The sequence below is a fragment of the Lepisosteus platostomus genome, chromosome 3, assembly GCF_059453375.1.
Source record: "Lepisosteus platostomus isolate fLepPlt1 chromosome 3, fLepPlt1.hap1, whole genome shotgun sequence".
In the NCBI taxonomy this organism is placed as follows: Eukaryota; Metazoa; Chordata; class Actinopteri; order Semionotiformes; family Lepisosteidae; genus Lepisosteus; species Lepisosteus platostomus.
Window position 1 is genome coordinate 5,203,676 of NC_142613.1, and position 72,089 is coordinate 5,275,764.

Consider the following 72,089-nt stretch of genomic DNA (forward strand, 5'->3'; position numbering starts at 1 on the left):
ATAAATGCTTGCATTAAGTGAGAAAATCCCAGTTATCTTCCTTATTCTACAACAACATTCACTCCATGAAGATGAAAAGTCAGCGAAACACCACTCATATCCACAATGGCAGCTCACGGCCAAGATTTACACGGAGAAAGAACTGAGAGAGAAGTAATAACGAACACATTTCCATTAAATTACAAAGAATAAAATAGGCACAATGTGTGATTATCCATAAACTAGATTGTTCAAGCAAAACATGAAGCTTTTCTTTATAATGCAATATTTCAGAGCAACACGACTCTGCATTTTAATTAACGTTTGATGGAATTGGACTCTAAATGCAAGCATGCAATGCTCAAAGTGCTCTATTTATAATAGGGTACAGTTCAAAAGATACAATGGTTTTGACATTACTGAATATCACTACCCATCTCTCAAAATTATGTTTGATAAACATTTGATGGAATTGGATTCCTGCAATGCTCAAAATAGGTTTATGTTTTACAGGGTATAGTTGAAAAGATACAATGGTTTTGATATTACCAAGTATCACATCTCATCTCAAATTGATGTTAAACTCGAAGAATAATAAACTACTATTAACCCTTCAATGTCACATGACAACTCATATTAATATAATGATAAAGCCATTTTATTTTATACACAATTGTAAGTGAACACACCATTGTGTTATATAACCTTATTATATTTTTACAATGGATAAAACCCAATATGACACTTTGTAAATTCACAATTGAATCATTAGGTTATTTATTACATGTATTGAGCTGAGAGTTATTCCATTCTTTAATGCAGCAATTTCAGTTAATTTTGTTTCAGGAATCGAGGCCCCCCTGAATATTATACAGGCTTGTTTGTCACCATTTTAAATGTGAGTGCAAAACATTTTGCAACAGCAAACAGTATTTAACAGCCAGCTAACAGAAGTTTTTTTGCATTCACAGACTAAATAAATACGCATCAGTCACTGCTACATCAATCCCAGTCTATTTGGAAAGAGAGGTGAGTGCTCTGAATACACAATTTTCTTAGGAGGTACGCCTGGAATAACAAAGAGCCTCTCACTGGTAAAGATGTGTACAGTGTATCTGTCATTCCTGAGTAGTAAACTGACAGTAGATCTTTTTTCAATACAGCACTATGAAACACCAATGACAAAATACAAGAAAGAATAACAAAAAAAAGTATAACTGACACGTTTCTCATGATGTAGAAGGGTGTGCGTTGTTAAACTCACACAGTGGAAACAACAGTGAGAATCCTCCAAAGGGAATTGCGTCGAGGAACACAAAATGTTACACAAAGGTGTTTTGAGTTTCCAAGTGTTGCTGTTGGAAAAAAAAAACATTTGCCCTGCGTATGCCTTTCATATCATCTTAGGAGTGTCAGAAAGACCACTCTTTGATACAAAAAGAGTTATACAACATAAGACAAAGCAGTGCGAGAGGAGCAACACACACTAAATCCCATGAACATACTCAGGATTTCCTAACATTGCTATTTTACAACAGGGCTCAACAGCCTCATCAAACAATTGAATGAGATCATAAGACAAAGCCCTTTAAACAAAGAAAACAAACATATTATAAATGTTATCTTATATAACTACTTAACTCAGCTAGGAAAAAAAAATTATGGGACACAACAATAACTGGCTTTTGTAACTCAATCAAGCAGCAGAGTACCTCAGAGAATACCTAGTTTGGATCTTACTGAGATCTTCAAAGACATATTTACGAGTTTTATTATGTGCACTGAAGGCAAAGAAAACATCTGTTTACTTTCATGCTCATTTTACAAGGAAAAAGTGAAAACGTTATTACAATTAAAGGCTTAGAAATTCATAGAACTTATGACAGTGATGGCATACGGTGTACTGCAACAAGAAAATAATTATTTATTTTTAATAACTTGCAGTAGAAACTATATCGACTTAGATTCAGTGTGTGCTACAGTATATAAGTGTAAAACTGAATGATATATTAATTCAAAGTTAACGAAATGAAGGTGAAAATATCTGGATTTAAAATTCTGCCTAAAATATCTGTTTTTAGCAATTTATTTGTTAATTTGCTGACAAGTAGGATTCACTTGATAAATTAATTCTCATACTAGGAAGAACTGTCACTTTTCAAAAGCTGAAGTAGCACTATGGTGCTTATAAATCACACACTTCTACAATGGTTTAAAAAGTGAATATAAACGTCAAACAATGAAGATAATCAAACTATATCTCAGGTCACAGCACGTAATTTGTGAAGCAAAATTAAGGAATAAGCAATTAATCTCCAGCAAAACAAAATTAAAAAATCATTAATTAGCATATGAAGTAATTTTCCTAAATTGTGAACAGGTACAGCTACATCACAGTAACAGATTTAAATATGATAGTTTATTATCCCAAGAAAATAGGAGCTAATGAGGAGCATAATCAAATGGTTATGGGATGCAATGGATAGTTGCCAGATTCTGGGCAAATCTCCGATCAAGGCACACCGAAAAATGATTTTACAGCACTAAAATTTCCTTCATTGATAGCTACTTTCCAAGAGCTTCCTTTAAATTTCGAGATTTTACACTGAGTGATTTTTAAATTATTTCTGGCCATTCAAAAGCCAAAGTTGTAATTTCCTTCTTTTTGTGCCTCACGACTCTTGTGCCCTTCATCCCCACTGAAATCCAATCACTCTTTGTTAAGATAAAAGGCTTCTGCCGTCCTGCTTGTAAGGTGGCCTTTTATCAGCTGTAACTCAGACAGGGCTTAGAACAAAAACCTGGTTAGAAAAATAATTCTAAACCCTCAGTGAATTCCTGTTTTATTTGATTTGTATTCTTTTCTAGAAGACAGGAGCACTGTATAAAAGAAAGCAATTTAAATATTATTTTTTACTTACAATATGTTTTATTAAAGGAAGCAAATGAGGACAGAAATTAAAGATCTTATGACTATCTCCCTTCTCCCCATTGAATATACCACTTATTGTATGTTATCACTTATTTACCTGTTTTATATGCCCAGCCACTTTATCCATCGTTGTAAGCAGAATTTTAAAACATTTGAAACTGTGAAATGGAATTACTTGGAAGGTGGAGTATTTCTTCAGCAGAGGCAAGGCCTGTGCTATGAACTTTATTTTCAAACTAGCTGTGCATCTGTACAAAGCCCTCACTGTCAGAGTAAGATTCTAAAGTGTAGACAATCTCTACTTATCGAAACGCTGGTATAATTCACAAACAATTTAAACACTCATTTGCATATGTAAATTTTTGGAGAAATTTTTCAGCTAATCAAAATTGCATGATAAATCATAAATCATAAACGAGTGGTAAAGCATAAATACAAAAATATGATCTAAATAAAGAGGAATCTCAGAGGTAAGGATATTTTGTATTGGTATGGAGTTATACAGTACATAAGATATTCCAGTTTACAAAGGCAGATATCCATTTTCTTAAAATGAAAGCTGCATTATGAAGCATAAATGTCCCATACTGGACAGAATAAGTGGAACTTAAAGTATTTAAGTGATGAATATAAAAACTGAAATCACCAAGGCATTTGCGGAAATTGGTTTGTTCAATGTCTGAGTGATCAATATATTTTCATTAACAGCACGAGCACTAGGGACTGAATTTGCTTCTTCCATTTCATATTGCAAGAAAAATGCAGTGTAGCTACAATATTTCAAATACAACAAAGCTCATCAACAGATGAAAGTGTTAGACAGAAACACAAAAGGTGAACCGTGCTGGTCTGCAGACTGGCTTCTAGAAAAGCTGTTTGTGAAATGACAAATCATGACAAACTGCTATCCAAGAAAGATCAAGGCTTGTCTCCTTTTGAGTGATCATTCTTGTTACGCTTTGGAGAAGATTTGTTTTTTCTTGTGTTGGGGAGGGGTGGGGTGGGGAGGTAGGGTCATGTGTGCAAACTAGCGTTTTCAAAGTCTGATTAAGAGCAAGTAAAAAATAAGAAGGTATAAAGTGAAAGAATCATTCATTTTCTTCTATCAATAACAAACCATGCCATTAACTGGAAGTTTAGCTTTTTAGAAACTAATAAGGCATTTTTAATGAGCCTGACTTCTATAAGATGTGCTTGATTGCAGGAGCACCAAACCATTCAGTTGTAATTGCAAAACCAACACAGTTGACCTGCGATGGCACTTTGAATTTGCTTTTAAAGACTCCTAATTCAGACTATCTTTGAAGAAGTACTTCTCTAGCAAAGCGAAAGCTCATTTATGATTAAGCCTCCTGTCCTTGAATGATACTCTTCTAAAAAAAAGAAAAGCTGCCAAGCAAATTGCTGATGATACAACACATGCACATTTCAAGACATTATTAATATTCTGTTTGCGGAGGCAAGTGTAGAACCAGACTGTGAGGGGTCAGTAAACTGATATACATATACTACAAAGATACTAGTCAAGGGAAAATTCTGCACAACAAGCACTGTCAGGTTGTGGAAATTAATCATGTTGAAGCACAGATGCCTGTCCACAAACTGCCAATGAGGGCTGGTCACCTGGAGTTTAATTACTGCTCCGAAAGCCTTACAGCTCTAGGACAGAGACTTCATGTGTTGACACCATGATGGGGACATCAATTACAGATTTATATCATCCAGAAAACCACAATGGGTGGCATCAGCGACAGATACTGCTACGGTAGGCCTGTTCTGCAAGTGTTCAGTTTCAAGGGCCAATTGCCCTTACTTTACTTTAATCAATTATATACAAGACAGTATTCAGGTAATCTTATGGTGCCGCAAATACATTTCTTTGGATTCTCAAAAAAAAAATCGACAAAGAATTAAAACAACCATAAAAAGAAACGAATGATTGATTGCATTCTTCAATATGTAAAATGCATACAAAAGCATGCCTCTTTGGTCAGGGACGTAGTTTTGCATTGACAGTTATTATTTTAACAAAGATTTCCAATTTCCAATCTTCATAGGTTTTCCTGATTACTGGCAGCATATTCAGACTACACCCTAGAGCGAACAGAGTCACGGTCAATATATTTTAAAGGTAATCTTTAATGTAACTTTCTATTAATGCATTCAGAAACCTCAAGGTTTTGAAATTTGAACACACTGGTGCTGTGTCTTAAACTATCCCGGTGTTTTATAGAAGGATCATCCGTAAAATGGCTCCGTGAGATTCTGCAATCACTGTGCGATTGAAAGCAAAACAAGTAGTAACTGCTGAATTAGTCCTTTGAGCTGTTGATTTTCTAATGCCATTAATTCATACAATGTGGCATGGCAAGTGTAAACATTTGTCTTTAACAAACCAAGATGGTGCCGTGGGAATTTTCAAATATCTAAAAAGACCTGGTAGATTTTGATCACTCGAAACCATTCAGGCGATTTCATTATTTCTGCTCCTTGTGTCAAACTGGTAAGGGATATGGGCAGGCAGTTGAGTCATAATTAAGGAACTGAAAATGAACAAGTAAGGGTTAATTCCCCAGAAGATAAAAAGTAGAAACACAGTGTTTCAGCTGTTGATCCTTCTTCAGGTGCGAGGGAGAGAAAGGGAGGCAGGCAGGATATGAGGCAAAGGAGAACAGTGGGTCGGTGAGAATGGGGACAATAGGTACTAGTAAGGGACAGGCCAAATCACCAGCCTGCTTTGCATCTCTTGAGAAATAATGAGTGTAAATGTGAATCGCAGATCACTTGAAATAAACCCAGCAGCCCTTTGAATCTTTGGCCTAGCCTCCCTGCACCGCTGGTCATCCGGAAAACGGAACGTGTGTCAAATTCAGCCTCGCCCTTCCGAGAGTCCCCTGAGGTCAGGAGAGCATGTCTGCGGGGTCACACGGGGTCAGGGCCGGGACCTTGTTCGTATTCATGGAAAGTATTGATCTGTGTTTTCATTCCCACTTTTCGTTTCATTAGATTTGATGTCAGCGGGGTTGGGCACAATGTGCAGCCAGCAACTAAATAAAGCTGTGTGGTGATGCATTTTCCTGGCTCTTTATCGATCCCACCCATCAGCCTCTCTCATACAGATGATTTCTGGACAGCCCTCGGTGTCCATTGTGTCTCATGTCCCGTCTGTTTACAGCAGATTATACCATGCAATGATTGCACTGAAGCTGCACATTAATATTCGCAATTGAACTATTCCATTAGAACATACATTTAACATGCTAAGTTGTTTGGTGTTTTCTGCTGTTTTTAAAAGGTTAAGAGTATTGACCATTCAATTTTATTTTTGGGACAAACACTTTAATCAGTTACAAACAATCACATACTGCATGTAAGCATTATACAGCTACTGTACCAGGCATGTCATTTCTGCCTAAGATATTTGTAGGCCTAATGCATTTCCTAGTTTAGTGCTTTAGTAAAGATTTATTGGAAATCCCATTTTTCACTTGTATAAAAAACATACAGGCCATCAAGACTTTGAGACAAACTTTTATTGGAAATGATGTACTGTAAATTCTAAAGGCTTTCGCTTGTATAGGAATAAGTGATAATGGCAATCGACTTTTTCATTGCTGATACAGTGTTTTTCAAGAGGCGAGAGTTCATGTTCAAATGCTCATTTTTATAAATGCACAATTTTAAAAAGTGTCAGAATAAGCTGTTGTGTTTTCACAAATGCGTTGCGAGTGCCATGACAAAAGTTTGAATATTTAAGACTTCATGTAGCTTCCCATGTGTGAGGTACCTAACCCCAGTTGCTCCAGTCTATCCAGCTGTATAAATAGGAACCATTGCATTGCAGGGGGTTAATCCCTGGGATAAACTGATGTCCCGGAGTCATGTGCTCTCTATCCACTGAACTCCATGGAAACCAGGAAGAGCTCTGGCCCAATGTGGCGTTGTAGCTCCAGTCCTACTGAAATCTACCCTGTAGATGATGATGTTAGTTATACTAATGTTGATCATGTAAATTTACATCAGCTCAGGGAAATTAAAAGAGCTCAACATATAATCCAAAAAGGTGATAATCATTCCAACATCTGAAAAATCTGATAATTCAGGTTTGCGTCTGTTGAATTATTTGTTGAGAGAAAATTAATTTTAGAATTTATAAAAAAAAATTAAGAATATGCACAGCTTTTTAAAATGTTTATTTTTCTAACAAGTCAGAGCTAAGTTAGTATTTAATATAAATATTGACTGGTTTGCTACGAGGTCACTGATGTATATTAATTTAAAGGGGAAAATGCAGACATGGGGATTAAGTAAGATTGCAAAATTCTTAACATTCTTTTCCAACATGGCTCAAGTAACTTGTAGTTTATGGAGGATAAATCAAGGAAGTTTTCTTTGCTTAATTTTTTTTTAATGTGAATCACTTCCAAATATCATACTGATAAAGAACTAGGTGTACGTCTTTCAGCGGCAATTAATGGATAAGTAATTATGCATAATGTTCTCACCTCATTAATCACTATAATCAAAAATCTAAATTAAAGCTCTGCACTTCATCACCCACACAGCTGTAATGACTTCAAAAACAAGCCTTAAAAAATGAAATGAAGGTCTGATGCTCTGAAAACCTTTTAAAAGACTTAGGTTATTATCTCTTCCTGTAGTACTTCCATTACCTTTCCATGGTTTATGCTGTGAGTTAAGCCCCACAAGTCATTGACATATATCAGTTATCAGCAAAATTATGAATGTGAATGAATATTTGTCCTTGAAGTGAAGGTCGATACAGAAGAGTGACTTTTCTCAAAGTGATATTATCTTTTTTTGACACACATGAAACAATGAATTCCACATCTGCTCATAACTGGCATGTTGGATTTTTTTTTCTGTGTTGTGCATATGTGAGAAACAATTAGGTCCTTTAATTTATCTCCTGGCTTCAGTTTGCACGCCGGATCTTCTTCTATTTGTTCTGTTAGGTCACGCAAATTAATTAGTCTCTAGCCTCATGTTCACTGTACTGTTTCTGCCTGGCATGTGCACTGTAACAGCAATTCTGCTTTAATTATTCAGCATCTAATCAGAGTGGACAGTGCTATTTCAGAAACTCATCTTGCAGGTCAGTCCATGGGATGGGGGATCTCTCTGTTTGATAGTCTGAAACACCTGACCAAAATGTGAACCACTTACAGATATTGTGGTTTCTTTTTGCAGGAGTGCAAGGACTTTTACGTATGATTTATAGGCATATTAGCAGTGACAGTACTATATGATGGTGATCCTAATAATAATAACAATGTAGAGTAAGTAGAACTGCTATCATTAGTGCAATACACAATTTGACATCAGATCCAACATATCACACCTTAGACTTGAGGATGCAACTACAGCCAAAACTTAAAATAATCTTGGTTTCATGACAATAATAGAAAGAACTGTATAACCTTTACAATAGGAGGCAGTTTCACATTCACAGGAATCACAGTACAGCAAGCCCATCAAGGAAATTAGTGTTATCGTATTTTTATTTTTCAGGAGATATATTTTCCTTAAACAAAGCCTTTATAATTTACAGACCCTGTTGCAGTTCAAAGCAAAAAATATCCATCAGTGTGAGATTCCTTTAACATTGCCAGGAATCAAATTATTTCTCAAAAACTGAAAAAGAAAAGTAAATCAAGAAGCCTTTTTTTCTCATTTGAAATGAAGTGTAATTTGTCCACTGGTTGCTCACATAGTATATTCCATGAAAGTAAAGGTTGATGGGTTGAAAGTAGAGGTTGTCTTACCTTTGATCAAATCAAGTCCAGACAATAGATAGTCCTTTCCAGCTGTTACTGGATAGTTTCCTTTGGTTCTGCAGGGATCCGGTGGTGATTTGAATACAGATGAATCAATGTCTATTTTCTGTTTTAACATCTGCTCATCAACAAGAGTTTCTCTGGATCTCTGGGTCCTCTCCTCCAGTCCAAGTGCATACCAGAAGATTAATGCACCCTGGTAGAACAGTGCTTTAACACTACCAGATCAGCATCACCAGCTTGACAATACAGGTCACCCATAATGACTTCCTAATGTTTGCTTATGAAGACCCCTATAAAAAAAACAAAAGGCTTTATACCTCAGACATCTTCAATTGGTTTCTTCCTAACTACAGGACATTACTGCCAAGTTGCATTGCTAATAAATAAGATTTTTTTGAATGCCTCATCACTCTTATGCATATTACTGCTTTGTATCAATAGCAACAGCGCTTTTCAGTTTAAAATCTTTGTGTCATGCTAATTGACCAGATTTGTTTGAAAAAATTATTTCAAGTTAACGTATTACAAATCCTTGCAAAAATAATGAAAAGATTGCATTGTAAAAGAGCACCAAAGATCGTTGAGAACTTCTCAACAAGAAAAGCATGCTGTCCTGTGGTGCAGCATGCTACTGTACATGACAGAGGTACCAGTTCACAGAAATTCTTAATATACAATTTTAGATAACTTTTTGCATCGGAGAGGGAAAGGTTGTGAATAATTGATATGGGTTTTGGTTGCAGTACTGTAGATTAAAACCTAGAAACAAAAGGGAAAGCACAGTGGCAGCTGATAAATATTTTGTGAGCAGTTTCCTCTTTTTATTTCCTTTGCAGTTTGAAAGCTGTGCTGTGAGCACTTTGCTGTTTTGTTTTGAAGCTGGGTATTATTACACAGCAAGGAGGATTCATCATGTTAGTCCAAGAACATTGGACAAGACAATTAACAGATGTTTTGTATCTGGTGGCATTTTACCTGATGTGGTGTCTTCCTTATCAGGGTCTTGTTTTGAATATGCAGCGTCCTGAATCAGTGGTTTCTGTCTTCCTTCTTACAGCATCAATAATAAATTTAAAGTGTGAATCCACACATAAATTATTCATTTTTAAAGCAAGTAACAAGCTCTTCAGACATCAACATGATGTTGTTTTTAACCGGGAGTTTGCAGCCTGTCTGTGACAGGTGTCTCATTGAAAGTTTATTGAAAGGGTAATAAAAAAGAACAAACATGTCATCACTCCTAAACTCTACCGCCCTTTTCTTAATTTATGACCTCATAGCATTTCCAAATTCATGTACAGCATACTCCTGGTATTTCTTGTGTGTGGCCAGAAGGTATTACCCAAAATAATCTCTCTTAAATGTAAAAGGTTGGTGCTTTTAATACTTAATAATTAATCAAGCACAGATAGATACTTTAGGACCAAGAATGGAAAGCACTAGAGTCGAGTGATTGGACAACTGAAAAGATTGACACAATTTTTCTATAGAATTCATCTTTAGAAGACGCCAACACAATTTTACATGGCATGCTGTGGCGGAAAAGAAAGGCAATTTGTTCTCAATACTGGAGTTCAGCGTACCATTCAAAAATCCCTGTCTCTCTGACTCGTTAATAGGTTTTAGACAGCTATAATAAGATTTCAGTGCTGCAGAGAGCAGACAGGGTCAAAGGTTACGACCTTGGTTCTGAAGTGGATTAGCCCTTCGTTCGATTTAATAGCCTTCTTTTGATTCCCTGAAAAAAACATCTGCAGGATAGGAGATGAAGAAACAGACTACCGTGGGCAGAACATTTGCTTTTAAACACTGTTGTCCGAAGGCTAATATCTTTCAGTGCATTAACTAATAATTAGGAAAATGAGGACAGCTCATTGACTGTCATCAGTTTTAAGTTCTATAATGGGTTTCTGTCAGTCCTTTATCACCAAGATGCTTGTTCTAGAGAAGTTTGTTGCCACCCAAAGCCATTCTTTGTAGCAGAAACAAAATGTATGCTTTGGAAAAGCAATCATATATTTAAAAAAAAAAACATTTGTGTAATGTACTAGAGATGAAACGTTTATTGAGGAGTTTTAAAGAAGGAATTCAACCACCCTGACAGAGCTATTTACATCAGATTCAATGTTCACTGATTGAGTGCCCCAGTGCCTTCTCTGGCTGCTCCCCAATGTAATTTATTTAGAATTCAAAGTGTTTTTCTTGATGATAAGTGTTCTAATGCTGGAGAGTTACTACACACTATTACCTTTCAACCAGTTTTGAATGCACTTGATTTTTACTCCCTTATGGAACAAACAGACACCCTGGGTGGTAGGAACCAAATTTCACAATACTGTACTGGTCCATCTGTGATGTGACTTCTGATGACTAACCTGCACATTGTGGCCTATTAATTAAGCCTGACAGGTATCTCCTTGTAGTTGAGGAACTGGCAGGTGTTAATGCTTTCTCCAAAAAAAAACTGCTTCAGACGGCTTCAGAGGAGGAATTCAAAGCAACTACCAACAAGGGGATTGGGGGATGAGTTAAAAAGGCCTTGTCACAGCCTTGAATTATTTAAGCAAGCTTTGCATGTGTTTGGATGCTAGAAGCACCCACACTTCCTGGAGTTTGTTTCACTTTGTCACAGAGCCCATGTGCTCCTAATAAAACTGAAAGCCAACTGAGAATCCTTAGTGCCGGGATAAAACCTTTCAAGTTTCAAGGCGACACACAGAAAAATATTAAACCTTAATAATTTCTATGATAAAGAAATCATAATATAAGCTAATAGTGAATGTCAGCAAAGCTAATGCAAACAAAACAAAACACTTGACAATTTTGTGAGACCAATTGAAATAAAAAGCACTTGACAGTTTTTCAAACTGATCAGAACACCTTGTCTGAAAGAAAACGTTGAGTTTGGTCCCTCCTTACCATATCTTTGGTTTTGTTATCTGCCAGCATATAAAACATTTCAAAACACGTTAAAACACACAAATTTTCGTGCACACAAGTCTCTGTAGCACTTTTTCTTGAAACCCCTGCCAATGTGACACATTCATTTCAGCAAACGTGACAGCTTCCTCCATATATCTTTACAATTCATCTGGAAAAAACTGACATACAAAATAATGTAAACACTTGATTATGTGTTTATTTTTCAGGACAAATTGTTCATCAAAACACCACATTAATAAATGTATCAAACATTTAATATAGGATATAAATTGAATTAAATATAATGGTCAGTTCAATGTACTTGCAAAAGCTCATACACCTCTATGAGATTAGTTGCTTCAGACTCATTGCTGGGCAGAACCTCTTTTTATCATGTCTGTATCTGCAAATAACTGTGTCACCTGCTTGGTAAGTTCAAATGAGGTGTGCCTGGACACAAACAGCAATCAGTGACTAGTCTTTACCTGAGCCCATCCCAGACTGCAGTTGTTTGGCTGTTTGTGTCAAGCTGCATGCTAGAGATTGGTAATTCTGGAAGGAGACCTCCCATCTTTCAGCAGGTCCTGTGTTATTAGAACAAAGCCCAGACTGAAATGCTAATCATCATCCTTGTCGGATTTCAAAGTAGCTAAGGAAATTACCTTGTTCAGCTTTCCTAATGTCAGAGACTGAAATTTTCTTTGACTTAGATACTAAGATTTTCCCTGTCCTGTGTTGTACTTAGAGTTATCCATGAATTTGTTGAAAACAATGTTGGTCTGAATTGTAATTCAGTACATAACACAGCAGCATTCACTACAGTTCATGGATGATTTATATACTTTATGATGTTCTGAAATAAATGTTGGTCAGTTGTCAATGTCAGAAACCAGAAAGTGCACCGTGTTTTAGGACAAATATTACAGGGAAAATTGCAGCAAAAACATTGTTATTCAACAGGTCTACATCATGCATACATTGGACATTTTGCCTTTGATACACTAAGTGTATCTAAATGCAAGGCTCAGCAAGGGAAGCAAAATCTTGCTCCCCTAGGTTATCCTATATATAGCATTACTGTGGAATGCAGCAACAATATGTGGGGATTTCCTACAAAAGTAATTGGAATTGGGAATATCCAATTACAGTTCAAGGTGGTGGGGGAGCCAGGGTCTATCCCTGCAAGCAATAGGAACAAGGTAGGGTACAGTACATCCTGGACAGGATGACAGTCCATTGTAGGGCACACACACATTCACACCATTTTTTCCAAAAGCCAATTTTGGAAAACCAACATGTCTTTGGGCTGTGGGAGGAAACCGGAACATCTGGAGGGAACCCACGCGAACACAGGTAGAACATTCAAACTCCACACAGATATCACACAGAACCCAGGGCCCTAGTGCTGCACTAACCACTGCCCCACCATGTCACCCCTCAATTATAATATTAAAACAGTATATCAAGCTTATCAGTAGAAGCCAGTTTGATTGATTGAATCAAATTTAGCCACAAAACTGGGTGGAGTGATCATGCAGGTCTTGGGTTAAAAAGTGTGCAACCCCCTTTTCACCTTTAGCTGCACACAAGAGCCTGCTGTCTCTACGCAGGAACCTCCCAGGAACACATCAGATGGTTTTTATCATTGTACCCTATGAGGTTTATCAACAACAAAGTCATTTAAAAGCAATTGGCAAAGTGTTGTAGCATTTGTCTGAAAGAAAACTTTGTAGGACTGATGTATTGCACCATCGATAGTTCCTTTTAATTTACTGCAATTTCATCTTCTACAATGTCCAGTGTCTTCTTAATGCTTTGAAATAATAGAATTCGAAAGCAGTGCACAAAAGAAAAATCTAAACAAAAGAGTGATTTCAACAAGGGAAGAATAGACAAGTCTTCTTTTAGCAGCATTTCACCTGAGAGCTATTGTTTCTCATTCAGTTACAGCTGAGTGTCTGAGACCAATACAACAGTTTTACCCTTATACAATAGATCATCTAGGTACAGGACTGTAGGACAGGTACAGAGAATATAAAGCTCTCTGCTGTACAGAGCAATTCATTTTAGCCACACACTGGAAATGCCATGTCTCTTCAGCTAGCAGCGCTAGGGCTCCAATGAGCAGGCAGTGTGCTGTTGGTGGGTGGCAGCACTGAGGTATGATGGATAGCAGAGGCCCTGGGCTGTGAGCCAGAGAGAGTGTGTTTATATTGGAATGTGACTGTGTGCACATCCTGGGTGATGGGCTTACTGAGCACTCATGAGCACAGCGCAAATCCTCAGACTGGAGACACCGTCTGCCCGCGCTGCTCCAAACACAACGTAGCCTCCACAGAGCCAGCAGCTTGGAGAAAGTCGTCCTCTATAAACGCCTGAACAGACACCATGACCGAAGGTAGGACATCCGAGCTGTAAACACTTTTTTTTTGGAGGGGGGGAGGTGAGATTTCACAGACTGATTGCAGGCCCCTATGGCAGTTCTTTGTTGTCCTGCTGATGCTGGCAGGTAGAGATCAGTTCATTTGTATACATTTACACAGTTAGAGTCAGTATTGGTCCTTCTCAGGAGTCCAGTTTTGTTTTAGTTTAAAAATACAAGTAGATTTTAAGATGCTCAGTTGGTCAGAGGAGCCACTCACCTAGGGTTTAGTTTTAGGGTTTCACAGCTGTATGAAATGGCCCCATGTGCTGACCAATTAGGCTTGTGTTAATTTTATGGATTGTGGAATGCGCTCTTGTGCCGTTGCTGAGAAGTTCAAGTAACTTCATAATTTGCATTATGAATGTATCCTCAAAGACTAATGAACCATAATATGATCTACTGTACGTCAAGTGACACTTTTTTTTAAAAAAAAGAAGAAACATCCTTCTATCTTTGCTGGACAAATGAGTTAAGAATGTTTTAGTGGAATATTTATTCAGCAGGTTGACCTTTGCTTTTGACACACTTGAGAGGAAAAGTGCTTTGCTTGGTTTTATTTATACAGTACCTGTTAAGGGTTTCTAAAGATCCCTGGACATCCCTCCAGCAGACACAATAGCTGTTTTGATTTATACAGTATGTGTTTAGTTATAAGCAAATGTTTTTTAGGGAATCTGATATCTGTTGTGGACACAACTCTGCTTCAGTTTAGACATCTTTTCCCATTATGTTACATAGAGATCATGTGGCACTCTTGCTAGGCTTAACTCACAAAGTAGAGAGACACTGAGGAAGAGAGGTAAACAAGTGAACTGTACAGACACGTTGAATTTCACATCACAACAGCCTCTTCACATGCTAGGATGCGTCTCTGGGTGTGTACATAGAAACTGCGGGGGCAGAATCCTCTTTCAGAAACTCGTAATCTTGGACATGTGGTTACGTTCCCCCTTGATACTGCTAGAATGCTCTATCCCGACCTAGTAGGTGGCACTGAATTTGAGGGAATCTGATGCTTTAAATGTGAGTCATTACAAAGGGTGTTTTCAGTATGGAAAGTGATAACAAACTATTTAGTGCACTAGTGATCCAAAACAGTTAAGTAGAAATTAAGAGCCATCCTCTTTCTGAATTTAAAACTATTCTTCATTTTCACAATATTAAGCCGATCTGGAACAGCCAGTGGCAAAGTTTTTTGGTGTCTTCTCTCACAGTTAGGCTCCCCTTAACGTCTTAACAGTAAATGAGGAAGTGTACACAGCCAGGTCTGAACTCTTCACCTTCCAGCCACTCATCTGTTAATATGTCACAAGTAACCCCACCCCCTACTAGACAATCAGCTCTGATTGGAGGGGTGGCATGTCCCTCACCCACAGCATCAATAGCCTATAAGTACCTAGGAGATAGCAGGGTCTCTGTGACAATAAGGGCCGAGAGAGCCCCGGTCCACTATTCTACCCTACCGTCAGCGGCTCCCAGCCAGTAGTGCACTGCCAAATGGGAAATTGTGGTCACAGTTAGTAGGTGACATGACTCAAGCATAGAGCTTAACCTCTACTTGATAGAATAAAACCTTTCTCCACCCTGTGATCTGTCCCCTTCATTATAAACCTGACACCTCTGTCTCAAAGTAGAACTTGTTGCAGATCTTGGTTGCAGAGTTGCTTTTAGGCATTTCAAACGTATGTAGACAGGGCAGTTTTAAGTCTTTTAATCAAGGCAGAGGCATGTTTGGCAGAGGTGCCAGTTGTACCAAATGTCACTGTTGAAATATCCGAGTATAGAATATAATTAATGGACACATGTGTTTTGCATCCATGTGAAGATGGTTCTAACATGGGAAAGCCAGTGTTCCGTGTTGTAAGGAGGAGTGAGTCCCTTTCAGGTTTGATTTCGGCACCAAGTTATAGATGCTGCCTGAAGCCCGTTAACTAGTTGCGATTCGGGTTTGAAGATGTGGCGACACCACATACCGACGGTCAAATTCACAATGTGCATGCACTACGTGGGAACTGGAACTCAATATTTTCACAAACACAATCAACACCTTCAAAATCATAACAGAGTAAAGAATGGCTGAATGGGGATGATCCCAAAGAGAAACGTTTTACCAGGCTGCAGTCAGTTGACTTGGAAGGTATCTAACCATCTCTTGCTGACTAATGCCACACATCAAGAGCATGGGTTTACTCCGAGATGACAAGTTTATCACCATCTCCCTAGTGACGGCTATTTTCTAGCTCAATGCACAGGGCAGGCCTGAGCTTTAAATATCGAAGAGTGTGCTTCTCTCCCAGCACATACCAGGAAAATCCACTTAACACTGAGGAAATAGAGTGATGCCGTACACCTCCTTAAGATTTTATGGTTTAACATACTAGTTAGACATATTTGACCTTCACCTAATCCTCACCTAAGTCCTAATAGTAGATAAAACTATCCTCAAATAATTTTACATTGTTAAGTTTGTGTTCAAATGTAAGTGCACCCCTTGATTCAGTAACTGATGGCACCTCTTTTAGCAGGAATGACTTGAATTAAACATTTCCTGTAAGAGTTGATCAGTCTCTCCCATTGCCTGGGAGGAATTCTGGATCCTGCCAAAGCATCTGTTTAAGGTTTAGGTTTAGACTTTGACTTGGTCCTTCTAAAATCCAGAATTGCTTCTTTTTGAGCTATTCTGTTGTGGATTTGCTCTTTTACACAAGCAAATCTTGTCCTGTTGCATGACCCACTTTTAGTTGTTGGACTGAAAGTCTCAATCTTTGTCTGATGGTGGACTCATGGTGGTTCTTTGAGACTTCAAGGAGCACCACATGGTGAGATCTTGGGGAGAATTTTAAACTGGTAATGAACTTCTCCTTTGTAGATTATCATTCTTACCATAGAATGATGGACTTCATATTGTTTTGAAATGGTTTTGTGACTCTTTCCATAGATTTCTTCTGACTCTGGCATGATGTGTTACTACAAACCTGCGTGCTTTAGACCAGACTGACAAAGATTCAGATTTTATATACAGTTAGAATCACTTCCTAATGATCATCTAATCGTTTGCACATGTTTTGGTGCACATGAATCTATATACTCTTTCCATTGAGATGGTAGTACTTACTTTTTCACACAAAGATATTGAATGCTGGCTTATTTTTTATTCTTCTTGGTTACATCTACGGATGCTGTTGGCAAGAAATTGATGCCATCAGATGGAACCCAGCTTATCCATTATGCCCTCCTGCTGGCGGGTCGCCAATGATAGCTAATCACTGCTCAAATAAGCAATGACAAAGTAGAATTATTGTGTATTATTTGTCAAATCAGGTTAGTGTTGTCTTCTGTTAGTACTTGGTGAGGCCTAGGTGAAGTTCAAATATGTCCAAATACTGTATGTTCAAGCATTACATTACCAGGGAGCTTACTTTTCCACCACACTGTATATACAGTATTTGAAACTCAAGCCAGGCACTATTAGCATTCCGGCAACAGTAAAGTATGGAATATAATAAAATGCAAATTGAAAATTGTGAGAGATTACAGATTTATCTTACACTAACTACTTTCAAATACTGGTCCTTAAGCTCTCGAAATCCCTTGTATCAGGTACTTCAACTCAGGAACGGACCTCCACTGGGCTGATAAATCCTTTCCAAAAGCTTGATTCAAACTCAGCCTTACTGTAACATGTACTGTAGTTCAGGTGGGTAGCTGTGTCAGCATTCGTAGGCTGCAAAGGAACAGGTAACGGGTTTGGTCCATGCTGAAAAGACAGGAAACACAACGTTTTGGCTGTGGAGCCTTCTTCAGGTGTGTGAAGAAGAAGGCTCCGCACAGCTGAAGAAGTCTCCACAGCCGAAACATTGTGTTTCCTTTCTTTTCTTTTCAGCATGGAATAAACCCGTTACCTGTTCCCTTACTGTAACATATCAGCTGAGCACTAGGGGTGAGGAGGGTGAGTCATTCACAATTATGAAAGCGAATAAAAGGCACTTCTGCCGAGAAGGGATTATCTACACAAAAAAGGTTCGGACAGATAATAACTTGCGTTCCAAATTTTAAGATGGAAAAAGTTTGCTCAGAGCCTTAATGTGCAGAAACATCACATTGAGAAGATGACCTAAGACAACGTGATATCTACCAGACTAGTGGCAATCCACACTACATTATCATCACATTATCTTTATTTGTCAGTTCTTCAGTCAGCACGTACTGTGTGTAGCTTTAGAGAATGAGGTCATTATTACAAGACCCTGCAAAAATGTCCTTTAATGACACATGTGACACACTCTTGGGTTCAATATTTTGTGAAGCTCAAGCTTGAGCTCTGACTAAAATAGTCACAAAAGCGTTACTCCTTCTGAAATGACATTCCTACTATATGGGTCAAAGAGAAACACATAAGTGGTCAGCTTGGAGGGTCAAAGTTTGGTTTTGACAAAGATCCTGCTGTGAGAATGATTTTGATTTGTTTTCATCTTTGGTGAAGGGGAATGTTTTCTTTGATCATGGCAAACCCGATAACCAACATCTGCATGGGTCCTGCCACAAAAGTACAATTCAAAACCATATGCACAGTAGGCCTCTTCAATGACAAACAGATGAAAGAAAATGTGCTGTGATAAGGAATACAAACCACTTCAAGGACTTGAGAACAGAAAGGTGAAAAAAGTCTGTACAACAGGAACAGCTGAAGAACAGTTTCAAACAGTTTTTGCTGGTCTTGGGCTTGTGAAAAAATATTATTCTTGTCAAAGATTTCCCCCCAGCGTTGCTTGTGTATGTCCTAAAAGACTTGAGACGAATGCAATCTCTTGCAGGCAAGTAGAGCAGAAATAAATTCGGTTCTCATTAAAGCTACTGCGTACTTTTGCCTTTTTACATCAGTTTTCCCAATAGAATTAATACTCCCCTCTCTGCTTCAAAAGATATCTCGCTACTTAGGAATCAGGGACATATTTTTATAGATGATTTAAGCGCATGTATTGACCCACTCATGTTCAAGGTTAAAACTGAAGAGTACGATTCTGCAGTGTTAGGAATGTTTTTGAATTTGGGCAGTGAAACTTCCTTTGCAGATCAAAGTAAAACTTTCTTCAAAACATTATCTCTGTTGCCTTCTCTGTTCTGAATGAAAAGACTTTTAATTAACCAAGTGGTACTTATTCAAGGCCAGATTTTCTTCTTTGTTCAACATCTAGAGCCGAGCTGGCAAATTCTATTTTTTTTTAAGATAAAGCGCATTTTACCTTCCTTGTGGGTGTTTTTCTGTCATCAAACAAGTACATCATCCTTCTGGGATCTGAGCTGTTTTTTTTCCCATTTACCCCATGAAAGTCATGGTTTTGAAAAAGACGCATCTATTGATGATGCTATCAAAAACAACTTGAGTTTGTAACTATTTACATTGTACAACAACTATACATAACCTTATACCACTTTTGCAGAGAACCACCAATACAGTTTGGATTCAGACCACCTAATGTGATTTCAGCGTTTGTAATGTCCCAGGAGCAGCTCATATGAAGATGAAAGAAACTCTTACAAAAATACATTCCCTTGTGGTCAAAGCCAGCATCAAATTTATATGGAAAACACAACAGATAGGTGGTTTAAATATGCTTTCAAAGTGATAATTCTATATACTGTACATGTAATTCCTCTGTGATCAGAAAAGTGCTTATTCCTTGTAAGGGAGGCAGAGCAAATGTATATATTTCCCAGATTTTAAAATCGCCCAATTCATTAGCATTACTGATTGTGAAAACATCATTCTAAAATCGCTTATTCTAAAAAGATAGAAACAAATTAGAAGCAAAACAGCTTCTAATTTATAAACATAAAGGTAAAATCTTCCCACACAATATTGGAACAATAACTTAAGACCTCAGGGAAAAGGGCACAATATACAATTTTCTAGGCAAACAAGACAAATCAGTTGGCTTCTACTTCAGACGAGAAGCTTTAAAAATGTAGAATCCAAAGTCATAAGAAAGCGGAGAAATTAAATCAAGAAACAATTCTGATGCATTAGTACAAGAAATGCAATTACAAAGAGATTTGCTAACTTTCTAAAAGAGGAGTAATGTCATGGGGTATTATTTACGCATGAGAAAAAAACTGTTTATCCATCACCTAATAGTCTGATACTGAAATGCATTAAATATCTTAACTTAATGGTACAAATTATTGTAGGTCTAATAGCTTAACTTAAATGTCTTGAACAATCTGTTCAAGCTGTCTGAAAGATTTTTTGGATAGGCTCCAATCACTTCAGTGCTCCGAGCTGCCTGAGAACACTGAGTGCCCTACTGACAGGCAATAATAATTAATTGAAACTATCGACTGAAATCTCTCCTGGAGATGAAGAACTGCCGCCTTGCCAACATTTAACCCATGTCAGTCCTGGAGGTGTTTAGAGATACTGTATTTTATCTTCACTGTGTTGTCATTCCTCCATGATCAGGAATTAAACTGCTCTCTCTTCTCTGATCTGTTCTGTTCTGGGTTTTTTTACCACATGGTAACAAAAACAAAAATGATCTTCATCAAACAGAGGACTTCTATGTCCATCAGTCCCTCGACCTTTGTCAGTGCAGGAATCTCTGTCTCTTTTAACATGACAGAGTGCCAAACTGCCATGTGCATTAGGAATACACAGGTCTTCTGAGAGCTCAGGAAATCTCGCACAACAGACTGCCAGTGGGCAGCTCAAAGATCTTGTGGTCCTGTCTTATACCAGACTCTGACTCGTGTCAATCACAGTGGATCTGATCTCAAGGCGCTGAGCTATGACTAGTGTTTGACACTTAGTGTATAACTGTTCAGGCCTGAAAGAAAAAAAAGAAATGCTGAAAAATTAATTTAGAAATTAAAGGCACAATAATACACCACTGAGTCTGGCATAAAAAGAGTCAGTTTACCAAGGTAAGGGATATTTACAGCAGTTATTTATTTTAGTACTATTTCTGACATGATAATGATGATTTTGCTGACTGTCATTGTTGAGGATGACAGTCTGTTATTCATCTCCATTAATCTTGGCTGCAGGCTCCTGTGTGATTGTACAGTCTGATGTGTGAAAAACATGCTTTGCCTTCTTTTGCACAGGTTATTCTTTCCTTGTTCTCTTTGAGCTCCGTTTTCTTAAAGATTCACGTCATTTTGTCAGCTCAAGTTTGAGACTACAGTCATATTTAAGTATGTTTTGGTGCTGTTTGTATAGGATCAGCAATGTGCATTTAGAACACATGTAGTTAAGACTTCAGTATTTTAAATGCCTTATTAAGGTGATGATGTAGTGCCAGCCACTAAATGATGTGGGTTTGACTTTTTCTTTCATCTTAACCTAAAACAAAAACAAAAAGGCTTCTAAAATGTTTTAAAAACAGCCCATGTCCATCCACAAAAGTAGAATTTAACCTTTTAATATTAGCATGCTTGATGATAAACCAGGGATTATCACAGAAGCACAGGGAGCAAGCAAGAACTGACAGCACATGACTGTTTCACCCCCCTGGACAGGACATCAGTCCATCAGAAAGCCACAGAGAAAGGGACAAGTTAGCCACTTAAATTTAGCCTTTGCGAGAGGGGAGAAAACTGGATCGCCTCAGGAAAACAATTTATGAACACGGAAGAAAAACGCAAACTCCTAACAAACAAACATCCAGGGCTGGAACAGAATCCAGACGTCATGAATTAGCAGCACTAATGGCTACGGTATCTTTGCTGTCCTTAGATTAACGATCCTAAGCAGAAAACAAGGCAGTCAGCTAATTCCTGAAAAATGAAGTGTCTGGCATTAACATTATCCAGCAGTCTTGGGTTATGTTCTTTGCAATGATTGCAAACTCCAACTGTTATTTCTGTTTTGTGTGTGTGTTCTGATATGCATTAAAGTCACACTTTGGGGTGAAGATGAAGTTAAGGTGAAACCTGGTTTGGTATCTTTTGCAAAGAGGGTGGATATCTTAAGAGGACACAGCCCAATATTAGAAATGTATGGGAGGTATGGGAGAGAGAAGCTCACCCACTGCACATGTGCGGCATTAATTTTAACCTTCACAAAAGTCATTTTTGTCCAGCCCTGCTTCTCACATCTCTTTAAAAAGCAATCAAAGCTGCTCATTGACAAAGGACACTTGCTCCTCGTGGTTCCTTGTGTGCTTAAGTAATAAGTAAATGTGAATCACCACTTCTCAGCTGCAAGAGGTAATTCATTTTCTGACTCCTCACAAATGAACTAAGTGGATTATCCAATTTACTGCGATTGTACGCTTAAAAAAACTGAACAGGGGCATGCACAGCACTGAGCGCAGGAGGTAAATTACAAAGAATGTGACAGATAAGATTTATGCTGCAGTCCAACATGCTAAAAACTATTAAGCGACAATAACTCTAATGTGAAAGTATCATTTATGCTCCTTAAGTGGACGCTTTGAATAAAAGACTCAGACCACAGATATAAGGGTCCTTGAGTGACTGCAGCCTCTCCCCTTTTCAATAATTCACTCAGTTACGTAAATGCCTCTGCTTTTAACCACGCAGCTCTGAACTCTGCAGACCCTCTTCTCATACAAAATTCATGCGTTGCATATGTCAGTGTCACTGTACGCATGAGCTACAGCACACCAAGGCCTGAAATTTCAACAGATGGATTTGTACTACAATTTTCTTGCGCTGCCTGGAGCTTTCACAAACCCTTCTTATCAGCGACTTTTTAGACTTATTGCAAAAATCCACAAACGCCAACAGGAACCAAAGGATACCAGACACATCATATCCAATGAGCAATGACACTGACGCTTTTTGACACAGGGTGTGCAAGCTTGGAATTTTCATCTGCACAGTTTTGTGACTTTGCTCTAACTTTCAATATAATCAGTAATGTGCATCATGGTAAGGTAAAAGTTAATCACATCCCATCAGTATATTCACTGGCTATACTGTACCTTTGAGTTTGGTAGTGGACATTGAGGTTTAGTGTAAGACCATCCTTAAGTTACAAATGCCATGATAAGCTTAATATGATGAGAGAAAACAACTTCACAAAATATTTAATTCACATTTTACCTCTACAGCAGAATAATGATTCCTCACGAATTAACTACTGTCCTTTGATTATGCAGACCAGTTAACATAAGTTCAATACAGTCCTGCTGTTTGTCTCAGTGTGATCAGAGTAAAGTCTTTAGCTGGCACACACAAGTCTGATGATACAGATACTATTCTTTCCACAACTTTAAATGGTGTCCTCATTTCCTGGAGGCATGCTAGTGTGATTCAACAGTTTTTGCCAGATTCTGATAACTGTACAAATTTTATTTACCTTCAATTCTGTGATGAGAAGTGCAGTTCTCTACAGTAGGTACCGGTTTTTAATGTTCTGTCTAGTACCTTTTCAATTAAGGATTCTGACTTCAACTGGTCTGACGTAATAAAACGCAAGGCCATTTTCTTAATAGAACTCACAGATCCTTAAAATCGTTTCTCTGGGTGTAATCCATAAACGTTTTATTATTAATGTCTTCTCAGGCAACACATGAGAGATTATGGAGCACTATCTTAGCAATTCACCTTTAGGGTTTCACAGCCCCAGACAAATTTTAAAAAATGTCCTCATTCCGATATATTCCTTTTTTCTTATTCCAAGGAAGAAACCAAATTCAAACGGCACAGGACGTTTAACAGCTTTGCTTGATAAAAAGTTGCTTTTGGTATTAAGGGAGCCAGACAGTAGGTATTAGATGTGTGGAATATGAACCTGAAAATTCAAAATATATAGCAGAGAGCCAAAACTGTTTCCATAGAAACCTTGTGATAATGCCAGCCCCAGACCTGCCTGAAGAATTAGTGAATCCCTCATGCCTGTTAAATTCAAAGACATTTCCCCCAAACCAATTAAAGTTTACTGCATTCAGAAAACACTCTCACAGCCACAGGAATACTTTGAGATGAATGCTCCTTGTGTAGAAATGTAACTCAAGGGAAGGAGGATTAAGATTGCAAGCAGTCCAAGTTCTCAAGCTTAAACTTTTTGAGCAGGCCCAAAGAAGACCAAGCTGTCAGCTGATAGAAACAGAGAAAAGAGTATGGCTTCCCTACATTCTTCAAATGTCCACCTTGTTCTTTTTTTCTTACACAATAATGAAATTTGACAGAAAATAACAGAAAAAAGAAATGGCAGCTTTCGAAAAGTAAAGATGCTCTACCTGGCAGCTTTACATACAGTAGGTGAAGTCCTATCTCTGCTACCTCAGTCTTCCTCAGCTGAGCTTACTCACAATACAATTACAGTCTGGTCTAATGTTCTGTGACTGAGTGGCTGTAACAACTTAATTGCATTCTTGAGGACAGCCAGTGCACGGTGTCATGACTTTTAAATAGGAAACTAGTATGAAAGGCCTGCTTGGTTTCTGCTGTGTTCACTTCAATGGCGAATTGAACTGTGTCTCATTTTGTATTGTGAGCTCAATGTGGGGGTGGGAGCGGCAAGTCATCCTGGCTAGATTTCAAGCAATTTTACTGTGACAATCCATCTTGATTAAAACACCCTCTCACAGGCAAATCTACAGTACATCTACATTGGAAGCCTCTCATGGGGAGTCTAGCTGGTGGCGGCAAGATGCTCAATGGAACCAGTGAGGCTAAGCAGCTAGAAACGTCATGTTGTAATTTTATTGTGACGTCTGAAGCTGTTGTTCATTATGTCTTATGCTGCTTATGCTTATGCTTATGACTTATGCTTATGCTTATGCTTATGCTTATGAATGTCCCTGAAAGATCCGTTCATATGCTTGTAAGGGATTATGATGTGTTTAGATTTCTGTCCATATCCAGATCATGTCTTTGGGTCTATACTACTCCTACAAGCATTTTATACAACCTGATTATCAGATTACTGGTTACTGCCAGATTTACAAATGCATCCATTTAGATACAGACTAGACATTACATATTTGGGCCCATATTAAATCAGAAGTGAGTCCACAGGTCCTAAATCCAGTATCTGAGAGCACCTTTCCTCTGGGTTGCTGCAAGAAGCATCTGACAGATGGGAAGCTGGCATCAAGCAGACTTTTCTTAGGGAAGAAGCTGTGATTTAATGCTGGGCTCAGCTGTTTCAGTCCTGTATCTGTCACTCGTAGATGCACATGATAGAGAAAGAGGAATAGCAGCAGATTTTAATTACTGACGCTACAATGAACAAAACTTTATGCATAACATTTACACAGTAGGACAAAAGGAACACATCCTTGCAAAAAATAATATATCGCTGTACCTGTTGGGAAACCATATACAGTTTAAACCATATACTGTATAAATAATCAGCTAATGTTTTTATGTACAGTATTTTTTCCAAAATCATTAATTTCATAAGAAAGAAAAATATCTTTGCTCAGCAATGATACAACACCCTACCATAAGATAATCTAAAAATGTATTAAGAGGTACAACCAAAAACTTTCCAAGGTTTTTTTTTTGTTTTGCTGTTTTTCTTTTATTTTTCTTAGGGTTTGAAAGCTGCTAAAGTAATGATATTTTTCAGATGTGTCTGATAAAAAGTGAGCTTCATGTGGAGAAAACTTTAACAGCAGTCCAGATTGCCCCATTCACTGGTGATACCACTCTTGCCTTTTATGGTAAAACCGGGACAAATATTAAATTAAGTGCTTTAATTTGCTCTATAAGCACCGACTTCTATTTGTGCTGTGCAATTATAGAAAGATCCCTCCAATTCCTCTTTAACACATGGTATAATTTCCCCACCCCATAATTTGCATCACAATTGCATCTTTCGGCCTGAGCGAGCTCTATATTGTTTTGTGGGGTGCTGCTGACATGTAATGCATTTGTAATAAGGAGCAACTAGCACTTGATTATACAGCTTGTCTTTCACTGTTTTCAGTGCCCCAAGACAAGAGTTCAGAGAATCAAGCCTGCTATTCACACAAACCTGGCAATTTGCTTAGGACGGATGGTAGTGTCTACACCATTTCTCATTCACTGGGAAACATAACCAGTGTCTATCAACTGAAAAAGGAAAAGGAGTTATTTTTAAATTAATTGCACTTCATCCTGCAAAAAGTCAATGATAGTCTCAATTGTTCTCTGGTCAGACCTACTTAGGAAAACCTTATGCGTCTCGGTGGGGTGTTTTTGTATGACAGCAAAAATGAAAAAAAAAAAATAGCAAACCAACACTATTTTAACCAACAAAGTCCAAAACTCAGCAGGAAAATGCAATGAAAATCCTACAGTATGTGTAGCTCTGCAGAATCTTAAAATCCATTGAATGTGTATAATAAGATGCATACAATGTGTGCAGTATTCAATCATATTGAAAATAAAATTGGTTGTGTTACACAATATGTTTTTGAACAACAGGCTCAAATTGTTTAGAAAATACCCAAATGCATATTTTGAGACTTTACTGTTATGTAGTAAACACTGTAGGGTCCTGACACTGCAAACAATATAACAAATGTGACCCTTGTATGAAGGACGAATTCTTGATCCATTGCAGCCAGAACCAGGAGCCAGCTCCAGCACAGCTGCCTATTAAGGAGCACATGGAATTTCCTGGATTTGTCTGGGTGCTGAAAGAGAACACCCTCTTTGTGGAGCACAGACCTTGACACCAGCGCGGAGCGCTTCAGAGCAGGAAATTCAAGTCCCCAAGTAAAGCAGCACCTCCCAGTTCTGAATGTGCTGAAAATGGCCTTCAATTAACATAGGAGCAGATCCAAGGGTGTGTGTGTCAGTTGTTTATGTTATTAAAACTTTCAATTTCATTTTTCAATGAGTCTTCATGATTGCATGATTCTGAACTTGCAAAACAGACTAATTTGAATAAATACTTATGGGCTACATCAAAGTCTGAAATGGCATCTTTATGTTGTGCAGATGAATGAATGAGTTGGTAACTATCTGCAAACAATAGGTTACACAATGTACTTCATGCCAAAAACCTCGAGGCAAGGCTGAGCTACTACAGTTCAAATTTGTCATGTGTATATTAAACAATTAATTACAAAAATACATCATTCTTTGTAAGTCGGTCTTTTTTGATGGCAGGTTATTATAGGCAATGCACATAGACATTTTCATTTATTGAAAAAGCTACAGCTGGAAAGTGAATAGCCGGTTGTGGTAACACAGACAATTACGCTGTACAAACATAAGGCCATTTCAAGGTCTTGCAGTATGTTTGAACTTCTTTAGAATGTTTGAAAGGAAAATTAAATACACAGCCACACTAGATCAATTCACTGTGATCACTCCTGTGAAGTCTAATATATGTATGCAAGCAGCAAGCACACACACTAGGGACTTTAGACTCCATGAACCCTTGAAATTCAATACTTTTGGTCTGTCTGTTTTATAAACCCCATTGATAGCTAATACCAGGGTTATCTTGAATAGTTTTCTGGAATTAATTTTAGAAGACATTCTCTCATACTGCTGTCCTAACATATTTGGTAAAAGGCAGGAGGTCTTAGATTTCATAGACTTTCAGGCCTGATATCTCTGTGGGTTCTGAGCTTATAGCAACTTGAAACGAACCGCAAGAGCTATGGTCCTGCTGTTTTTTTTATTCTCTCAGGCAGGAATTTAAACCTCTGTCTCGTGTTGCTGATTTTCGTGTTTCTGATTTCTTTTCAACGGCAAAGTCTTCCACAGCAGGGTGATGCAGTTCGCAAGCTGATACCAGTCTTCTAACTCATGCCTGCATGCATTATTTGCCGCCTTCTTCTAAAAGCACATACTTTTACCGTGCTTAGATGTCATTCATTAACCAGAAAATGGCTAAAAGAAAAGACAAAGAATAAGTCATAAGAAGTATTATTGATCTTGTCTCAACTGGACTAATACATTTTTTTTTCTTCAAAATTTGATATATTTTGCATGTCTTGGTTTGGAAAGTACTGCAGTGTTTCATCACATGTAATGAGGTGCTTTCTAGAATCATTACCATGTGTTTCTGGTTCATTCTGCTACAGGAGAACAGGGTGGAGGGTTGCTCTGAGAATACCTACTTGTATAGTACTTTACAGTCTAAAGACATGCTGACTCTATATAAGCACTGGTCACACCTACCAAGTACCACTAGCACTGTGCAGGAAGCTTTCAAAATAATACAAAATATTTATAAAAAAATAACTGTAGTGCAGTAGTCTGATAATGCAGCAGGCCCCTGCGCAATGCCCACCGGCAATTGTCTCCTATTGTACCAGAATACATTCTCAGCATTTTTGTTCGCGCCTACTGCTCACAGAAAATGATTCCAGCATTTGAGAGAAAAAGAGGAAGCATCCTGGCAGAATTCATCCACAGTTTACCCTAAGAAATCTGCTCTTGGGCTCAGGCAATCTGGGAGCAGGGTTGGGAAAAGCAAGCAGAGCTCTGTCTTGTCAGAATATCTGTGTGAGCATAGACACTCCTTGTGCTATCACAAAAAGTGATGTCGATAATAATAATAATAGCTTACACTTACTTACATAGTGCCTTTCTGGACAATCCTCTCAAAACGCTTTACAGGTAATGGGGACTCCGCTTCTCCACCACCAATGTGCAGCACTGCTTCACCTGAGACGGGGGAGGTCATAATTGCCCACAGGTGAAACAGGATTCCTGTCTGATTGTGTATCCAGGACAACCGGCCCTGACTGACAGATGAGTAGAGGTGTAGCCAGCTCCTGCTGTAGCTAGGCTAATCCTCAGTGCTCCAGTGAAGGCAAGTATGACAGAGGGTTTGATGCTTGTTTGGGCAGTATGGCTTAGATGTTTAAAAGATGTCTTATCGTAAGACTGAATTTTCATTCAGGGCCAAACTCATTATTCCATTACCTATTATATTCTAAACAAAACCCTAATTATAAAAATCTGTTTTTTGGGGAAAAGTATTTTTGCTACCTGGTTTTCCAGTGGTCACCTGGAGGCTCTAATGCATGTTTTTTTTGTTTCCATCTAAAAGGACATTAAATGCTTTTTTTTTTTTGGCTAATGTCATGTTTTACTAACACAAGATTATGTTTTAGCAACAAAAATGCTGGTGAGAATCCCATTTCGTCAACTTTTCTTAATTAAAAGGATATACTGTAAATGCAATAAATAATATAAATATAAACAAGCTACCAAGGAAAAATTACAGTGATCTTCAATGAGTGGAAGCCTGAGCTGTATGGGCAAATGGCCCTAATTACTAATTGTCTTCACCATTGCTAACAAGGTGTCCTCTCCTATTGCTGTTACCCACCACCACCCCACCCCTGTATTATGAAGGAGTCTTGTTTTACTGTTTTGTCTGAGAAATGTACTATATGTAACTATCTTTGGTCCCTGAAACAAGGATGTATGTTTTAGGGGGAAATGCACAAATTCAATCTCTAGAATTCCTGCGGAGGTTTTGTTTTTTGTCCGCATCGACTGAGAAAAAACAGATTATTCAGCTAAGTTCTTAAATGAGACATGTGGAGAGACAGATAGGTATGATCTGTTCTAAATCATTAAGCCTTCCTGCAGTCTTAATATGAGATAATGTGAGAACAAATCTGACCTTATTAGCACATTAATATGATTTTTCGGTGATCACAGGTTTTACTGAATTTAACCACTCACTGTTGAGCTATGTTGGCAGTTTAAAGAAAACTAAACATAAATGCTAAAATCTAACTGCCCATTATTTAATGGATAATTAAAGGACTCTCAGAGGGTAGCAATGTATGTAAGTTTTAAAACAAACAAAACAATGAAAACACACAGTTGAAAGCTGGGATTTATGAGTCAATCTCAACCACAAGGGTTTCCGGGAAAGTAAATCCCCACTCAAAATACAGACCTTCGTGCTGTAGGATAGCCACATTCATATTCAGATTCAGAATATTTGAAAATATTCATATTTTAGGAATCATTTTTACTTTTCTTTTGACTGAGAAATAATACTGGGGCTTCCTTACATGGACTGATCACAAAATATGTTGTAAGGTTCACATTAAGTGTAATGAAAATATTTTATGTGGAAACAAGGGAAAAGAAGAAGAATTGGTTACAAGGTTTTCACCAGCATAAGCAAATAAGGGGGCCATGGCAATTTCCATACAAATGTAACACCTGAGTCTTTCAGCTTGTCCTAGATTATACCAACACAGTCAGAGGAGTAATTGTTTTCTACAGGCAAAATATATGTAAATGGTTTTGAATAACCGTCAGTGAGTGTCCTGTGGTTTACCTGAATCGGAAAAAGAGTTTTTCAAATGCAAAGTAAAATCAAAGTAAATAAGGATAAACTTTGTACTTTGAATTTCTTATTAACAAGTAGAAATATTACCTCTGTTTAGAAGATTAAGAACTCAGAAACAAATTTTGAAGTGGGATTCCAAAGGCTTAAACTTCCAAATAAGAGTGGAAGGAATTAACATCTTTGAATACAGAAAACAGATAACAAACTGTAACCCTTCTCAGAAATAGAGGACTGAAAATGTAACAAGTTTTTTAACTGTTTATGAATGCAAACTGGGTATAATACTCTTGTTGAGATTCTTTATTTAGAAATGTGCTCTAAAAAACACTTTGCAACGATAACATCCTTGCTTGCAGAATTAAGACAACCAAACCGCTCCTAACCACTGTAAATTTCTAAAGACACATTGAGACATCTATATATAGAAAGCTTTAGGCAATTTTTGTAAGAGCATGTGTTGACATTTTTAGTCACTGCTCTTTAATCTTTACTCTAGTAGATCACATGTATAGAAGGCATCTATTGAGCACAATACATTTTCATAAAAGTGTGAAAAAAGTATAATGACTTTTAGAAAAGAAAATACGTATTTTACAAGAACTGCTGTAAAAAATCTGTCATTCAACAAAGAAAAAAGCAGAGTTATATACCAGTAGAGTAGAGTAGAGTAGAGTGCTTGAAATCTGTACTTTTAAATTATCTAGCTAGCTCTTGCAGAGCATGTGGCTGCCCTGCAAGAAGTACAGCAAAAAAATATTTGACAATATTTGACAATTATTCCAGTTTAAATCTTTACTCCCTGTTCCTCACTGGTCTGTGAATATGCATTTTATATGCAAGGCAGAGTGCCAGCTGGCCAAAGCATCATTGCTCTTTGTTGCAGGAACTGATAGATCAGAATCACAATGGAATTGTCTGTAGGTTTCCCACCAGGACAGTACTGGTTGCATTGGTTAGATCATAAAGCACTTGAGAAACAATGAAGTCTTGCGTCTCAGGTCTTCCATGTCTAAATGAAAAGGACATTTCTTTCCTATTCTTTCCTTTGTCTAATCCCAAGGATACATGTAGGGCTTTATGACTGTATCCCAAGCTGATCTTGAGAAACATCTTTTTTGTGGAATTATAACAGTAATGTACTACTTTTCTGGACATTTACTAATTACAGTATGTACATCTATTACAGGGCATTTTAATTTTAAATCTTTTTCAAAGGTTTATTGACACATAATGTTTTTAACTTCTGCACTACTCTCTACCATTGTGACTCCACATCTGCTTTAATCTGTCTGCAACTAAGAAATTCAGACCGGCAGTGTGTCTATTCTGAAGTCTGTAATGTATACATTAACATGCTGTACTCTATAAATGCAGAAAAACACACAGGAAATAAAGAAGATAAAACAAATTAGGGAGCTTTAACTCTTTAAATGATCACCTTTACAACTATTTATTTAGAACTTGGACCCTGGTCTCAGAAAAGCCCCAATCATTAAGGAATTACAAATATCCTTGAGTGACTAAAGATCAAGCAGATCTGGACTAGTCAAAGAACAAGTTCAATGTGTCCACAGAACCAAGGGTAGACATGTCTGATATAAAATATTGTATGTCCATTGGTGGTCCTGTATGTAAATTGAGATCCTGACTACTTGGTCATTAACAATGTTCATGGCATTGTTGCACTTTGGGCTTGCGCATGCAAGTTCCTTCAATTCCCCTCTTAATTCAAATGGTGAATCCATTTCTCACGTCTCCACCTGACCCGATGGTAGTGTGGCTGCTGTTGCAGATGACTGTGGTGTATCACCCAGGAGGGAGCTGCACTTCAATAGAGGATCAAGTGGGTTCCTTCTTACACATGAAGCATTTGGGGATATTTTGGGATACAAAGGGTAACACCCACTGAGACAATTTCTCTGAACAGTATTACATTTAAATTGGAAAGACGCTAGACTCTTTTGGAGCTTAGATGTGAAAACTGAATTCTGGCCACCATATCCAGGGCACAAAATGAATGTCTGTTGCTTCACAGTTTGATCCAGATTAGATGTATTGACAGGCACTGTATATTGCAAGCCAGTTCACTAATTTTGAGCAAATCTCTACTGGTGCTTTGTAGTAGAATAATCTTGAGCAACATTGTGTTTTTGCTTTATCTTTCCCTAAATGGCCCAAATGCCTTTGCAAAGGCAGTGTTATTTGTTAATCTTATGTTACAAAAAAACAACTTTCAGCATTGTTATTCCTAATTTACTATGTTATTCCAGTTCCCCCAACATTTACACTTCCTCAAAAGAAAGAAAAATAAATCACAACAAAATGTCATACATGTGAGAGAAATCTGCTCAATGCACATGGGACAGGAAAACAGTGGTGATGTTTCTTTTGTTCTGAGATGATTCTGACAATGAGTATGATTGCAGTAGTAATTCTAAAAGCTGTGACTGATCATAAACATCAGCACAGTGAAGAGCGAGACATGAAATTATACTTAAGTTTTTCTGAAGACTAAAACACCATAATAAATGTCTATCTAAATTTCAAGTGAGTGAGGAAATACAGGGTGCATGAAATTCATTTTAGTTGTAGGGCTGAAATAGGATCAGGGTTGTTTCCACATAGATACGCTTCTCGGATCCAATTAACTGAAGGCACGTTTCAGGGGGAAAAAGGATATTACATTTCAATTGCATATTAAAAACAAATAGTGGTGTTTATTAAGTGCACACAAGTGTGAGGTACTTCTTTTTATGAATGCCTTCCAATGCATTCATTTAAAACACAGCAAGAAAGGCCATGCTCAAAGACATCCAAACAGAAATTACAATTGTCCCCTTACTGAAAAAGTATTTTACATACAGTACATGCATATGCACTTGCAGACATACAGTAATTATCAACTCCCTACATCTTAAATGATCTTATTCACTAGCACTTCTTAGAATAAATGGGAGCTCCATAAATGACCTAACTCTTTCTTTGCAAAATACATCAATTAAAAACATTATTGCACTTAATACCTTCTTTCAGGTACCTGGATGCTCAACCTTATGTCTGAGTTATTGGTAATAGAGTAAAAGTAAAAGCCAGCCATTGTTAGTGATATAAATTGACTAAGTAGTAGTCTTAGCCAGAGTACAATAGGGCACAGTTAGGTGGCAGCAATTCATTATTAATAACTCATTTTATAAGATATAGCTTATCAAAAGTCCTCATCCATCTTTTTTTTTTCTTTGATATTGATTTATTAGTAATTAGGTTTCAAATCCTCGCCGAGTGCCAGGAAACACATTCAGGACCTCATCACACAAGAGGTCAGCGGTCAAGTCTGTTCATTTACAGGACTGTGGTCACCTGAACAAAGAGAAAGTGAGGGGAGGCCCACTCCAGTCCCCAACACATTCATCAGCAAGCAGCTGGGCAGATGGCCCAGCATATTCTGCGAAAATGGCTTACAGAATAATTAGGTTAGCATACAAACGTGTCACAGTGGCATACTGGGGAGTTTCTTGAAGAGAGACACTTGGAATTACAGTGCTTTTGAGCTGTTTTAATTAAGAACTTACGACCACCAAACATATGTTTTAGTGTTTTTTTGTTTTTCCAATCAAGAGCTTCCCCTCACCCCAAATAGAAATACCTCTGGGAACTGTTTGCTTTTTTTGTTTTAATCAGGGTGAATCCTTTATGAATTTTACTTCAAGCTCTCCATCTGTTGCACCCCCTGAAATGTGAATCAGCCATTTCAGGGAGCTTAAGTGCGGATGAAAACCCTTAACCTAAAGGGTTAAAATTATTTGGTTCCTTGCTTACATTTCACAGCTGTGCGTCTCTTATCATTTGCACAGCCTTCACCTTCCTCTCCTTCCACTCGCTGACATTCCTAGCAGAGCTGTTCTCCTTGACCAAGGGTATCCAGTTCTGGTCCTGGGCCAGTGTGTCTGCAGGCATTAAGGTCTCTTTAAAGCAGGAGCACCCGACGAGCTGGGAGAAGCTGCTAAAACTGGTCCAGTTCAGTCAGTAACCAGCTAGTTTAGCTCATAAAGAGTTGAGCAGGAAAGAAAAACCAGAGACAGACATACCCTCCAAGACCAGGGTTGGACAACTACAGTGTATTGGTTCAGCATTGCCACAGAAAACTGCAACAGCCACTTTCTGAAAAAGACTAAATCTTGCCTTGACAACCAACTAGTCATTTCTTGGTCTTTTTACACTTTGCTATTGTATCAGCTCTGCTTAATTAAAACAAACTTTTTAAAGAGAGTGGACCCCCACACTTTACTGTTATTGCTTAGCACAAGCTGAGCTGATACAAACCACAAAAGAGGTTATTTTGTGGGTGAATAACATTAGTGCTGAGTGTTTCTGGGGGATGATGATGAGAAAAGGGCAAGATTATATCCCTGAAAGTTACAGATCTGAATACAAGACCAGCGGTTGAAAACGTGAAATTGAAAATGTGGTTTTCGGAACCCAGTACTCCCAGCAGGCAACAGTGCTGCAGAGGCTTACAGTATCACAACCTTCAATGATCTAATATTGAACTTATCAATTATTCCAGTGATTATCCAAATTGCTTCAAATTTGAATGAAGCTATAAAAACCTCAGCGAAAAAAACGTTTCGTGCACATACATGCATATGTACTTCCAGACATAATTAGGTAGGTCAGGAATGTGGCCGTTCAGGACTGAAGAAACTAAACCCATGATTGGAAATATTTACATAGCCCAAGAATAGATTAAAACAAGAATATGGGATAGTTTAAGGGTCAAGCACATTGTTTAGATTTTGTACAATGTAGCAGGCTGATCATCACTACTCTCACAGATACGCCCAGCAGAACAGCTTCTTTATACTCTTAGAGAGCATTTCGTAGTGTTCTCAGATAACAGGGCATTAAACAGAACATTACATAGTGCCCTGCTTACTGAACACACCCCATGGACACGTTAATAAGCCTGTATAAGAACAGATGGGCCTAATAAAAAGCACACACTGTGACATATGCGTATGTGTCTAATAAGGCAGAATAGGTAAGGTCAGGAATCTGTTTTACAAACTAACGTTCTTAAAGCTCTAAAAAACAATATCATTATACTTTTCTGTGCATCAATACAACCTCAAAATCTGAATTTAAAAAGAGAATAGCATTTCAGTAAGTAAAATGATATTGGTGTTATGGATAGTTAAATCTTGAATTAACATTTGAGATTTTAGATTTCCAAATTTTGCTCCTGACCTAAAAGGAATGAGCGAATGTTTTTCGGGCTGAGTGCAACATTTTACAGCCATAACTACTACATTATTTTTTGATGAAGCAAAACCGAAGTTTCATAGTAGTAATGAATTTCACAGCAGCAGCAGCATATTGCGTAAGGTGTCTGTTCATTTTATTTACCTTTTTTGACACTCTTGCTAGATGTGCACAGTTTAGATGAAGTCTCATGTTTCCAATTTGTTTGATTTCTAGTCATTTAAAATTAAAAAAATAAAATCACTTTAGAATACCTGGAGTACATTTTGCTCTAGACCAAAACAATCACAATCACTGTACTAGTCACAGTACTCCCTAGCGCAATAAATTACAAGATAAATTTTATCTTTTACACCTTACCACAACTCTATTTTTCTACCACATTTGTTGCTTAATTTAATGAGAGGAACCAAAAACTCTTGCTGTTGTAATGGTAATTCCCAATGACAATGGATGACACACAGCCACCCTCATTGATTTTGTTTGCCTGTAACTGGCTAAATGTATTTCCTAGCCTGGGTAATCCTCCACAGTCTTTTCCCAGAGGGCATAACAAAGCGAAATAAGTATTCAGCACTAGCATGGGGCTTCTCGATATCATGGCTCAGCAACTGTGCAAAATCTGACTTGATTTCCACACTTAGTACTGAAGTACTCAGTCCAAATGGCCTTATCCTGGTATCCTGGTTAAATAGAACTGATTTAAGGGCAGTGTGGTGGCACAGTAATTAGCATTGCTGCCTTCCCTTGCAGGAGCCTTGGGTTCAATTCCAGACCTGGGGTGCTGTCTGTGTGGCGTTTGTATGCTCTCCCTGTGTTCATGTGGGTTTCCTCCAGGTACTCTGGTTTCTTCCCACAGTCCCAGGAGATGCTGGTAGGTTAATTGGCTTCTAGAATAATTGGCCCTTGTAGAAGTGTGTGCAATATTTGACAATTAAGGGTTCTCAGGCCATGACACTGCCCCTAAAAATCAATGAGCAGATTAAGTGGGATTTTCACAAATAGCTTTTTCAATTGCAAAGTACCTGAATATTTGGTAAACAAAGTCCAAAACATCTCACATCCACATCTCGCATTAGACAGTTCAAATGTATTACTGTACATTTGCATCCAAGGTCATTTAGAGTTACAAACATGGTTCCTTAACAACAGCACTAGGATTTCAATGAAATTTCAATGAATCTCCTATAAAACAGATGCCAAAAGCAGCAACAGTGGAAATAAATACATTAAAGGAGATATGCTGATCATGAAAAAGGTTTCAGTCCTTATTTGTGGCAAGTCTTTAAAAAATAGGTGAGCAACGTGTATGGACAGAAATCATTCCAGGATCCATTTGTACAAGACAGCTACAAATACAGGTGGAACTCTTCACATTCCACTGCTAATCCACCTAGACAGCCAAGTTCTGGCAGGCTTGTCATGTAGCACTTGGAATGGTGCAGACTCAGAGTACATAACTCCCACACATTCTTGCTCTTCACACGTCGGTGGTTCTTTCTCACACCCTTATGTGTAAAATCTTTCTATACCGGTCAATGTCTTAGGCGCTAAAGGAGTGGAAAAGTCACTTACTCTCAAAGTCTAAAAAGCCTACAAAGCCTATAAAACAGATAAAACATCTTCCACAGTTTCAGTACTTACTAACCTAAAAACGGGCTTTTTCCAAGGCTGATTCATGTCACTTGGAAATGTGCATTTGTCCCAGCATCTGTTTGTTAAAATCCTCACTGGTGCACGTAATGTGATATAGTATGTACAGTATTTAAGGGTTCTACCATCTGGTTTCGGTATTATCCAGTACAAAATGGGGATAGTGTACTTTTTACGCCTCACAAATAAAAATGTGAGAAAGGAGAATGTTGGACACTCTTCTGTCATTTAAGAAGAGACAACATCAGTGATGGGGTTTATAACAGAAGTTCGGGAGGAAGGTTAGATCCTAATCTCGCACACTTTTGCTTGCCTGCCTATATCCATTTTGCACCCAGATGTTCTCTTTGCATGCGGTATCTCTCTCACATGCCCCTCCCCCTCTCACCCCATCTATACCTTCGCATATGTAGAAGTAACAAAATGACTTGACACTGATTTATGAACAAAACCAAAAAAATGACATGGCACTTTGGAATAAGGCAGAAACCATGTGTAATTATTGCCCTTAATTCAACTAATTCAAAAGTAGCCAACACATACCAGATATTAAACAGCATGAGGTTGAAAGGTTTTTACTAAAACATACAAATATCATTTTTAAAATTGAAACTGAAAGAAAGTCTCGATTTAAAAAGCACCTTTTTTAAACTCAGTATTGTAAGTAACTGCTTTGATTATTCTGTGCTTGGGCCCCTCTCTCTCCATTTTGCACTTTAAACCTATTAAGCAGCTTAAGAGAATTCCCCTTGTACAGCAGTGGTGTTCTTGCAGGTACAGAGAGCTCGAAAGAAAACTCCATTATAGCAGAAAGAGCTGCCGCTGAGCTAATGAATGTTTGCAGGGGAGATGGAGAATAACAGCAGGCCCTGAATGTGCAAGCTGTAAGTAAAAGCAGACTTCTATGGCGAGACGCAATGTGAAGTTGCCTTTCCTGGGAGTTTAATGGACTGAGTGCTTGAAGTTGAAGGAATTCAAGAAGGAAGAAAAATACTATAGTGTGCTTACAGTGCTTCTTCAACCTAGTAATTGTATTTAACCAGATGAGATCTGAAAGGCAACTTTATTTGTCAAAAAAATAATCCTGCAGAGCGTCATCATCAGTACAGGTTTTCAGTACCCTATGTCTTCTAAGCCAAGGTGATAAAGTATGTGACTCAGCATACGTGTTGTTGAGCTTTACAGGTAGGGCTTGTACATTAATACAAAAGCTTGACGTAATAAATGCAGAACTTGACATTGACATAAAGGCTTTTTAAAAAGCTTTTCCATTTTCAAGCCAAAATTTAAGGTGAAAAATTTCAATCCCTTGAAGTTTAATTAGCAATTGTCCTACAAATTTCACTTGTTACAGTCTTCACTGATGCGATCTGACCAAGCAGCTTCTCCAGATTCTGATCCCAAAACTGATGATGTGCCCAATGCATTAACTGTTGGTAAGGAACAGCTGTCAAGAAGGCACAGTTCTGATCATTTTACCACTGATGTTCTGAAGGTTTAAACTACTTCGAAATAGATTTAACATCACTCTGACTACAGCTTGTATTAATGAAAGTGCAGGTGAACAGTGGGAATTTAAATAAATTCCTAGCGCTACCGCATATAGGGAAAGAAACATTTGAATAGATGCAGAAGTTGTCGAGTGTTTCCTCAAAATAAAAACTATAACAATTGCTGCCAGGAACCCTAAACAGCTACATCAATTTTTATCAGTTTATTTTTATCCTGTGTTACTGTCAAGCATGTCAGTCAAGTCCTTCTATTTTTGCTCATCATCATTTATCACCATTTTCTCTTTATTCAAAACAGGTGTTGTGCTCCACTGTGTATTTTGCACACAATCTGGACAAGAGCCGGAGGTGCTAGCTGTTCTGTGGATTTTTAACACTTGAACAGATGTTCCTGTAGTGCTGGACCCAGTTTAAGAGAATAGCTCTGACTGCTAGGCTGTCCAGACTCGAGCACACAAAAGCCAGTCAACCATAGAAAAAAATAACCACACCTCTGTGCAAATCCTGATTACCAACTGCACAATTTGCATCATCCATGAAGGAGCTTTCAACACACTTGTCAATCGTGGAGTAATTGCTATTGTTCGAAGCAGTGAACGCACAACACCAGCCACTGTTTTTAATAGTACCTTATTACTCTGTTAAGGCAATAAAAGCTGTCAAAGACAAAACATAGTCAGAACAACAAAGACAGTTTACACATGGACTGCATCACTGAACACTTACAGCAGGCATCTTTGAGTCCATTATCCCTTCTTAATTTTATTTTTTATTATGATCGTCTTGCATTAGTTACATCAAATTCAGTGGAAAATTGTTAAACTGGTCATATAACTAAACTAATTTTTGAGTCTGTAGATCCCACTTCTCCAGAAGAGGTCATCTATCAAATTATCTTAGAACTGCTAATTTCAAGCACGATTGCCTAGGCTACAAGGCAGGACTACTCCTTGGATTTGAGACACCAGTCCATTGCAGAACACAGAACAAACTTTCAGGGACAATGCAGAGACACTGGTTAACCTAGTCAATGTCTTCACATGATGGGAGGAAAACAGATCATCTGAAGAAAAATGCTAGTGGACAGAAACAACATGCAAACTCCACAGGGAAGGCACCCAGGTCCAGAATCTAATCCAGAATGCGAAACATTGCTGACCCCAAAATGAGATCAATAGCAATGAAACACAATACAAAACGTCATGACATTTTCCAGCGTTCCTTTTGAACTGCGTCATCGTTGTAACTTCTTCATTTTTGGTATCTGTCACTCATCTTTTGGTCTTTAAAAGTCTCTCTTTAGCAACATACATCTCTTCTTCCTTGTGTAAGCTTCCCCTTACATCGAATTTTTGTTCCTTTTTGAGATGCAATTGAAAAAAGAGCTTCCAGTCTTATGTTATTCTCACTGATATAGATCATTATATAATAGAGCTGAAAACAGTTTCGTTTTAGCATGCAAGACCAGCTACAGAAAACCAGAAGAGCTGAGAGGGGTAAAATCTGTCTAGGTTTAGTTATTTGTGCTTAAGAAATTCTGAGAAATGCTAGAAGACAATTTTGAAGTTTACAAAACCGCATACAGCACCAGTGAATACTAGTCACAGTCCACAACCTTTTAAAACATCTATGAATTAAACAAACGAAAGGAGATTCATCAGAGCTGCAAAACAAGCTTGGATTTCCTAAGCTTTTCCAGTTATAGTACTACTGGGACAATCAGCAGGAGACAGACACAGAAAGCCACCTCCTAATTTTACAGGACTAAAAATTTCACAAAAGACATCACTGCACCTTTGCCTGCTCTACAATCAGATTTATTCTGCTATAGCGTCGTCTGCTGTAGAAATGCAGAATTTTGATTGTCCTCCTCTGTCTCTGGAAGGCAAATTGAAGACAATTCCACTCAAAGTGGATGAACTGTTGACCAGTAAGCAGCCTAAGCTTTGTGAGTCCTTGACTGTGACCTGGAGGAGAATGTTTTAGAACAAACACTCCTGTTTTATTCCAGAGTTTTTACTGAGGGCATTCAACGCAGGAACTGCATTTGATGCCTTCTCATTTTTGGTCCAAGGATTAAATGATTTTTCAGAGTGATGTGAGGGAGGCAATAATAAAGCACAGTTGCAGTCATCTGCCGTGTACTAGGCAGCATAATTTTCTGCCTTAGCCAGAGCAGCATTGTGTGCCTTAGGATTCCCAACAGAGAAGCAAATTAATTAGTTGCTTTCTTCCTTTTTTTGCTCTGGGAAGCCTCCAGTTAAAAGTAAGCTGGCTTGCTTAGAGGCTGGGGGGAAAACGAGCAAAGAAAATGAATCAATGTCCTAGAAAACAAGTTCTAAAATGTACAGCCCCAGACTGCGACACAAGGAATTCATATAACAGAAATTAATCCAGGGAATATCATCCACTGTATACCGCTGTAATAGTTTCAGCAACACACGGCTGAAATTCGATATGGAGTAGTTAATTTTCTTCATGGTTATTACGCACTGTGTGGGACGTACAGACAATACCATTCACCATATAAGTCCCATTAGTCTCTTTCACTTAGTACTCATTTTGTTGCCCCTGTTTCAAGAAAGGCTGTTTATTGAATTCATTTTGTGTTTACTGAAATTATTAGGCTACTGAGCTAACCCAGTAGGTCGGAGTACTTCTTCTGAAAAACTGTTGCATTTCTGAAGGGAAGATTATGTCTCATACACCAGTGTGTCAGCCCCGAAGATACCCTTCCACGTCTTCTAATTCCAGGGTTGCAAGTGAGCTGGAGCCTAACCTGGCAAGCAATGGGTGCAAGACCAGGTATATCCTGGACAGAATGGCAGTCTATTACATAGCAGGCACAAACACAGGCACACACACTCACACCTCAGTCAGTGTTCCCAGTAGGCAGTTAATTTACCAGTACAGTATGTTTTTGGACTGTGGGGGGAAACTCACCCAAACACGGGGTGAACATACAAACTCCACACAGATAGCACCCTCGGTCCGCAATAGAACCCAGGGCCCCAGTCAGCAATGTTAACCACTGCGCCATCATGTCTCCCTCCTGAAGATCTAGCAGCTCTTATTCCACAACTCCTTGTTGTTGCTTTGTCTGCCTCCCCCCTCCTCACCTCACCCCTTGCAGTGCGTCTGGTGCCTGTCCTGCCCACTGGCATGAATTCAGCCATTTCAATCTCAGAATAATGCTCAGCCTAGGGGCAGCCTGCAGGGGCCTGTGGCCAAGACCATAATGCAAACCATCATAGAGGACCAGAAACTATCCCAGTGTCAACACACAGCTCATTGCTATTCTGTGATAGAGGTATCCATGCTGAGGCAAAGAAATAACGATTATTAAAATACAGGGAATGGCATTAAGATGCAGTACATTGGTATTGGAAACAAAAGAATTTATTGTGTGTTTAGTGGCTTTCTCAGTATACTGTACTCCTTCTTTGACAATCAGTTTGGCAAGCTAAAATAAATCCGCTTTTTTACAGTTTAGGACATCAACTAACAAATTCCTACTCACTCTGAACATTTAAATGAGCACCCTAGCTTTACCACCCAGAAAAAGCACCATTTATTTAATTGCTTTGTGATTTTTATTAATTTGCACCTGTTCAGCCCCGTTTGAGAATTCGATGGCTTACTGCTGAAAGCTCTTAGATGCGGATAGGAAAATGATTTGCTTGGATGAGTTAACAAATGCGGTAGAAATACGTTGTCCTGCGCGACGAGAAAAAAAATAAAAGGCGCTTGTCCTGGATAAAACTTCAGTTATCATCAAGACCATTCGACAACAAAACAAAACCATTGTGAACTGGAAAGTGGAGCTGTTGGTTCGATGTGTTTTTTTAATACTGGATACTAGAGCTGGATTTCAGCTAAATATATAAAAACGAACTTATAAAAGACTCGTGTATCAATATATGTCACTATATCCACCAACGTTTAAGATATTGTTACTCTTGCTTTGAAAAAAGTCCCCAAACGTATCGCGCCGTTCGTGTTGAATAGAAAAGGAAAACTTTGATACAGTAGCTCCCTCTGTTAAAAACGCCTTTTGTTAAATCCTGTGTTTCAACCATAAGGGGTATTTCAGAATCCATTCAAGAATACGTCGTCGGCAGCAGTATCTTGCTTTCCTCAGCAAACATTCGGGGGGGAAATCAGCGTTAAACAGAGAGGTGGCACACGTAAGCTAACAAAGAGAACTGGTTTTTCTTTTAATCTCGGCGTTTTCATTATTGGCACAGAACGACGCGTGGAGGAGGCAAAGGAAATCTGGGGGGGGGGGTTGTGGGGGCTATTAGAAAGTGTGCCGGCTGAACGAAGAAAAAGTCAGCGTGAAGAAGCCATTGTGAGGAATGGGAGTTAATCACTTTAGCGGCACACGTTCGCGTTAAGAAGCAGCCATTGTACACTCTACCCCCCGGGGGGCAAAGGTTCCCCCCCTCCCCATTCCAAGGCAGTATTTACATGTCAGTTATGCAAAAATGTGGTTGTTGAATGAAAGAAACCCGCCCCTCTGCATGGTTGCTGGCTGGCTGTTGGCTTGATATATTCACTGACTGGTTCATACAGGGGAACGCATGTCTTCTGTGCGCCGAGGAAGAGAAGGACAGGTCTACTTGTCACTTCAAGGGGATGTTTTGCGCTGCCAGTAAGTCGTATCTCTTCCTACATTCAACGCTCGTTGGCTTTTTCTCAGTCTTGTCTCGTCTTTTCAGGGATTTGTGGATTTAGTGGAGAGACTTAGACAAAATAAAAGCGTATAACGTTACCCCAAGCGCGCCATGTGCGCAATTGCACTGAAATATAAATGCATTCTTGACAAGACCCATTAAGATCAAACCAAAGAATATGTGCAGTGGTGTGCAGATAACTGTAGCAAAAACGGACTTTTTACACCATTGTCTGTACTTTTAAAGTACCTGACTTCCTCACAAAAACGGGAGCAAGCGTAGTTGTATAGCGTGGGAAATGTGCCTGTGAGGTCGTCTTTGAAGTCGGTGTTTTTTTGTTGAAGGACGTACAGTACGTGCGGTGTTCACATATCCTCGTTTTTTAACCGCGGATACCTGGAGTTTAAAAATAAATACTTGCTTGTGGGGTTACAGTTACGGCGCGATGCAAAATCAGAACAAATAGAATTCATTCAGTTCATTTTGCAGTCTGCTGTTACACCAGATAAGCTTTTAGAGTTACAAGCCTACATTCACGTGGTAAAATCTGTTAAACTGGTAGAAAAAGAAAGGAACCTGACACTCTACAGTCTCATTCTCTCTGTTATGTATTAACCTGACATAAAAATGCAGGTGGAAACGTTTTGTAAATGTCACACGTTTAACAGTGTAGTTAAAAGAACTGCAAAATGTCTGGCTTCTAAAAGGCAAATGAAATTCCACTGCTTATTACAGCAGAGAGAATGCACAGCAGTTAAATCTCCCTGTTAATTCAGTAAATGGTTGTCTGAAGCAGGGATCAGGTGGCTTAGATGCCTAAAGCCCCATTTATCAACTTTTGAAGCCCCCTCCCTAGCCTTTGTTACCAGCATGATGACTTAAAACAGCTCCAGCTTAGTCCCTGGCGAGCTGTAATGTCCCTTTGGCAACACCTGGGCCCATAAGCAGTTTTTGGATGGGAGACCATAAAGAAGGGTTGGGTCCCATTTACACCAAAGGTGGTGCAGCCTATACTTAGTGAACTGTGGCTTGGTAATCGTTGCTGGGGATGTTGGAAGCAATTCCCCCCAAAAATTAAATCTGAGGTTTTTAATTATAGTACAGTTCACTGTGCCACATGAGCATGGCTCACAGCCCAATGAAATTAAGTGCTTATAGAGGGAAAAAAAGCAGGAAAGCCACCTGGATTGTCGCTAAAAGAATCTACAAGCCGTAAATTTAAAAAGATTGTACTGATGAAATGTGTTCAACCTCATCTGTACTGTACCAGCAGCAACTCAAAATCATACATTAATAAAGGCAGGAAAAAATAATACTTTTCCATGTTCACTCACTGGATTACAATAATAATGTTTTAGAAAACTCAGGTTTTATGTCAGATTCAGGCTTAATATCACTGTGCTTTCAGTTTTGACTAATATGAGATAGGACTAAGTGAGCACATTTAAAATTTTGTACTTACCGCTTGTGGTGCTTAGTTCTAAACTGAAATTTAAACTCAAGACAGGTCGCCTATATTTGGCGTTAATTTGCCCTGTTTATAATCAGTGATGTGTTCTTACAGGAAGTTGTGTCCATTTAGTGTTGAGCCCTACAGCCCTACAGTCCATGTTTGTGGACTCTGCAAAACGTTTGTGACCTAGTGACGGGCACAGTTTTTGTTTTTTCGTTTGATATCTTCCCCATGTGGAATCGCCAATGTTTTGACATCTCAGCACATGGCTCTGACCCCTGTACACACACACAGAGGAAAAAGAAGTGCTGACAGACTCCTCTGACCCACCTGTCCATCAGGTAGTTCAAGGTGTACAGCAGTGCACAGATGGTGCAGCATGAATTGGAGCAGAAGATTGTCTCTTGCTGACGTCAGCTTAGGTGTCCCACCTGAGCCTGCTGGTATTCCACCTGAGTCTGCAGGGGTCGCTGTCTAATCTCAAACCTGCTCCTGGCAGCACAGATTGCACTGCTTGAGGTATCCCAGTGACATGACCAAGGCTCTTTCTCTGAATAACAGGGGATCACAATTCAAGCAGTGCTCTGAGCAAACTCCTTTACCTATTAAAAACATAAGAATGGTTACCAACGAGAGGATTCTATTTTGCCTGTCTAGCCCAGTTGATTGCTAAATGTTTGGGTTATCTGGTTCAGAGGTTTCTTCATAGAAGCTAGACTATCAGTTTGACCAACTAGCTGACTGGTCCAGATCCCCATCCTTTTTGTGTTAAGCTGTGCCACGAATGTTAAATTCCATGTAGTTTCCACTTGTGTCCTCAGTTTAGCATTTCACTGTGCATTCTGAAGAATTCCACCCTTAAGGACTCTCGGTGCTAGAATCAGGTCCCCTCATAGTCTTCTCTGTTAAAGTCTAGAAGTGTTCAGTTCTACTATTCGGCCATTGCTGTGCGCCCAGGGTTGTACCTGGGTGTTGTTTTGTTGACCATTTGCAGAGCAAAAATGTGTTTTTTTTGCCATGGTAACGAAATTGCATACAGTATTCTATATGAGGTCTTGCCAGTGTATTGTAAAATGTTAACCTATGAGCCCTTGATTAAATTTCTACACGTTTAACTATTCTAAGACTTTTCTGCAAAAAAATGTCATTTTTTCTTTCCTTTATTTTGCCAGGTAAGTCAATTAGGAACAAAGTCTCATCTACACTGGGGAGCTGGAGACCCATTTATACAACAGGACCTTTAACTGGTGTGATCTCTGTTAAGTAACTTGCTCAAGACTGCAAGGGTTCTTACTCACTAAACATTACTGGAACTGGCATACATGTTTTATATTTTCCATATTTCTGCCACCTCCCGTTTTGTCTGACATAGACAGATACATTCTTGGCCAGAGTGCTTGGCCTGTACTTCAGCTCTCAATATCATTTACTGGCTAGGTTAGATGAGAGAGCGTGCACTATGACAGATGACCTCCTTAAGGCTCTCTGCTCTTCTCTCAACGGGTCTATTTCATTCTAAGTAGTCAGTGGAATCTCAATAATAAAACCTTAACTGCCAGCCATCTCTACCCTGAGACTTATCACCATTAATGGATGAATGACATGAATGAAGCACAAATATAGGATTTTATTCTATTTGCAGCCTCATAAAGTTGCTTAACATTTTTAATTTAGTGCAGTATTCCTGAAATATTGATGTATGCCTTTTTGTTTTGCACATCCAGAATGAGATCTGTAGTACATGTTCACTACAAAAGACTGGGCATTGTGTAAAAGACCTGCCCACTGTCAAAGTCAGTGTTCAATAGCTTCCTGTTCTGCTTTTGCTGCTTTTCTGCTCCAGCTGTGATTTGTCTAACAGCTTCAGGTCCTATTCTTTTTTTTTTCTTGCCATAGGAAACGGCACATTTTAAAACTATTTAACACATTCAAGGTCAATTATTAAGAGGTGTAAAGACTCACGTGAACCCCTAGACCATCTGTAATCACAAAAACAATTGATTTCCAGTGCTTTAAATATGAAAGATGATTGATTGCAGCACAAAGGACATCTCAACCTCTTTTGGTGTAAATTAGTTTCTGTCAATGGAGAGGTGATCGATGCCTAACAACTTCCTTTCTCTATCCAGGTTCACCAATGGGAGCCATACAGGTTTCTTTCTGGGGCTATGAACGGGCTACGTACCATTACCACTCAGATCTCGACAGCACACGTTAAGGCCAAACGTGCTTCCCCTTCCGCCGTGCCATTGCTGGAGCCAGCAGAACCATGGGCAGCGTGAGCAGCTTGATCTCGGGTCACAGCCTCCACAGCAAGCACTGCCGGGCTACGGAGTACAAGCTGAGGAAGACCCCCCAGGCGAAGAAGACGCGCCGGGATGCCGACGGATTGCTGCGCTACGGATTTGCTCAGGACTCGGCCAACAACAATACCAAAGCGGTCTCCCAAGCGGGCAGGAGCGAGGACTTCTTCTATATCAAGGTGAGCCACAAGCCCAGAGCCGCCCCCAAATGCCAGGGTGCGAGGCCCACTATAGTGGCAGAAGACCCAAAGGGACCAGCGGGCACGGAGCCTGGCAACATCACGCCCCCCAGACTGGTGCCATTTTCTGGGAAGCTCGAGAAGGTAAGTAAGGGGGAGTTCATCTTTTGTTTATAAGCTAAGATCACTATATTGGCCACATACAATTTCTTGGATTAGGAATTTCTTTTTGCATACCCCAGCTTGTTCTCCATGAGACACACAGCCACACAGACAGAGGGAGGGAAGCTTGAGGTTAGAGCACAGAGTCAGCCACTTATACAGCACTCCTGGAGCAGTTGGGGTTAAGGGCCTTTGCTCAGGGGCCCGACGGAGTAGGATTCCTCTGCCAGCCACAGGATTTGAACCGGCAACCTTCCAGCCACAGTGCCACCTGCGAACATAACAAACAGAGGAGGTCATTTGGTCCATCCAGCTTCTTGGGTTTCAGTAGATCAGTCGATTTGGATAATGACAGCCGACAAATATAAAGGAATGGTCTTGACTTTGGTGTCAGCTCTCCTGGCTAAGGAAATGATCAGCCTTGTCACACCCCTTCTCCCCAGATGAGCCAGGGAGAAAATGCTGCAATGGTGGTGTTGAGGTGGAGGGAGGAGTGCTGGGAAACACACTTACAGCCACTGGTGCAGCCGGGGAACAATTATGTGCAGGGGAGTGGAAGTTAAACTAATGAAGTTAAACACCAGTTATTTCAGACTCTGCAACCCTTTCTGTAAAACAGCACCACCTGTTCCCAGTTTTAAATGCACTTCTCCTAAGTTTCCGTGTGCATCTTCTGGTGCAAAGTGGTTATGTGTTAATTCTGGAGATGTCCATGGGGTTGACTTTGAAATACTTGAATAACTAAGGAGGTGGCATGGTGCTGCAGTGGTTAGCACTGCTGCCTCACGGAGCTGGGACCCTGGGATCAATTCCAGACTAGAGTGTGATCTGCGTGGAGCTTGTACAGTATGTTATCCCCGTGGACATACTGGTAGGTGAATTCGTTTCTGGGAAAATTGGCCCTGGTGTGAATGTGTGTGTTGCCGTCCTTGTCTGTGTGAGCCCTGTGATGGACTGGCGTCCTGTCCAGGGCGTATCCGGCCCATTGCTTGCTGGGATGGGCTCTGGCTCCCCAGCGATTGGATAAAGTGATTAGAAGATGGATGGATGGAATCAGTATGGATGTGCCCTCTGGGAGGGGAGACTGTTGCCATGCGTCTCCTTCCTACAATTGTACTTTGCATCTTTTAGTTGGTGGGATAAATAAAAATAGTCAAAATTCCACAAACCAATATGCTTAATTAGGTTAGTAATTCTAAAAATGGAAACACTAGCTTCCGCACAACAGACAAACATTGGCTTTTTAGAACTACAACTCTAAACTTTTTTATTTTTGTCCATGATGCTGCAATGTAAAAGAATCCAATTTAACTATTAAAAACCAGAAAACACAAGTGATTGCGTACAGCGGTGTTTCGGGTCAGCTGTTTTATCCTGCCATCCTTACTAGAATTAAATGCTTCTATGGCTGGGGGAAAAAAAAGCCCAGCTGTGAGGTAGTTGGTGCTAAGCTCTGACAAAGGCCAACACAAGATAAATGCAGTAGATTGAAAATAATCCGTGAGCCCTGTACCGAAACTCTGAAGGCTTTCTGTTGTCAGGTCAACTTCATTAAGGCTCAAGACTGATGAGGTAAGAATGCCTTGATCTCTGAAAAAGATTTCATCCATTGCCAGGGCCATGCTTAAGCAAACCTTCCTCTCAATAGCTCTTTATACCCAAAGCGAGCCAGAACCTGAGACTGTGGAAAGGTTCCAAGTGTTCATGCATGAAGTCAGAGAGCAGGAATGCTGATTCAACAAGCTTACCTTCTTCACTTCTCTTCAATGGCTTCTGTTCTTTATGGGAAATGTTGGTGCCGTAAATCATTACAGAAAGGCCTGTGTACAGGGGGATAGAGCTTTTTTTTTTTACTTAGGACTGCCTGTGCAGCATGAACTGGATGAAACAGTCAGGTGTACAGTACCATGAGCTTTTATTTCTTTAAGTAAAGATGGTCACTGTGTTCATTACACTGCTGTGGAAGTCAAAGTGCTCGTCCACATCATGTGCAGTAGGAGCAGCTAGCAGGGGTCTTAACCTGCAGTTCAGTGGTTGTAGCAGAAAACGGCATGTATGACTGTACAGTCCTGGAGGCTACATTCCTATGCAGTATGCTCACACTTGGTATGGAAATAATTTGTTAAACAAGATAATTCCAGTCATGGATTATAGGGTCTTAAGCAAGGGTGTCCAACCTTTTTTAATGTAAGATCTACTTTTTCATTTGCCAGTCCAGCGCGATCTACCACTGTGAATTTGAAGCTCTGATATAGGAAAAACAGACTGTGGGCACATCAGTACAATAATGATATCCATCCCTAAAATGACAGCAAATAAAAGCAAGTGACTCATGCTACACTGAACCGGTAATGTTCCCCATTTTAGAGAAAAGAATATCCCACCTTAATGTGAGTAATTTGTTTTGAACGTGGTGACACTGCTGATCATGTCGATGACATTTTTATTTTTGTCCCTGCAGCTCGACATTCAGCTCATTCAGCAGTTCAGTCAAGTCTAAATGCTTGATGCTAAATCTAGGCGCCACTGGTCATCCTCTAATTGGGCATATTCACCACTTGAGAAACTCTTTTATTTCAGGCACCAGCTGTCTGAACTTTCCCAAAAATGTTTGTTCTTGATATCCCCAAACAGACAATCAACAGCCTCAGCAAACGTTTTTTTATTACTTCTGGATCCCTGAATGACTTTTTGTGTTTAGCCAGGATTTGGCTCACACAGAATGATGCGATGATGGCCACTTTCCCTCTTGTATTAGGCCTTGTAAAAACCGACTACTGCTAATTGAGATTTTTCTTTTCTGTAACTGAAAGTCCATATCATACGTTTTGTGTGCAGTTTTGAAATGTTGTTCTATGTTTCCCTTTTGCACATAGACGCTAGCATTGCAGTTCCAGTCTTTTGCATATTCTATCACTGGAAAGGCACAAAGAATCTAAAATGCACACATCTTTTTGTTTCCCTCTACCCTGAACTACAGTACTTCTATTAAGGTCAGACCTGAGCTTTGCAGCATGTGGGTTCATATATCCATATAAACAGGCTGGACCTGTTCTTCTCAATATACACTACAATAACATAAATGAACAATTTAATGGATTTTTAACAAAAAATAACCCTTTTACTTGATCTGTGCAGAGCACTATTTTGAAAGGATGAAAATACCAATTGCTCGAAATACGCTAGATGGAAAAAGTAATTAGTTTTAATTGCCTATTCACAGTGTAGGTTTTGGCTCACAAGAGTGTAATTAAATCATTAGCTTGCTTTACAAATTTCTCTGCTTTTCATTCCTCTAATACATATTAAAATGTTCAACTTTCCTCCACTCAGGCATCATAGGCTTAGATTAGCAATATATACACACTCTACATATTGCCTAGTGTGTGCACTGCTTTTCTCTCAGGTCCAGAGCTATTAAAAGAGGCCCACAAGCAATTAAAATGTGATCATGGTGTGACTACAAGTGGAAAAGAATCTAAAAATAGAAGTTTAATTACATTTATTAGTACCCATCACTGTTTCGGTAACCTAACCTTAGGATTTAACTCGCAGACTGAAGGCAGAATAAGAGCATAAGAAAGGTTACAAGCAAGAGGAGATCATTTAGCCCATTTAACTCATTTGGTTGCAAAACTGAATCTCAGATCTTATCCAGCCCTTTTTCGAAACAAGTAATGGCGTATCGGCTTCTGTAACATCCACTTGTTCCGGACTCCCAGAATTCCATGTGCAAAGTAGAGTCTCCTGTTCTCCAAGTTAAAAAAAGCAAACTGGAATTAGGGCAAAATGCAAAATAGCACAGATTTATGACAAGCTGTGGTAACCCAAGGAAACAACTGCATGTTGTAAATGTTTGGTACAATCTGTCTTTACCTGAATGTCTGATTTAACAAGTTCTGTGATGTCAAGGGGTTATTCGACAGTGTTAAACAACAGCCTACTACATTTCTTCTGTTACAGTAACGAGCACCCTGGACTGACCCCATGACCTCTCACAATATATTATGGGTTGTTTGATTTTTAATTGTATGCACATTAAACCAGGGATAGCATGATGATTTGTTTTCCCCAAATGCGAGTTCTTACAAATCCCTTTTAAACTCAGTGAGGAGCTTATTAGTGGTAGCTCATGGAACTGCAGACAGGTGCTGATGCTAATTTTTAAAAGAATTCCTGATTATTGGTCAACTTAATTGTTTTCAACCTCCAGATATCAAACAACGCAGGAGAAATGCATAAAAGTCGTTAATTGCAAGAAGAGGATCCCTGTGTTTAGCTCTTTCATTTGCATCCACAGGATTTTTGTTCAGTCACTTATTAAGGATTTTTAAAAGCACCCTGTAGTGATTTGTAATCTAATGGTTTTCCATGCAAATCAAGTAGCCTAATTACTTAGAAGGGTGTCGTTTATTTTCAGTTTATAGATCAGGTTCCAAATGCTTGTAACAAGTCAGATTGAGAAATTGAATCTACAGTATTGCATTCCATGCAAATGGAATGGACAATATGTTAATATTTTCTTAGAACAGATGACTTTTATATGCATTTATTGGCATTGTACTGCCGCTGTGTGAAGTTAATCTTTTTAATAGTAACAGTTTACAGGCAAATTCACTTGATAGTACATACTGTTTTGACAAACTGCAATTCAATATGATCATGTAGGTTAATGATAGTGTGTAACAAAAACTTTGCATGAGAATTCAAAGTGGCACAGCTGAATTAAATGCAGCCAGTCTCCTATTCTGAAATTAACAAGAATTTAACAGGTTTCTTTTGTGTTAAGTGAATTCTAAGTTTAAAATGCACTAAAGGAAAGAAATACCAAAAGTAACTTTAAAGCAGCCCTCCTCCAGACCACTGAATATGCTGATTTGAATGCAGACATTCAATCAACCTGTTTACTGCAGCACAAACGTGTTTTACTGCATTCCCCACCAACCTCAATACAGTGTGATGAGCACGAAAACAGCTCATGATTCCGTACAGTTCAAAATGTGGTGAATGCACTTTACTGAGATAGTACAGGCCTTTATGGAGTAAAGGTAATAGTAGGGCTGGGCGATATGGCCAAAAACATTATCACGATAAGAATTTTCATATCAGTCGATATCGAATTATCACCCAGCTCTAGGTAATAGTGGTGGAAATAAAAAAGGGAGACCAGTACAAGATGGTGTTTTTCATCACAGCAATATATACTGTAAGGAATACATACATTCTTCCCATTTTTCGATCATTGACGTTGACATTTACTCTGTTTTTTCCCTTTGAAACTATTGCTGAAAAGTGAGCCTTGGGGACCAGAAACAAAAAATTCCTTATGTTTTGGACCTTCCTTATGTTTTGCCTGTAAACAGGGTCCCCATACTATGGTGTCCTGCCAATGTAACCTTGTATTTTCTTTTGTCAGGGCACTGAAAAGGGATTGATACGGCCTACAGCATTTAAACCAGTGATTCCAAGGAACAGCAATTCTACAGAAAGCCATAACAACTTGAACCATATCATAAGCAAAAGGCTGAGCCCCGCTGAAACCGCAAATGGGCCGGAGCCAAAGCCAGATAACAACTCTGGTACTTTATCGGACTCGGGGCGCAACTCCATGTCCAGTCTTCCAACCCACAGCACCAGCGGGAGCTGTCAGATAGACAACATTAGCACTTGCCCGGGCCCGCAGATTAGATGCGGGGTCTCGGCTCAGAACACCAGCCCGTCGCAGAACGGCGGCAGCAGTGGCCGTGCACACAGCTGCAGCGTGGCCAACAACAAGGCCGCACCCTCCTCGGAGACCGGGCCGAGGCTGCAGGGCCGAGACGGCACCCCGCCCGAACAGGCCGCCTTTTCGGACAGCGCCGCCTGCGTGCGGTCGCCCATCTCCACGGACGAGACGCTCATACAGCAGCTGGAGCAGAGGCTGCTCGAGAGGGAGACGGAGCTGCAGGAGCTGCAGGTCAGCTTCGAGGAGAAAGAGGTGGACACCTGCCAGCTCTTTGAGGAGAAGCAGAAGTACTGCAAGGAGGAGATGGAGGGGTTGAAGCAGAGGTGTTCCACCAAGCTGCGGCAGGTCTCCCAGAGGGCAGTGAGGGCACAGCAGACCCTGCAGCTGCAGGTCCTCCAGCTCCAGCAGGAGAAGAAGCAGCTCCAGGACGACGTGATGCACTTGACGCAGGAGAGAGACTTGCTGGAGGTCAAGCTCAAATCCTACGAGAAGGAGCAGACCCAGCTGGCTCCAACTCTGGAGGAAACTCAGTGGGAAGTAAGTCTTTCAATGTTCTTACTGTAGTGCTGAGTTGTGTTAGATTTTCCTCTATGATGCTGTATGACATGTGCTAGAGAAACCTGCGTAAAATTACCAATGAGCAGCCATTCAGCCCCTGTAGCCCCTTTAGTAATTAGCTGCTCCAAGGATCTCATCCAGCTGATCGTTAAAAGAAACCAGGGTGTTGACTTCAATCACAGGGCTGGGTACCTTGTTCCAGAACCCCAATAGCTATGGAATTGAGCTCAATCGAAAGCGCTTCTGCATAACCATGGAAATGCATACAGTTAGCACCAGATTCCCTGGGGTCAAAAGGTTCTCCACGTTTTTTGTAGGTATGCCAAAAATCTGGAGAGATCTCCTTGCTAAAACAGCAGCTGAAGGAATCTCAGGGAGACGTAAGTCACAAACTGAATGAAATAGTTCACCTGAAAGCCATCCTGAGGGAAACCAAAAGCAGGATGGAAGCTTTAGAGCAGAAGATCAAGGAGCTGGAGGAGTCTGTCCGTGCACGAACTGTGGAGGTGGAGGTAGGAAAAGGCCAGCATTATTTACTTTTTAATTACGCTGTCTAGCCCTACACTGTGTCTTAAACTATCCCTTACTTTTGCTTACACTTACTTTACAAATGATCTAAACATACAGATGCTGAGTATAATTAATTCAAGTTGACTATAAAAATCACTGCATTAACTATTAAGGAGTTTGTGTGGGATTCTACAACTATTCTTTTTAAATTTTTTAAGTACTTAAAGACTGTCATAATTAACTTATAGGAATTTCATCATTGAGAAAGACAATTTACTATAAGAAGGACAATGGCTTTTAAACACGTGGAGGAGCAGAAGATGTTTAAGATGCTTAAGACTTTGACACTGGGGCCTCGTTTACAAAAGTAAATAACATAAAACTGTTAATTTTTTTAAAGCACAGTTTAAAAAAAACTGTTCAGGCAGGAGTAGGTTAGTTACTGCACTGAGCCGCAGATTGACTCCATCGGTTGGATTTGATTATTTTGCCACATTCCCTGAAGGCACAGATCTGCTCGTTACCCGGGCCTGCTGTCATTTTCTCCAGGTCTGCGAGAACGAGCTGCAGCGCAAGAAGAACGAGGCAGACCTGCTGAGGGAGAAGGTGGGCCAGCTGGAGACAGACATCCGGAACATGAAGCAGGACCTGGCTCTGGCCAAGGAGGAGCAGCAGAGAAGGAAATCCGAGGCCAGCGTCCGGGGGCTGGCCGGACAGAGCAGAGGCAGGGGCCAGAAGGGAGGACCAGAGGACACAGAGGCCCTTCAGAGAGAGGTGGAGAAACTGAGGGCGGAGCTGAGAGAGGAGAAGCAGAAGAAGGAGAGAATGGCAAGCAGTTTCCAGCTGGAGAGACTAACCTGGAACAGGGAGAAAGAGAAAGTCATCAGATACCAGAAGCAGCTGCAGCACAATTACCTGCAGATGTACAAGAAGAATCAGGACTTGGAGAAAATCCTGAAAGAGCTCACCGTCGAGCTGGAGAGTCGGACAGACCTAGACATGGACATCCAAAGCGCAGACATTCACTACGAGGACATCATAGCCACTGAGATATGATCTCCCAGGATGCTGCAAGACCTGGTCTCAGAAAATAATGGAAAAAGCACATTCTCCAACCTTAGAGGTCTGTTTTCCCCGTGGTGCACTTCAGGAATTGTCTTTATCCTTTCCCAAGGATTTTGGGCTATCTTTGTTACATAAACTTTGCCCTTCGATATCTCCAGTGATATTTTCCATAGTAGTTTGGAGTCGTAACTGCTTGAGGTTTATATTGATATCCACTGGGTATTTATTGGCTAAAAAATAGTACCAAAATACTATACCTCTCCATGCGCTGGTACATCCCTTCAATGCATCAGTGCATCTAATTTAATGGATTTATCCCCAAATCAGTTGCTGTATAGATGTTTCACCTACTAGAATTATGACATAAATATTCTTATTGCATGACTCAGAACTTGCACAGAAGTGGTGCTATTAGGTAACAGAAAATGATGCAATTTATGTTCAAAGATTGGTAATCCCGAAGACCAGACGTGCAATAACGCTGAACCACCTTCAGTTGTCAAAGCAAGTTGCTTACCCACGCAGTTTTCACAGTCATTGAGAGGGTTTTCAGTGGCCTTCAACAAAGAGCAAAAAGGTGTCTTGTTCTGAAATACAGAAACCTTCACCAACAGAGCAGACACAGATCTACTTTGATTTTATCAGTCCTGTCACATCAAGGTGCCTCATCCACCCCTCTGTTGAGGAAACTTCCCTTGGGAATTAAAAGCGTCAGTATTTCCATGCACTGACCCCAGTGCATGCCATGAACGGTGCCTGATCCCTATTAACAATGTGTGGCCAAATAAAGCATCTTCAATTTTAAGATTGGAAGTAGTTTAAAAAGGCTGTGACAGGAACCATATATGCCACTAGCATTAATTAAAACAGATTGCAGCTGACTTTTCATAGAACCAATGTATGAACATCAGCTGCAAGTCAGATTTGTGTATCATGTGGAAGTTTCTGACCTTTACTTTTTTTGTTACCTATTTCTTATACCAAAGCAGTTGGATCCAATATTGTAACACTGAGAAGTAGTGGAGGCCTTCGAGAGGTGAAAAGCTCGAAATGTATAAGAACTATACTTCACCTCTGCCATATGTTTGAAAATAAATGCCTTACTTGGCTTAAAAATATATATACTTGCAGCAAAACAAGACCGTTTTTGAAGCAGGTTCCTTTAGCAATGTTAAATCATTCCATTTTGCTCTCACAATGCTGACTGTAAAATAACAGTTACTTAGTTTCTCGCCTCAGAATCCATCTTGTGTATTTAGAGAAGAGAGAAGGAGTGACCTAGTTAGAGCTCCCGCAGTATTTTAACCCCAAATGGAGGATTCAAAATACATACAGCTCCACACGAGGGGTCTGATAATCAATATTCTTAACGTGCTGTCACTGTTTTTTTTTTACAAAGTCATATTCGGCATCCTTAAGGTGTTAGGTTGGAGAGATCTGGAAAAGAATTGTACCTTGTCAAAGCCAGCGTTGTTTGTTTGAAACACATGCTGTAAAATATGAAACATGAAAGACACAACAGCACTCCACATCACAATGCAAAAGTTTTATTACATTATTAGCCGTCTTTTGGGTGAACAATTTGTTGTTTGTTTCGAAACGCTACAAAAATTTAAAAAAAGAACTCGAGAATCATATTATTTTTCCCACCATTACCATTAAGTTTTTGTGGAGAGGAGCATACAAATGCTTTTCTGCACGCCCTTAGCCAGCACAATTTGACACAATCAGGTACTCTAAAACAGATGTTTGGCTGAGGAATTATTTTTACAGCAGTCCCTCCAAATACCCAGCTGATTAATGGGTTGCGTGTGTGCCTGTAAAAAGGCTTGGCTTGGTACAAAAGAGGCGAGATAATGGAACCTTGACTTTTCATCAACACTACAGGGGCCTTAAAGGGGCATTTTGTTAACGAGATCCCAGTGATAACCAGCACTGAATGGCAGTGACAGGAGATAAAAGCCCTATTAACAATACATGACAGGCTTGTATCAATATTTTACAGGTACTATGCACATAGGCCAATTGGTAGACTTGTCCACACTGCCACCATTATTTAGAAGGGAGTCATTATCTTCCTTTTGCTGCTTTGTGAGCGGCACTCATCAGTTTTTTTTAAAAAGCATTCTCTTGAACTGGGCGCATCAGAACCTTTTTTGTGTTCACCCGTCTGCCATTTTATAGAGTAATTAAAAAATCTTTTGGAATGTGTCTCAGAGATACAGTAAATGAACATATTTGTTCCTTAAAAAAACAAAAGTAGCAGATGACAAGACTGACAGTATAAAGCACTAGTAACTGTAAAGGAAGATGGTCTAGAAATGGTTATTTTTAAAGCACTCAAGTAAATGCTGAAGCCTGTGAAGGATTAAAGGTGTAACCGAGTCTCCTTACCGCCAGTCACTTCATTGGTTAAGTAGAAAAGTAGGGAGATAATCTAGCTAAGTAGCTATTTACTGCCGCAGAATATTTTCCGGTCTCTCAGACTTGTGTAAGAGAAGCCTGACAGATCACAATGAGAAGGACAACTATGTATTCCCCCAGTTTATTCCTGAAACTTTGTGTTTGATTGAGTGCTGCAAACACAGATACTTCCCATTTTGGGGGGTTTGGCTTTCTTCAGAACAAAGAATTGAAGAGAAACATTCACAAAAACAAGCTGTTACTTAAAGTCATTACAGACATGCTTGAGTTGATTTCTAGACCATCCACCCTTATATGGTTGTGGGGTACATCTTTTGTAAAAAATTAAATACTTAAAGTACTAGGCACAATCAATTTGTTTTGGTTTTGGTTTTTGTTCATCTCAGCTGGCTTGTGTTCTGCATTACCATATGGGTACTAACCAAGTGTTTTTCATAAAGGGGGATCAGCCTTATCAGGGCAAAAAACAGATCTGTACACATTTCGATTGGCTCTTTCTTGCCAAGGCAGGAATAAAATGCACTTCAGTTGTTTCCCATTGGGCAGCTAAATATGCCCAAAAGAAGCTGGTGCCTTTTCTTTTTCACAGTAGACACATTGACAAAACAAAGCATACTTTCTGATAAACACTTCTCACAGCTGGGTAAAAGGGCAGTGACATGAGGAAGGTTTTTTTTTTTTTTTATCCTGCACAGATGTTTTATCATTGGGTCAAAGGGAGCAACATTAATATTCTACCCCTGCGCACTTCCTTGTGGTAACTATTGAGAAGTCTTTTCCAAAGTTGTTTTTCCATTTAAAGGCAATCAGCACTCCAAAAATAATGACCGAAGCAGCAGAAAAGTAGAAAAAATTATGCAAAACAAGACAGAACTAATAATTTCAGGAAAAAAACCTCCTTCAAAACTTTAGTTTGTAAAACATTAAATGCAGCCAATTAAGTCTTAGTTTCCCTTTTTTCATATCCCATGATGCTTTTGTAAAATTCTGCATTGTAGAGCACAATTTTAAATATGCAAATGTGTTCCCTTAGAGAGTTACATTTTTCAGCAGTGTCTCTGCTGAAGAAGCATCACTTAATAATAATAATAATAATAATAATAATTGCTTACACTTATATAGCGCTTTTCTGGACACTCCACTCAAAGCGCTTTACAGGTAATGGGGACTCCCCTCCACCACCACCAATGTGCAGCATCCACCTGGATGATGTGACGGCAGCCATAGTGCGCCAGAACGCTCACCACACACCAGCTCTCAGTGGGGAGGAGAGCAGAGTAATGTAGCCAGTTCCCTTCAGACATTTAACAAATGGAAAATCCAGGTCAGAGCAAAGTTGATATTTGCAGAAATTTTAAAGACAGACTACCATGTCTCAGAAAATGCCTCTGCACAAAACAGGCATACAGTATATGCAGGATTTGCATAAAACTGAGCATACATTTTTTGCAGAAGCGAGAAGGGATATGAGAGAGAAACAGGGAACCTGAGATGTAAATAATGACATTTCATATTTTGTTTCTAGTAAAACCTTTAAAAGTGCTTTGGAAGTGTCAATGTCTTACTTCTTGGAAAGAAGGGAGGGGATGTACTGTAAATTGAACACTTATGCACAGGATTTTCTCCTCTGTTTGCATGTTATGATGCCAATGGCTTGGCAGACATTTCATCAGAGGTTCTTCTCCTGCACCTGAACTTTCAAACACTGTCAATATCCTTCTGTGTGAAATAAACAGTCACAGTAAGGCTGGTGACACACAAGAAAAGATATCTGAAATGCACTGTTATTTATGTACTGTATATTTTTTTATTTATTTAAGAATAAAATCTGAAATGCATTGATAAGAAAAGATTCTCCTATTCCTGGAGGGATGGATTGTTTTGGAGCTACTGTATTTAAATTCCATTTGCATCATTATGCAACTGTCCACTGGGTTTTTGTCCCAATTAAGATGTTTACTTTCGTTGAAACTTCCTGAATGACTCCAGACATCAACATTCCAGGCCTGTTTTAGCATGCTCTAAAAAAGACTATTATGCAACATTGTTTTTATGTACTTTTTCATTTAAACTTGTCTGTACATTTCATCTGACCTCTTTGGGAAACAACAACAGCTGAAAACAGCCCAGATGAGTCTTCAGCTCATGTGATATCTGTGTCTCAGTTCAAGTACGAAAACCGACCAAAATTACCTCTGGGGAGGAACTAAATCGAGGCTCCTATTTAAATATAATCCTCTTTAAACCATGTCGTGAAGTCACACTCTGAATGAGCACTTATCAGTGAAGCAAGCATATCTCCTCCAGGCTAATCCACTCTGCAAAATGATCCCCTTTCACTGCTTTTACTTGTCTAGACTTATACCAAATCTCCCCCCCTCCTCTCTGCCAGACTTATCATTTTGCATCAGAACCTTCTGCCCAAATTCAATTAAACACCCCAGTAAAGGGAGATATTGTTACCAAAGCACCTTTCATAGCGATGTTCTTTGGAGAAGCATGTTACAAAATCCCTCCTCCCCCATCCCACAATTTACTGCTAGAAACCTAAATCCCTTAAAAACAACCTTTCAAGAAAAGACGTGACTCATTATACCCAGTGACGTTATATCTTAAAAATTTTAGACCCAAGTTTAAAACTCTAACGCATCTGGGCTTCTGACAACAAGCACACCAGCTTACCCTCACAGCCTGTTTTATTACCATTTTTTTACTTTAAAGGCATTCCAAGTGTAGTCTTTTAAACTCTTGACAGGATACTCTACCAATCTACAATGTTTAAATGATAAGTAAATAGAGTACAAGATGGAAAACAAGATCTTAAATGTTGAAGACCAGCCATTACTTTTTAAATTGCTCTGCAAACCTGCATGAGCCAAAATTGAAAGAAAAAGCTGCCAACCTAAGCTGTACAGTACCTGTTAAACACTCGTGTGGCTTGGAGAGCACAGTGTAGTTTGACCATTTAACTAAACAATGAGAGTAACTAAGCAACTTAAGCAATAAAACAAATATGCTGTGGCTCTCTAGGGAAAGACTTCAAAACAACAGCTTGAAACTGCTACAAATAAGAGTAATAATTGCGTTTATGTAGCACAGGAGGGCAGTTATATGGTCCTCTCAGTCATGTACAGAATGACCTGGCTCAGCTTTCTACAGAGAGTCAAAACCTCCCAGACAGGCACATTGTTCATAATCAAAATCAAAGCTGACCATCTTCTGTTTCAATTTTAGAATAGGTCATAGATAAAAACCTAAGAAATCTGTTACATAACAACAAATTCGCCTTGAGATCCCAGGATTAAAAAACTAGTAACTACTAAATGGGCTAGATAGAGCCAATTTCATTAATAACCTCACTTATGTTCTCAGGATTTATTGATTTTGTAGTTAATGTAAACTGTTCACAATCTAAACACAATAGTTCAGGTGGGTAGCTGTGTCAGCATGCGTAGGCTGCAAAGGAACAAGTAATAGGTTTATTCCATGCTGAAAAAAAGAAGAAAGAAAACACAACGTTTCGGCCCTGAAGAACCTGAAGAAGGCTCCATGGCCGAGTTTTCTTTTCACACCTGAAGAAGGCTCCACGGCCGAAACGTGTTTTCTTTCTCTTTTTTTTCAGCAAGGAATAAACCTATTACTTGTTCATCTAAACATCTGGATTTTCATCAACTCTGCAAATGTAAAGTCAGATGAACAGATCAACTGGAAATATAACGTTACAATGCAAGACCTGATATAAAAATAATATAATATACAGCAAACGCTACTTAATACCTTTTTTTAAAAAAAAAATCAAACTCTGTTATAACTGACAAGCACGGCAAAAACAACTTCAGTTTCACTGCAACTCAGACCTCCAATATAGGATAGATCTCAAAACATCTCCATGTCCAGGAACCAGATAAGTTCTCTGCATGACATTTTTAAAAGTCAACATGTGCAAGAGACAAGGTCAGGATGCATGTCTCAGAATTCAAGCAAGGCGTCTGAGTTCTTTCAAATAGGCAGGTTTTCAATTTATTTCAATCACGTGGGCGATAGAAATTATTCTCCTGGCGCTGCTCTTATAAAATTATCAGTGATTTTTCTTCATTCTCAAATGACATAAAAATACTTTTCTTATGTTGTCAGATGAGGTCTGCAGTGTACATGACAGATCATACAAGAAAGAGGAGTTTCATTATGTTTCTCTACCATCCCAAAACTCTCCAACTGTTTGACAACAGTTCAAATGCCCTCATATATTACTGCTCAGTGGCATCAGCATCAACAGAAGATATTATGATAATTCACCGGATCCTGCTGGGAGTCTGATGACAGCCCCACAGCCAGGCATAAAGAGTTTTGCATAAATTAACTCTGGAGGCACAGGCTCACAATCTAATCAAGCAAAAGCTGGAATACTATTCTTCATCATGGTGCATGAAGACAGATCATCGAGTCTTATCTGAGGGTGCAGTTAACTAGGTTTGAAAATGGTTAACCAGGCCCTTTGGGAACCAACTATTGATTTCACATGTGACCCACACAGTATAAAGAAGGCACTAAAAATCCTTTGTTGGTAAAGAGGAAGTCAAAAAGAACGACTGGAAAAAAATGTTAAACACAAATAAAAGTGCACTATATGGTTTTCTGCAAATTAACAGACTACTGTAATTAAGAAGACAGAAGGATGAAAAAATACTTCTGATCATAATCATTATAGCAGACTTTTCCATTTTATAGAACTCCATGTCTAAGTTTCAATGACGATCCTCCAAACCCTCTATAATGCACTGCAGATGCTGGAATTGCACCTCGGAAGAGTTCACGCTAGGCAGTAATGACTTGCGATCATTTGCGTGGAATGGATTATCCACTTTGCAAGTTCAACAAGCTCAGCATTGAACATCAGGGGATTCAAAAGACATGTTCTTTATCACATTAAGCTACAACTCACTGGCACACCAACCACATCTACCTTACACTGCTTACTGTCAAAACTCTCCCTTCAGAGGAAAGACGCCCCAGCCAATATCTTCTCTCCTATGCACTATATTTGTCTGTCAAGAAGCTTGATTTAGATTTGGTGTTTTGGAACATCCATTAACACTTCTCAAAATAAAATGTTGCAATCAGATACAATATTCAGAAGCATCTAAATGCTTGTATTATGCTACTGTGTGAAGCCAGGGATTAGAAAAAAAGAAAAATTGCAAGGCAAATATTAACATCTCTCCATTTGGCATCTGACAGACACATACAGTACAAACAAGTACGCAATTAAAAGTTAACCAAACAAAGATACTGGAGACAATGAAGGTGCCAAGCTCACAAAGGGGGGGAAAATCTTGGAATATAACAAAACAGGGAAAACAAGTGTACAGGTTTTGGCTTGTTACTGAAATTCCATCAGAAAACAGGAATGTTTGAGCCAAAACAGACAAACAAGCCAGGCAGCTTTGCAATGAAAGTCTAATAAATCTAGGTAAGGCAGCTGAGCTTCTCTGCAGAAGGAGGAAAGCAGACTTGTCAAGCCCAAAAAAAGCAGTTTCAATATGACCAAAACTGCCACATAGGCAGATGAGCTGAATACTTCCATCTGGAAGCAACACTTCAGTACTAGCAAGAACAGTCACCTTTTTGTTTGACAATAAAATAAGGAAAATATAAAAATAACAAACACAGCCACTCCGGTATTATATGTATATATAGAACTGTTCAGTTCGCCAAAAAGAGAACAAATTGTCATGTAGTGAAAGTTTTGTGTTTATTTTTATTTGTATGATAGTTTAGAGGGGAAAAAAAGTTTTTAAAAAGAGATCAAATTTTAGTAATACCTCTACCAGCTTTTATGAAATACAGTACCGTTATAAATAGGATGTACAGGTACTACTTAAATCAATACCCAGGAGAGTAAGGCTATACAAACAGTATAATTAAAACAACTTTGTACCCATCTAGATTGTGACTATGACACATGACATGGTAATAATAAAACAAAGCTTTGATCCTTCAGGTTGTTTATATAAAGCTTTCAATGCTTCATAGTGTTTTCTTGATTTGGTGTTTTTGAAAACATATGAACCGGGTTTATAAATGATGAGATCACAAACAAAACCAAACAATATTATTTTCTTCTGATATCACTCTCTTCAGAATAAGAAATCACAGAGCTTTTACAGAAATAAGAATACAGCATATACATACTGTAAACTCACCCAGCTACGATTAATTATGAAAAGCACATACAAATAAGTTTTTAAATCAATGTTCCTAGAACTCTAAGACAAGTAACACTATACAAAATGTAAAGTAAAGACAAAAACTGGTATTCATTGGCACTGTCTTGGAGAACTGTTGGTCATAAATCGATGTGGAAAAAGCCCATGAAGAGCCCCCAAACCCAATATTTACATTACCTACCATTGACGGTGTGACCTTTTTTGACAATTTACCAAATAGAACTCTCTCTTGGACTTAATCATGTAAATATGGATTAATACCTGGAAATCACTGCAGTTGAGAAGGCTTTTAGATAATAAAATATACACAATTGCAACTAAAGCCAGGGATGTTACACTGAAGACTGTGCAGGTATCTAACTAAACAAAAAGGAACAGAAAGTGGAAACGTGTGCTTGGAGAAATTGTGGTGTTTAATCCCTTTCACTAACCAGCACATCTGTAACATAGTGCAGGGCCATGAGTGGTCATGATGATGTGAACAGGAGGCTTGGAACAAAGGAACAATGGATCAGAGAGGGAAAAACAATTAAAATCTGTTGATTCCTAGCATTTTTATTACATCCATGAGAGACGTGAAAATACTTTTAGAACATAGAGAGTACCACTTATCTTCACACACTCCTTTTATGAAATGAGGGCTGTACTACATTTAATAAGTGTTTTAACAGGACAGTGTGCAAAGCTTAGGAAATTTGCTCCAATGTTTTTAACTCCAAGCACTGTTTGAGCAATATTCATATTCAAACATTCAAATATTTTCCTTGTTTGCAAGTACTTTAAGGGAGCACATCACTCAGTCTTGCTATGAAGAAAACATGCATTGAAAATCCCTCTGTAAATACTATCGGCATATATAGTACTTCATTGAAGACTTCATCAATGAAGAAAGCTTTATTTCATTATATTTAAAGGGATCAAGTTCAAAAGACGTTTATACGTAACGATTTGCTCCTCCTTAACCAAATCTGTTCAAAGAGAGCATTCCTGAAGAGTTCTGGGACACACTTAATAAAAAAAAGGTACAGTAATTACAGTGTAATAATATAATTGATAGAAGACATCTTTTATTACTTTGTGATAATGTAGCATTCCTACATTGAAATACATGTATTAACCTATATAATCATATAACCAAAATTATAAGAACATTATGTAATTATTACAAACAAGTTACAAATGTAAAATAAAAAAGTACATTTATAGTTTAATTACTGGTTCAGTTTTCAGATTATTATGGGCAATTACATGTATTGAAAAATGTAACTACACTGCAGAACTAGCAATGTTTCAAAAGTTAGATAGAGATTAGACAAAGTATTGCACATTGCTAATGTTATAACGCAGTTACAATATTGATCATACGATTTATATGTAAATACATGTATTTCAAAGAGTAAATACCCCACAGTTACAATATCATTGCAATGTTCACATACTGTAGTTAATGTACCTGTATTTTGAGTGTATCAGCCTTTGATACTGGCAATATCTCTCATGCATCCAAAACCAATTCATCATAACACTCATTGAACATGCTGGATATGGCTCCTCCAAAGCTTTTTTAAGGACTCAGCAGACGTATTAAAACTCTAAATTAAGAAATGTCCTTAAAGAGAATTTCTTTGGGAAACCAGGTCACATATGATGTTTCCATATAAACACAAGGAAGCAAAATGTCCTGTCACAGCAGCAAGGCCCATGGTTGCTTAGCTGCACTGGGATCTAATGGGTGTTCATAAGGGAGGCCCATTCTTTGTTTTGGGGGTCTGTCCTGTGGGATGCTAGTTAGCTTTATCAGCCATCTGTCCAACCCCCCCTCCCCACACGCACCCACCCCCTTCGCACTGAAATACCAGCTTTAATCCAGTTGACACCAGCCAGCCGTGATGATTCTGTCGGGGGCAGTGCACAAACGAGGCCTCGTTCTTTGGTCTCGCCACAGTCAGGGGCACTATCAGCTCTTTTGCATATGTGGTCTGCCTGTCATAATCCCCTTGTCACTGGATAAACTTTCAGCCATGCGGCTGTGCTCGGCGCCCCATGAGACAGATTAAAACACAAGCTCGTGAGTCTAGACTCTTGCCTTTTTCATGCTGCTGCGGAATAAGATAAAGACTGTGAAAGCCATATTCATTCCAGCTATCGGAAAAAAACGCTTGTTCTATTGAGAGCTGTGGCGACACGACAGTCCTCATTCGACTATTGCCAGGCCATGGAGACGCATAGGTACAGATCAGAATAGCTAATCAGACCTGACCAGCATGCCTTTAGGAGGAAACCAGAGCCATGAAAACTCAGGGAGAGCATGCAAACTCCACACTGAAGGTGCCCAAGTCCAGCTGTAGGTTTATGAGCGAACACCTCGGAGTCCTGATAGAATATATAAATGTGAGAGGAACCAGGGGTCCATAAATTAGGTGTGATAGTCATATATTGCTAACAAATAAACCAAACCAAAATTATTTCTTCAATAAATTGTTCCACACTGAATGAAAAGAAACACTGTTGTACAAGGCTTATTAAATACACACAGCATTTTCTTGCTACGTCTCACATAGACAGTGTAGCATCTATGTGTGTATGTATGTACTGTACATAGAAGGAAATCTTTCCAGACTATAAAAGAATAGAAAGGATGAGCTGAATACCTGGGCGTACCCCGGCATATTACTACAATGTAATGTCTAAATCACGTTTCCCCTGTCTACTAATTTTTTTGTCTATTAAATAAAACTAATTTATTCAAAAAAATGCTTGGTAAAAAATTTAAGAAAGGCTTCTGTTTTTCAATCATCTAAATTCAGGGAAGACAATTTTAGATTCCACATTGTAATGTTGTCCTTCTGCTGAGGCATACACTATAGTGATGGAGAGCCTAAAGCAGACAAATTACATATTATCCCAATTTCAAGCCAGATTGCACCGTTAAATAGTTTGTTAAGAGACTAAGTAACCTAAGTGTTCTCACCTCATCCCTTACTGATACTGTAGCTGCTCAGTGACACAGTAATGAGGCAATCAGCTCCTTCTCCTTCCAGAGGGATTCATTCTCGTTGTTTTCCAGTACAGATTGGCGTCTTGCAAGAGAATGCTTTATTTTTCGGGTTTATGTAAAACGTGCTGTTTTACTTTCGCTGTTCGTTATCAAATTAGGAATATACAGTATATAGACATTCCAAAAACAGCCAGTCAGATTACATGGTCAAACATCCTGAAATTTCCCTCTCACCCAGGAAATCTGGAAACAAACAAAATAAAAGTAAAAGGGCAGGTTATTCCTCTTCTTCGCATAACATACACAAGAATATACAGAACTGAGAGAATATCACACAGGAATGAAAAGTTGTTTAGCTGCTCGATTGTGCTTTATCTTTTAAGGTTCGATATATACATTCCTATATTAAATAGTGCAAATCACTGTCTTTAGATGGGTGTTCGGCGTAATTTTAAAAGAAAAGGAAACACGCATATCTCAAAAGATGATAAAAAACAGATGCTTTTTTAAACACGTTGGTTGTGTAATGTACATTACTATCAAACGCATTTACTTGCAAATGTATCAATTAATCAACGCCTTTCATCATTTAGGGGTAAATGACTATGGGTGTAACCATCACGTTTGTAACTGAAGTTCTGTTTTCAATAACTTCCCCTTAAGTGAAGAATTACAACAGCAGATAATGTCATACAAAACATAAAAACCAATATTCCCCGGCCGGTAATCGGATTTTCCACTCATCAAACGCGTGTGAAATAGACAAACACTTAATATAAAGTGAAGAGTTGAAACATCTACATCTCCAGACCAAGTTCATTTTGAAAACAATAATGATTGCACAAATAGAAAAACATTATCAGCAGTACACTTACGGAGCCGGTAATTTTAAGGTATAGTTTTTATTAAGGAGATGGCTGTCTGGCACTGGAATTCCTTTGTTAATTTTTATTAAGACAATTCGTTACTGCTGTGACAGCTGCAAGGTGCAGTGCATTAAGGCGTCATTAAATGCGTGACACCTGTGTTATTTCGGCTATCAAGTTAGAGGGAAATTACCGCTCTTCGGGCTGACGTTGCTTGATTAAATGACTGGAATCATGTCGCCGTATCTGCAGAAGTGATTCAGAACAACCAAAGAAAAAAAATGCAACGAGACTTCGAAAAAGCTTGAAAGCCAGACATAGAAAGTAAATTGTGGCGAAATGAAACACCTCTGTTAAAGGGTCAATTAACATGCATTAATGAACAATGCTGAGCCATTAATAGTACTCTTAACAGCCCTTAATTAACAGCGCGACGGCGAACTCTATTTCTGTGCAGCTTATAAACCAGTACATATCCCACCATTTAAAAATAGTGACACCTAGTGGTTAACAAGCGTACTAAGTGAAACGGCTCACTCTAAACTGTCCATATGGAATGTCTCGTCTCGATACTCACAAATATCCAAATGCGCACAATTTCAAAGGTGCCTGGCTCATTTACATCTCTGATGCAAAATAACACACAAATATTTTTTTTCTAAGTGCAATAGTACCAGTTTTTTTTATACTGTAGTCACATCCCATACAATAAAATGAAACCTATTGTGACTGGAGTGTTGAAGACACGATGCTTATCTTTAACAAAACACCTTTTCAGCACTGATGAAAAAAAAAAACAGCCCATCCATCTATTATCTAACCTCTTTATGCAATACACATGAGAAAGGAGCCGGATTTTCCCAGAAACTAATTAACCTATGGTAGGAAACCAGAGCACCCAGGATAATCCCACATAAATATGGGGAGAACATACAAACTCCCCGCCAATAGCACCCTAAGTCTAAAATTTAACCCAGGGACAGCAATGCTATCCCTAGTCAATTAGTCAATTTTCCCCATCATTGAGCAAAAGCATTATTAATCTACCTTGCACTTCATCTGGGTGTAAGCTTGCAGTTCACAAACCACACTTCATTGATATTTACATAAGCAGTAGTGCAAATCTATCAATTCAAACATCGGTGTAGATTTCTTTCAGAATCTCAGATTTTAGAGTGAAAAGATTGTCATTACTTTTTCAAACAAAAAACAAATTACCAGGCTAAGTTGAGAATTTGCATTAAAATGAAGTAGAGTGCTTTTGTGCATGCGTGTACATTTATAGAGGCCAATACCAGACAGTTTTAGCTCTGGTAAAATCTCTTTTTCAAAGAAAAAAGTTCAAATTGATGGGGTACTGCACTGTGAATGACTGCGGTATCACGTATTTTTACATCTTTAAATAAACTGTTGATCCCATCTCTCAGTTAATAAAACAGCTTCACTGCCTGAATTCATTACTGAGGTCTATCGATCACCCTCTATCTCTTTTTCACAGCAAGATAATCTTCCATTATTTGGACTGTACAGTCTATTCATTTTCAAATATTTGATTGCTTGACATACAGTAGCAGTGTTTGGCCTGCTCTCAGAGCCGAGCAGTTCTACGGATACCACAATCCCAGGATCACCAAAGTAATATAATATAGCTGCAATGGACTGTTGAGTTTCTTGGGTTTATCTTCTTCTCGGTATAGAACATTCGAAGAACTTGAAAACAAATTCATCTCAAGCCCTTCAAAACGGTATTGTACTGTAACGACAGTGGGGTTCAGCAGGGGATGGAGGAGGCGTAGGACTCAGGAAAAGGGGTTGAACTACACATTTAATAACCAGAACCGGGAAAAGGTACACACACAGGGACAGGGGTTACAGCGCTGCACTAACACACACACGAAGGGAAGAGGCTGTCTCCCAGCCTCCGCCCTACTGTATACAGTCCCGTAGTCCCACCCCCAGGTGCTGTTCTCAGCCCGCCTTGCGTGCGCGTGGCGCGACAATACTATGAATAATATTTGTATTTACCCAGATCAGAGTATTGCGGTGGTGAGCATTATTGCTTGAAGTGCTGGGGCCCCATGCTTCAGTTGCAGATCTGGGCGTTATCTGCTGCATGGAGTTGGTACAGTATGTTCTCCCCATGTTTGCATGGGTTTCCTCCATGTGCTCCGGTTTCCTCCCGCAGGCCAAAGACACGCTGGTAGATTAATTGGTTTCTGGTAAGTGCCCTGATGTGAGTATGAGCATGTCCGTGTCGGTCTGTGGCCTGTGATGGACTGACACCCCGTACAGGGTGAATCCTTGGGCCCACTGCTTGCTGGAATAGACTCCCTCTCCACCATGGCCCTGAATTGGAAGAAGTGGCACGAAAATGGATGGATGGGTTGAACCAGATAAGTAAACCGAGAACAGTTTTACAACGACAGCCTGGCTCACCCCACTGTTGCAGGGAAGAAAAGGCAGTGAGAGATAAAAGAATCAATAAAACGGTAAATAAATAACACAACATGATGGCATATAATACTTAATAATAGTGTAAAGCAAAATCTTTAAACACTGTTGCTATGTGGGAAGGAAATTGTTAAACGGCATGCATCACAAAAACAGGCTGCACGTTACACACAACAATGCATTGGGGGGAAGTTAATGAGTACCTGACAGCTGTGTTAGGTGTCCCCATGGGAAAGCAATGGGCTAACATCAGCGCCGGGCCCAGAGAGGTATTAATCATCCTGCAGCTCATTCATCACTACCCATACACACTCTCCACTGCTAAATCTGATAATAGGCTGACTCAGCATCTACTGTGTTTCCAACAGGACGCATTCTTTCAAGGCACCATTGTACTAATTAATATGAGGCGTGAGTCTTACTCTCCTTTCCTGCAATGTTTACCTCACAGGTCAAGATTTCGGGCAGCAGCAAATAGTAAAATTGCAATATCAGTCATGAACGCACCTTGCCTGCCAACCTTAATCCATGCACTTCTAAAATATTTCACCATAGACAGCTCATATACACAGAAAAGCAGATAAATGTTAACATAAAATACAGCCAGGACCTTATATTTTATTCAAAATAACTAGAGGCTACAAGGTCTTTACACTCCAGCTTTTTAATTGGTTCAAATACTGTATTTAGTTAAATATTTGTAATTTGGTTGTACTGGGTGCTTCTGAAAATATCCAGGCAATTCAAACAGCCATCACAGTGATCTGTGAGCCACAGATCTGGACACAGACCAGGAGACGCTACCATCACCCAGTGGGCACTGCTGTATATTCCAAGGATACCAGAACTTGTAACCAGCAAAGTCTATGCACCGGTGTTGTTTGTATATGGAAATATATTCCCTAAAGTACCAATTTATATTGCCTCACAAAGCATACCTTTCATATTGCTGCGGTCATAAAAGCCAGATAACGTTATGAGCAATGTATCTGCTTTACTTGCTCAAGGGGCACCCAGGTCTTGGACCTGGATGCAGGTGTGTCTGTACGTTTACATTCCAACACAAGCAAGCTAATCCAGCTGGTTACTGGCTTCACTGTTATTCAACAGCTTCTCTTGGCTCTTCAAGTGTTGCTGCGTGCAACAGGACAGGAAAACCTGCAGACACAGTGCCCTCCAGGAGCAGAAGGTTATTGCTGTTGAGCCTCAAAGCCGGGATGAAGACTGTCAGCTTCTTTGATAAGGACTGTGTCTCCCATGTGCAGCAGGATGGCTGTTTGGCTTCAGTTTTCAGATAGTGCAAACAGTGTGTCCAATGACCGCACAGGATGGACAGATTAAATGATTTTATACAAGATCTGATGACTGTGTATCACCACCATCACCTCTGTAAAGAAGCAGTGCTGTATAGGATTTGCATCATAATGCTCAATTTCAGAACTAAACAGTTACAGGGCTGGTTGCTGATTTTTCCAAATTTAATACATACAGATTTGTTCTAGTGGGATTACCTGAGCCGGACTATTATGCAAATCTGTAAATTATGCATTTAGCCGAGTACAGAGAAAGTTGCTGTGACATACGCAATGCAACACACAACAGCATTTAAAAAAAGGCTTTTAGACACATGTGTTGAGTATGCACACTGTCTCAGATGCACCTTTTCAGAATATGACAAGCTTTAAAAGCTAAATTATATTCATAGGTTAAAAAAAATGAGCTGAGCAGCTGAGGGCTGTGCACACAACAGATTCCTTCTCTACAACCTTT

The 72,089-nt window shown here is 39.1% G+C and overlaps 1 protein-coding gene across 4 annotated transcripts; it reads left to right on the forward strand.

The window, feature by feature from the left end:
• Positions 1-13,852: 13,852 nt before the first annotated feature.
• Positions 13,853-58,131, forward strand: lzts1 (leucine zipper, putative tumor suppressor 1). 4 transcript variants are annotated; one of them, XM_088624033.1, is made up of 5 exons: positions 13,853-14,032; positions 46,981-47,477; positions 52,912-53,757; positions 54,096-54,290; positions 54,838-58,131. In XM_088624033.1, exons 2-5 carry the CDS (start codon positions 47,121-47,123, stop codon positions 55,342-55,344), a joined length of 1,905 nt encoding a protein of 634 aa, XP_088480159.1. In that variant the 5' UTR covers positions 13,853-14,032; positions 46,981-47,120; the 3' UTR covers positions 55,345-58,131. The 4 variants fall into 4 exon arrangements, with proteins under 4 accessions (XP_088480159.1, XP_088480161.1, XP_088480158.1 ...); XM_088624035.1 differs by lacking the exon at positions 13,853-14,032 and adding an exon at positions 42,789-43,380; XM_088624032.1 differs by lacking the exon at positions 13,853-14,032 and adding an exon at positions 42,790-43,376.
• The last annotated feature ends 13,958 nt before the right edge of the window (positions 58,132-72,089 follow it).

What these genes read in the sequence shown, in the direction of transcription:
- lzts1 (XM_088624033.1), top strand. Translation starts at nt 47,121, where the DNA reads ATGGGCAGCGTGAGCAGCTTGATCTCGGGTCACAGCCTCCACAGCAAG. An exon ending in TTTCTGGGAAGCTCGAGAAG is followed by an intron (nt 47,478 to 52,911) that starts GTAAGTAAGGGG and finishes TTCTTTTGTCAG; the next exon opens with GGCACTGAAAAGGGATTGAT. An exon ending in CACGAACTGTGGAGGTGGAG is followed by an intron (nt 54,291 to 54,837) that starts GTAGGAAAAGGC and finishes CATTTTCTCCAG; the next exon opens with GTCTGCGAGAACGAGCTGCA.